Source organism: Lytechinus pictus, chromosome 2, assembly GCF_037042905.1.
Source record: "Lytechinus pictus isolate F3 Inbred chromosome 2, Lp3.0, whole genome shotgun sequence".
Lineage (NCBI taxonomy): Eukaryota > Metazoa > Echinodermata > Echinoidea > Temnopleuroida > Toxopneustidae > Lytechinus > Lytechinus pictus.
Genome location: NC_087246.1, coordinates 29,098,437 through 29,170,525, shown reverse-complemented (window position 1 = coordinate 29,170,525; position 72,089 = coordinate 29,098,437). Strand labels below are relative to the sequence as shown.

At 35.5% G+C, this 72,089-nt stretch overlaps 2 protein-coding genes across 2 annotated transcripts; one reads left to right on the top strand and one right to left on the bottom strand.

The window, feature by feature from the left end:
- Positions 1–21,590: 21,590 nt before the first annotated feature.
- On the top strand, positions 21,591–30,326 carry LOC129273105 (72 kDa type IV collagenase-like). Its single transcript, XM_064115068.1, has 7 exons — positions 21,591–21,856; positions 22,358–22,635; positions 23,031–23,195; positions 23,942–24,081; positions 24,639–24,780; positions 25,307–25,564; positions 26,367–30,326. The coding sequence occupies exons 1-7, from the start codon at positions 21,714–21,716 to the stop codon at positions 26,645–26,647; spliced, it is 1,407 nt and encodes a 468-aa protein (XP_063971138.1). The 5' UTR covers positions 21,591–21,713; the 3' UTR covers positions 26,648–30,326.
- On the bottom strand, positions 29,006–64,822 carry LOC129254440 (xanthine dehydrogenase/oxidase-like). The gene is made up of 33 exons (XM_064115060.1): positions 64,641–64,822; positions 61,534–61,628; positions 61,271–61,328; positions 58,472–58,568; positions 57,836–57,944; positions 56,969–57,157; positions 55,889–55,952; positions 55,083–55,159; positions 53,966–54,107; positions 53,003–53,170; positions 52,330–52,406; positions 51,270–51,366; positions 50,558–50,661; positions 48,797–48,966; positions 48,191–48,365; positions 47,349–47,447; positions 46,653–46,770; positions 46,145–46,196; positions 43,806–43,929; positions 43,257–43,379; positions 42,600–42,821; positions 42,053–42,183; positions 41,500–41,674; positions 40,576–40,767; positions 39,586–39,734; positions 39,343–39,427; positions 38,402–38,497; positions 37,795–37,923; positions 35,665–35,739; positions 35,290–35,342; positions 34,180–34,360; positions 32,887–33,078; positions 29,006–32,200 (listed from the first exon to the last, which is right to left on the bottom strand). The coding sequence occupies exons 2-33, from the start codon at positions 61,576–61,578 to the stop codon at positions 32,003–32,005; spliced, it is 3,966 nt and encodes a 1,321-aa protein (XP_063971130.1). The 5' UTR covers positions 61,579–61,628; positions 64,641–64,822; the 3' UTR covers positions 29,006–32,002.
- Between the last annotated feature and the right edge of the window lie 7,267 nt (positions 64,823–72,089).

The following is a 72,089-nucleotide window of genomic DNA, read 5'->3' as shown; positions in this document are numbered from 1 at the left end:
TCTATACATGATAATATTTACAGAGGATCCTTTGATATATAGATGTCTAAAAACGATTGGAAAAAATATGGGCTGGCGAATAATCTGTGTTGAATTGTGTCCGAATAAAACAAATATCGAATTCGAAATCAACCAAATTTCGGTTGACTTTTGAGCATTCATTTGGGATAATGAACACCACATTTTATCAAAAAGTGTTTGCACACAGTCACATTCATCAAAACATTGGTCATCCTTGAAAGGTAAATGAACGATGCAGCTTTTGAATACTGTATTATATTGTCGTGAAATTTAGACGCATGATCCTGGGGACCATATATATTATATAAACACAACCACAGTACATGTTTTTAATCTTGACCTTTTTTTCTTTCAAAAAAGAGAACTTCCAAATGTTTGGACATCGAATTCTATCGGCCTGTCTTTCTGAAGTGAAGCAAGAAACTTAAAAATCACACTACTTCGTTGAAAGTTTGAGATAACTACAAGTAGGTCATTCGTTAAATGATTTCGTCTCAATCAGACTTCAAAACGACACTTGTCAGAATACATAATTTATAAGTGCTTTGACCACCAACGCGGGATAGTTTAACCCTGAACTTTTTATTTTGACCTTTCTCGATTGTACATCCAAGATATAGCAACTTAAAGTCAGTCATGATGTAACAAGAAATAATTTGATAAAATAATGACATGTATACTTAATACTAAACCATTGTAAACAGAAGTAGATTATTTTCAATCCTCCTATTTTATGCCTTCCAAAAGAAATTAAGGGTTGTCAACCAAAGCCAATGAATGGTGGTCGTGATTGCCCCCGTCTCTGCCAAGGTCCTCGGTTCCTCGTCTCCACTTTAATCTTGGGGTTGACTATTGATGAGTCACAAGTTTATTTATCCTGGCATACTCCGATAAACTCTGGACCCACAAATAGATATTAGTCTCCCGATGACTGATGCGTAGGTGCACGGGGAAATTGTGAGGGCCGGCAAATAATACTTCTACAAGAAGTAAACCTGGAATATGATTTAAACAATAAATGAAAAACAGAGTATGAGGCAGTTTTATAACGAGATGGAGATACGCGCAGTTGGCTCTTGTTTCATGAAGCTCGTTTTTATCATTGAAAATCTTAGCATTCGTTCTCAACAAATGCTGTGTGAATTTCCCCTGAGCTTAAACCAGTAATTTGTTATCGAAATTTTATGAAACGGAGCTCTATAAGTTATGTTTCATGAACTTAAAGTTCATGAAATTTGGGCTTGACATTTCGAGCGACACGAATATTGCAAGCAATCTGTGCAATGCATATTATTGTCTAAATTTGATTAATAAAAGTTGAATAATGGTGTTAAATATTCACAGCTAACGTTCAGTAAATATTTAAGCTTCGCACTCGCATCATTGGATTAGGAAGATACACATCCAAACATTTCAGATCGGGCTTCGCGCGCGAGACATTTTGATTAAATTGACCTACGCATCTTTCATGATAAAAAGATGCTTAGAATATTCAGTTCTTAGGTCTAAACATATGAAAAATTCAGCATGCGCTTCGCGCTCGAATTATTCATTTAGGCCTCATGAGATGCCTTGTTTGTAAAACTAAAGATAAAATTGTCTTGAACCCCAGTCTGCCCCACCTCTTTTCAAAATGTGAATATATATCGTGTCTATTTATTTTTATTCTTTCAAATTATGACCCTCAGTACTGTTATATTCGAGCATTAAGATGAAAAGGATGGCCAGGGGTTTTCGGGTGCGATATCAACTTATTAGGAGGTGTGGGTGTGGCTCTGGAGTATACCGTACATACGAGCTGTGTTTATCATTTTCCATTTCTCCTCACTTCTTGGCATCCATGTGCAAGCAAAGATAAACAAAATTGATTCCATCCGACTGGTCTGCATTTCGTTGATGTGAACATGATTTGTATGAGAAACATCCGCCGATCCCTGACATGTACGTGAACCCAAGTCATGCGAGTGATGAAGAAACATGGCCGGGGTGGATACCATCACTTTTAAGGCAACGAAACATCTTGCAAAAATTGTTCTTGAAAAAAGAAACTCCACCGTTCCCCAAAATAAGGAGGAAAGATCAGTATCATTGATGGTAAAATCGTTTACGTATTCATTGAAATAACCAGATCTGGTTTATTCAATGAGGACCCCACTGGAAATAAGCTTTCGAGCTTTCGTGGGTCATCCTGTGCAAGCCTGTTGTTTTAATGCTACTGTATATATGTTATGGTGACTTGCCAAATAAAATCAATCAATCAATCAATCTTTTCCAAACACGTCGGGTGGTATTATCGTAATCAAAGCTATAGGTTAGTCAATATTATCAACGGAGTTATGAATTTAAGAATTCACTGAAATTCATTTTACGATCGGATTATCCTTTCTTTTAATTTCTATACAAAATTACCATCATTATTGTAAGATTGTTATTTGTGATTTATTTTTATTTACTTATTGAACTATTGAACTATTAAACTACTATTTTTTGTTTGACTTTTATTTTGTTTGACTTCAAATATTTATTTATTTATTTAGTATTTGAACGATGCTATGAGCATACCAACCGTTAAATCAGGGGTTAATTTGATTTTGAGATCTAGTAGTTTTGCACACATTGAGATCATCTTGTTATAGGGTTTCTGATATCATCTTCCTTATATCAAAGAGAGTAAGACCAATAAATTTCCTTGCAAAACCAAACAAAGATGAAGCTTCCTATACAAATCGTAATTTTGCTGCATCACGTACCCCCGCATCTTTTTTCGGCTCTATTGGGGCAGTTGGGCTTGGGGGCAGACATTGAATATGCAATACACACCTTCTGAAAAGTTTGATAATATTCAGTTTGATCAGCTTGATACTCTTTTGAAGAAATTTCGACGACTTGAACCGTGGCCAAACTTGACCTTTTGAGGTTTTGATATACTTCCTCATTTGTTATTATTTGGAATATTCATATCCTGTATTAGTATTACAATAAGGTGATGTTTTATATGGTATTAAGAAAAAGATAACCACCTGCCGTCTAGACAACATTATATACGACATTCTAAATCAATGACGAAGTTACTCAATTCACAGGGGTAGGCCGGTACTGGGGAATATTGGGAGAAAGGAGCGGCCTCGTGGTATTTGATTTTTTTATTGGGCGGGGGGGGGGGGGCAAGACGATAGTAAATGTGATTTTTTTTTTCAATTGAATTGAGTTAGATAATCGAGAATTCTCTTCTTGAAGTTCTCTTCTGAAGTTCTGTCTCATTTCCCCCTTTTCTTCATCGTTTTTTTATATCATACATAGGCTTTTCGTTGTCCTTATAATATACAGAAATTAATAAAAATCTAAAAAACATTAATAAAAAACATAGGAGTAATGCCGAAAATTTGTTCACAAATTATTACTACCTCCTATTAAAGCCTCTTTATTTACTATCTATTGTCCATGGCGGACGGAATTTGCATATTAATGAGTCAGAAAAAAGAGGATAGAGGGTATTTGTATTCCAGTTCATCGTGACTTTAATAGCCGTGAACCAGAATAGCCTGGTGGTTGAGTCGCTGCCCGGCAAGCAGTAGATGACAGGTTCGAATCCCACTGGTTCCAATTTTTTCTAACTTATGATTTTCGTTAAAGATCGAGCATGCGATCTTAAACACATATGAGTAATGCCGAAAATTTGTTCACAAATTATTTCTACCTCCTATTAAAGCCTCTTTATTTACTAATAAAAATCTACTTGCATAAAAAACAACGTATCTAATGCCGAAAAGATTGACAAATTTCTATATCATTTATGAAATTTGTCCTGTATGGCCTGGGATATTATTACTCATCGTTCGCTTATTGACACTTTTTATGATCTTTGATTGGGTATTACCGTAACACCTCGGAAAGTTGTCGGTAATAAACTCGTAGCCGCAATATCATCAACCACAGAATTGGTGCAAAGTCGAGGTCATGAATTGACGTGTTTGGGATGAAACGGGGAAATATGTACCTGATGCATAGTTAAATGGCTCATGAGATGCCTTGACCAACAACAATGGCCCTGCCGAATGTAGGCCCTGCGGCCAAGAAAAAGGTGATTTGCCGCCCCCCCCCTTCCATCCCCTAAAGCACGATCTAGTGAGGGGGGGGGGGGGTTATCTCGTGTAAGTGTGTCTCGAAATCAGGGGTTAACCAAAAGTTATCTCCATCAAGTCAATACTTGGATCCGAGCCACGGCAGACCTCTTGTGCTGTGAAGGAAACTAAAATTTCGTCGTGACCTTACGTGAACCCTGCGCGGTCGAGATGCATATGTGGTCCGCTCTCTTCGGGCCCAGGGTCCGTTCTCATTATTGAAGTTGTGACCTGCACATCCATACTATTCCACAGTCCTGCAACAGTAATGATCATCAAGCTTGCAATTTCCCAGATAAAGCATGAATGCACCCTGACATTATTATTTAAGACGTATATCTAATCAACTAACTTCAAGAAAACATTTTCCTTTATCAGATTCCATATTTTCCTCCACTCTACAGTTCATATAGGCCTATGCGGAACTGTTTATGTCACCTTACTTTCGTGTACCTTATACTGGTAAGAAATGAATTATAGAAATGCGATTTCAAAGTAATTTCTTCGTCAAGAACTTTTTATGACCGGATTGGTCGAGGGGGATAATTCTTTCCTTCTACCTCCAAAAGATTTCATGAGAAAATAATATGAGAGTCCCCTTTCACCTGTTTCGAGTTGCGATATGAGTAATTGAATGTAATTACTCCATCAACATTAATAAGAATGATCTAGTATGATTGGTTTTGAAACAGAATTAATTTTGATTTATTTTCTCATTAAACTACCCTTCTTTATTTATTCATTTTGTATTTTGGAAATATAACGAAGATACATAGATAGTGTATATGTATAACCTTTTGATACATCCTGATCAAAAGGTTGGGCTTTTGATAACTTTAATCATGTCCATTGACGCGAACTGGAATCGATAATTCTAGATATTTATTCATTATTTGACTGTGACTTGCTGCATATAATAGGGAAACTGTATATTTTTATGTCATGTGGATTGAAGCCAGGCACTGGGATAATAAATTGGAAAACTGTATTTACTTCATGAATGATCACAAAAATCCATATATGGATTCTCCTAATAGACGTTAAGTACAAGGATCATGTTCAATTAGCAAAAATTTGAGAAATACTTTATTATTTAGCCGCGCGAGAGGTAATTTTAACCACCAACGTGACCAATGTTATATGGTTGAATGCCACCATCTTTTAAAGAGTTCTTTAAAGGATATATATATATAACCTGAATATAGGGCTCGAGATAGAACACAAGTGCACTGTATTTCATACCTCACCCGTAATACAATTCGACCTTTGTCTGCTGTTTTCTCTCCTGAATCGCCAACTTGACATTTAAAGCTTGAGGGAATGGTAGTTTCGCATCTCTGTTCCTTATTACCACTGCCTGCTTCTTGGGGGTATTGGTCCCTATAGGAGCATGACCTGTCGAAAGGAAGTTCTCTGGGTTTGATCAAGAGTGTAATCCCTGTTATTGGGATGAGGGAAAGAGATGGAAGGGGTAACTTTTTTTTTGCCGCCCCTCTCGTGATTTGAAGCACACGAAATCTGTCTTGCACACGAAGTTTGTATCGATCACTATCACCACAACCTGCTCGTCATTAATTATTTGATTATGGTATACCCTGACTCCAAATCCCATGTTCACGCAGTTTAGTGCTGTGCACCTGACCCAAGTCAATATTTATCTTATTCTTATTCCCAAATAATTTAGGAATGTTTGATTGGTTGATTGATTGATTTCAAGAGAGGGGAGGGTGGAGAGGGGGATGTTAAGTAAAAATATGGGCGTGGAAAGATGAAGGACATAAGAATAGGTCGAGTGTTCCTCCCTCCCCAGCTCAAAGCTTTTGCCTTCCATTAAATTTGTATTTTAGCAACTTGTGTTTTGATTTACTTCATCGATCTTTTTACTATTAAAATCTGTATGATGAAGGGATTTGATCGGATGAATGAAGAATGATTTATTTCGCAGTCACACTAAATAAAACCGACACTAAATCGACCGATGGCGTGTCACTGGAAATAACGTAGTAATTTTGATCGGTCTGGAGCCGGTTTCGTCGGTGTGACGGACCCTGATTCGCTCAGCGACGCACAACGGACTCAAGAATACAGTAAATGTATTGAAAATGTCAGTCAAATGACAAAGAACAGCTGGGAGAACTTTGTCGAAATTGGAACAGAAGTCTTGTCCTAAGTTTCGGAGCTGACGAAAAATTGCAAATATGTCGTTTGCACATGCAGAATCAAGAACGAAACTGCTGTTTTGATACACTATCTGTCGATAAAGACTTCTTGGTTGTTCTTTGTCATGTAGGGCATTTGACAATACATTTTCTCTGTTCTTGAACATGTCGTGCGTCGCGGAGGGATAACGCCGTATTAGCCACAAACACGGCCCGATGAAGAGGGTTGCTATTATTTTATACGACGATGAAAAGGTCGCTGTTCATAATTGACGAAGAGGGTCGCCATTCTCACATAGCGATATCTTCTCTGCTTATGACTAGCGAACCTCTTATTCGGTTACAAGCAGAGACTCTCTTCTACCATTATGAATAACGGCCTTCTTCTATTATGATCAACGACCTTCATCCAATATCATGAATAGTGCTTCTTATGATTAGAGACACCCAATAATGTACATGGTGATCAGCGATTGATAAAGACCCCTATTTCCGATTATGAATAGTGGTCCTTATGATCAAAGGCCCTTATGTTGAATAATGAATAGTGACCCTCACCTCACGTTACGACTCGCGTTTATGTTAAGCGCGGTATAAAAATACAACGTGATTATGTTAAGTACAATTTTAACCAGCCTGAAGTGCTTTTTCATAAAACATTAATCCACCTGCCCGAAACCTTGGCCCGAAATCAGACTCGACACCAAGAGCCGAGCCCAATTTCTCATAAGAGAGATTTCGCAATTGCATATAGGAATGGATTTTAGAACATAGTGCATTGAAAAATGCCTGTCAAATCACAATGAACAGCTAACAGGTCTTTGTCGAAAATTGGTGAACCGACCAGGACAGCAGATCGTCTTACTAGCTAGAGCTGATGAAACATTGCAAATACCTGACTGTCGTTTGTCCAGAGTCACGGACGACACTGCTGTTTTGATCTACCGATTTTCGACGAAGACTGCTTTGCCATGAAGGGCTTTCGACAATAGATTCTCTACGTTCCAGAAAGCGTCTGGATAGTGGTTGCGAAAACTCCCTAATATCGAAACTGGATAGAGAAAATTGATAATTAAAGATTAAAGCATTGAACGGTTAGTGCGCCTTGACTCTTTGATTACGTGCCTCGTAAACTTGATCATAAATTTATACTGCTGCTTATTGAACTGCGTGTCCTTTCGAATATTTTGGCGCATTATACGTCCCTGACCGTAATGGCTACTCACTCAGTACAAACCATGGAGAGGTCCATGTACAAACATACTATTTTGATTGATGATATGTCGAATATTAACATGATGGCGATGGGGAAGAACATATGTTTCTCTATATCATAGCATCATTCTTCAAGATACATGTATTTTATGTTTTGATTGGAGTCTTTCGTTTCCTTTCAGGCATTCGCGACATCTACCACAACCGTCATCATAGACATCTGACCTATCTCATTTGTAATCAGGTTCTTACCTATCCTACCCTAAGGAGGATCGCATCCCATTGGAACGTCTTCTAGGTTGTGTTCATATTATCTTATTAGTTGTGTTCATGTTCTATGGATTCAACCAATCATCTTATATGCAAGCTAGATTACACTCCACATAGAATCAGTGGACTTAGAGTTGATCAAAAAGACTGCGGCCAGAGACGAATTAGAAATTTCAGGCCTATAGCCTATATAGGTTTATATTTATTTAAAAACTGAAGTCGCCCCTTGAACACGATTCGTTTGTGTTAATTTGAGATTTTCATTTTTCGTGAACAAGAGGCCGTTGTAACTATATACACAATAATGCGAGCGCGAAGCGCAAACTCATACATCTTGGTTATACTCAACTGAAAAACAGACATTTTAAGGACTGTTTGTAATGAAAAGATATTATGTTCTTGGCATGTTAGTTACAAAACGGACAGCCTATATAAGACCACCACCCCCTCATAATGACAAAGAGTGTAGGCCTATATTTTCAGAATAGATATAACTCATTTTGTTTTGTATTTTTACGACACCAAACAATTTGTTCATTAACAGCTGGTTGTTGTGACCTCTTTACATAATTCATAAGTAATCTATGACGTTAATTTAATTAAGTTAAGCACTTCCCTTTTCACTCTCTCACTATTTTGAGAAATAGCGTATAAAAATCCACGCATGTCCCTTTAATTTGTTGCTTCTTGGATCATTGTGACTTTCTCTTTTTGACAAACCTCGCTCTCAAGCCAACTGTGTAGTCTACATGCATTGGAAAAAGTCCGGGAAAATGTAGATTACATGTCCGGATTATTAACATTGACAAGTAACCTTCAGCAGTCAATGAATTAAATAAGTGCGTTCCATTTTTAGCCTATGTCCCCTGCCCATTTTGGAGCCGAATTTAAAGTTGAAATAACATTGGGAATGATTTCAATCACGATGAATATAATTCTCGAGCTTCACTAACGTTATTTCATTTATAAGTCTCGCACATTTCGAAGGACTTGATTTATCAGGACTTGCATATGGCAGTCAGCAGTCAAGTCTGAGGGGGGGGGGGGGGGCTTGTAGTCTATGAAAAGCTGTCAGGGAAACGGAAAGTCTATGTAAAGCTATGGAAAAGATGCTATATTGAACAAAAATACAGAGTTTGATAGAATCACTCAACACTTATTGTGCAGCAGTTTTCGTACACATTATACACAACTTGAAGAACTGCGACATCATCTCTCAAGGTGAAATTCACTCCAAATTGCAAGATGATTTGAATCGATGTATTTATAGAAGAGAATTGGAAAAAAAGACAATGACACTGAAAATCTGATATTTACACTTGTCCACTTGTATATTCAGTTATAAGCAAAATCTCGCAAAATGTTTTGGGAAAGGATGACATTACATAATGCTACTCATTTCGATAGTTCTACATGTTGCATTTGTTCTGATTTCAAATATTGTGTTATTGCCCGTGATCATCCCCATTATAATGACAAAACGCGCAGAACTGCGATATATAATTTTGTATTACATGCATTGTGAAGTTTAATTATTGTAATATTGTATATATAATTATTTTAATCATGTTAATGTTTATTTTGTTTTTATTTATGTATTTTTAAATCGTGAATAAAACCAAACCAACCAAACCAAAAGTGCGTTCCCTCAGTGCGACCATGACCAAATTCGCACCACGGTTAAATTCTAAAGTGAAATTAAAATTTGATGAGGGGAAGCTAGGTTCATCATTCGCAACAAAACTATGGAATGGTTACAGCATGTTGAACGTGTGTTTCTGGAATCTGAATGTAAATCATATTCAAGAAATTCTCGAGAACATTTCATGAATTAATCAGTAAAAATTGTACACGATTGTACAGAAATCTTTGCATCTAACTTTTTGAGAGCAATTTTGCCAATTCTGAAGCACCAAAAAAAATAACGAGACGCTCGCTTGAAACGCTTCCAGATCTATCGAAATTGCTCATTTTCGGCAATCGAATTTGTCTCAACTTTTTCCTGAAATGCATTCAGAACATCAATGCGAATAATGATAAGGGGTAAGACGGATGATGCCCTAAAAACGTGTTATACATGAGATATTAATCAAAAACACCCTATATATTCACCAATCTGGTCAGGAAATTGGCCGTGCCCTTGCGATTGCAAGACAAAATGCTAGTTATAAAGCACTGCCATATAAATTATTTGAGGAGTAAATTATTATTAGTTATAAGAGGAAGCAGTGTTAATCGTATCTAAATGTTAACTTAGAAATTTCTTGCTGCGTCATAGCGGTCAGATGGATAAATGCAATAATTGGTTCTGAGTGGAGTTTTATTAATAAGTTCACGTCCTCAGCCCATTTAGGTTTCAGAGTTCATCTCAGGTTCTCCGCCCACGTTGTTATAAGTCATCAATAGAGGCTATAACGGTATACTGCGGAGAGTATAGGGAAGGGGCATACAAATATAGGCCGACTGACTTCAGTTCATGAAAAAAAGTCACAAATACCACCACACCCCTCAACCCCCACCCCCGAAAGTCGAATTGTATTAATAGAGATTATTTTATCAAAGGAAAATAAAAACTGACATACTTTGCGCAAGTTATGCATTTCTGAGAATATAGAAGGTAATAAAATCCCAAACATGATAACGATTAACCAATAATCATCCCTTCCGACATTGTAGTCGAAGTCGTCCTATAAACTATACAATAACTATACAAAATTATAGGCCCTCTTATGTGTGATAATCATAATTTATCTTGTGCCATCTTTCTTAAAATGCACTTCTACTAGTATTTCGAGGCGGGAAAGGGGGGGGGGGGGTAGAAAGAATAGGAGAGTTGGGATTATGTTGCCAAGAAGTGATGATATTGAAAGTCTCCAATGATGAGATATTTCTTAAATTTAATGGCAAAATATGGCATATTGTTCCAAAGAGGTGCTGCGGCAGAAAAATAGCTCATTTACCGTAGGCTGGTCCTTTTTTTTATTTTATTTTTTTCGAGGGGGATCTTCAAATAAGCTGGTGTGAATGATCTCAGTTTACTGCTACAGAAGACTCTTATAGTTGATAGCAGTTACGTTAGTTGTGCGAGTTGTGATTGAGTAGTTCCTTGATTGTACCTCATGGCAATGAACGGCATGACGGCCTCACTCTCCGGTCAAGACGACCAGGTGAGTGATAAAATCTGAAAGATCTTGGAAGGCTAATTAGCTAGCAAAATTTAATTTGTTAGTGCTTTATAAATTGGTGATATGGATCCTAATCGAATGACTGGCTCAAATCTAACATGTACCGGTCATTAATTTTTTCACCTATATAGTAGGAACATTCGCTGATAACTGCACTTCAAAAACTGCGGTGTTAAGTTAACACCAGTCCGGAATCTATGTATGACCATAACAGAGAAGTGTTGAAAACATCACCGGTTTGAAATTAAATCGATGCTGTTTAACACTTACTGGTGTTGTATATAAACGCCTGTCTGGAATTAGTCCTAAACCAAACCGGTGTTGTTTTAACACTTCTCTGGTGTGGTCATATACTGTATCATGTATATAGATTCCGGACTGGTGTTAAATTAACACCGCAGTTTTTGCAGTGTGGTATGACCAGTCTTATTCACCGGTCATGGTTTTCAGATGACGATTCACATCACCATATTATAACATTGCACATAATTTTGATCGGGAATAGGAATAAATTAGTGTCTATCTTTGAAATCAATGAAACAGACGTATTAGAACTGTTCCAAAGTAACCCCGTGCGTGTAATACTTACTAAATACCCTCGAAGATGAGTACATGTATCATTATTCAATGCACCGATATCGATAGAACACGGGGGTAGATCCTCCCCCCTTAGATGTTAAAAGATGGAGAGAGGGAAGCGGGGATCGCCCCCAATGTGCTATATTATTCTGTACATGATGAATCATGACCTGCACTTCTCGCTCTCAGCAAAACTCATATAGATTTGAATTGAACCATATAGATTTGAATTGAACCATCAGAGTTTTACAAAATTTTGATTGTTTTGTGATAGTTTAATCCTTTATCAATTTTCTATCTTTCTTTTAGCTAAACTGATTTACTTTAGAACATTTGGTTTTTGTGAAGTCATGGAGTTGATAGATTCGTAGAGGTTCTTTGACTATTAACGTTTCGACGGCTCTCTCAAACGTTTCTAAGACCTCGGATATCATGGGTATGTTCCCTTAATTCCGTTGACAGAAGAAGATACGTTCCATGATAGTTTGTCACACAAACCCATTTCTAGCACTTTATTGTTCGAGGCCATTTCTGGTGAGCAGCAGGCTGTCATACTCTGGAACCCAGGCTTGCTGAGCATCGATGTGGGCGAGCTATTCTTATCAATGCCCCAAGTTCTTTTCGCTTTGTTTCATGGTTTCTCCGAGGTCCTTTGCTTCTCTTCCAGCTTGAAATAGAGGAGTTTCCTGGAGGCTATATCGAGGAAGCTTTGAACTTGACCTCCGGTGTGTTTCGAGAGGAAATGTCAACTTGGTAAGCGAAGGAGGGCGACGAGTGATGCGACCGCGCGTCCGGGGGAAATTCAGAAAATTGAAAATCATTCGCTTCCTTCCCGCCATAAATGTGAACGTCGAGAATCTACCTGTATATCAGACAGCAAGAAAAATAAGATTTGAATGTCTTACTTCGACTGACATCCAACTGGTGATAAGAGTCCTTTAAAGCTATTCCGATATGATATCATCATATTTCCGACCACCCTAATGTGAAATAGACCTGTTGACTCAACAAAAATTATTTTGTTACCTTTGAAAATCAATGAGAAGTATCTCTTTGGAATTTGATGATAATAATTTATTTTATACATAGTCAATGATAAATGTTGGTTCTTGATAGCGCTTATTTCTGTCAGATTATTATGTACACTTGGCGCTCTATACCTGGGCTTCTTCAGTATAGCTGTCGGTAAGGTGCTTTAGCATGGAAATGCATAAATTCCGCCCAGTGCCGATTTACCTCACCTGGATCGAGTGTGGCAAATTAAGAGCAACGTCTTGTCAAGGGACATTAGTGCCGCGATGAGATTCATAACCCTAACCTTGTGATCGATGAATGACCTTTCCCATTCACTTCGTGTTGACAAGGACTGTTCTGACTCTTCTGACATATAATTCAATATTAAAATCCCACCCGATTCTCAATAAGTAACAATCATAATAGGAAAATTATGTCTATAATACAACTATCTGACCTTCGTAGTAGGAAGCTTGTAAATAATTTCTCCAAGCTGAAAATATTTTATCTTGATAATAAGAGTAGAGTATCAAAATCTTTTCTTAATGAAGTTATGAATTTTAAAGTTCGGCAATGTTTTTGTGAGAATAATTATATGAATAGCAATAGGTGGGCCTATGTCATACACCACTTCCTTTGTCTTCTTTCAATAAACAGTTAAATGAAAGTTATTTCAAATTTCCAAACATGTGTGTAAATGCATGTCTTCCTTGTAATAAAACAAGTTTTGGCACCAAAATAAGCAATGATTATCTTACCCCGTAATAGTATACAGTTTTATCAGTCGTCAATCAAAATTTCACATTCTTGGAGGACGAAATTTGAATAAACACAGTTTCATAATATGATAAAAATAAAATAATAAATGGGCATGATGGGGGGGGGGCGACATAATCAATTTGTTCGTTGTATATTCTTGAGGACACGCATAAAACTGCGTCACTGAAATAATGGAAAACTCTAAATTGTCATAAACTTTTCGTTCTTTGTCTAACTTTGATGATTTTTTAGTGCTTTGTTTGTCCAATTATATTCTATATTTTCATATCACGAAGTTTTCAGCCTTGAGTACTGATGATAAACATGGTATTGTGGATGACAGTGAAGGATTACGTAATATTATGATTTCAAAATAGTACACTTTGGTTTGAGTGTGGGTGGATAAGACATGGCGGTGGTTAATTATTGCGTGTAATTGTTTCCGTCTGTATAATATGCACATGTTCGGCGTCGCTGACCGATACTCATTTATATATATCTATGTATATTTTATCATACTCACCTATTTTAAGGGGATGAGGGCTAGAAGGATTGACTTCAATATTACACAAAGATATAAATATACAAATATATTTGCTCTTAGTAGACTGGAAAGTTGAAATAAACTTCAGTTACAACAAAGTTCTGTCTTCTCTATGTTCAAAATTATAAAATTTAATGTTTTGAATCTTCTCTCGCAAAAACATATTTACTTTTTTTTCTTCCTTTTCCATTAGGTTTTAGTGTTTTACTGTTGATTAAACTCGATGAGACAGGATATCTTTTTTTTAATCCTACACGACACCATTCTACCCCCCCCCCTCCGATGCTCTTTTTCTCGACCCCTTAATTCTTCTCAAATCTTCTGTTTCTCCATCTTCCATCTTTTAATTAACTTCCTTTTTATTCCACAGCATGAACCGCTTTACATGTGTAACTTGTCTGTCGTCATTTCTTGATTATATCTCTTCTGGAAATAAATTAGATTGGGTGAAATGTGATCACGGCTCTATTTCCAGTCCATAAGATTAGTCGTATATATGAACCCCTGAAACCTCAGTCAAAGGTTTTAAATTCAGATTTAGATTTTTCTTGTATTCATGTCATTCAGCTATATGTCATTCAACCGGATAACTTTTCTAATTAACGACCCGTGAAAGATGAGAGAATTCTGCCCATAATGTTAAAATGCGACGATTTGCAATTAAAATGCTTGTAATGATTGGTATATTACATACTGTGCATGATGGGCATTAATCTGTTGACACATAGGGGGTTTGGTTCATTCTATCCTGATTTAAGGTTGATTGAAATCGTACTTATTCTTGCTTTTACTAAAGTTTGCTTTGAGAAAAAAAACCGGCATTCTTACACTCTAAAAACAGAGAGTAAAATTTACCCAATATTGGGTAGAAAGGGAACATGCATGTTTGCTGGGTAATTTCCCCTCAATATTGGGCAAAATGCATGTTTGAAGAATAAATTTCAACGTAACATTGCGTAAAATTTACAAAATATTTGGTATCTTTTTACCCAACAAACATGCATGTTCCCATTTTACACTGTAAAAACTGAAATGCTAATTTAGCACTTACAGTGCTTGTATAGTGACTGCACTACGAGTGCTGATTTTCTAGTTTGAACTAGAAAATCAGCACTCGTAGTGCAGTCACTATACAAGCACTGTAAGTGCTAAATTAGCACTTCATTTTTTTACAGTGTACCCAATATTAGGTAAACCTGTTTTTTTAAAGAGTGTTTAGATGTAGTAGTGATAGCTTGGGGTTTATGTTTAAAGCCGTAAACCTTATTCTTATTGCCTTAGTTGAAATAGAAATTTTGATAAGGTTGGTTTTACACGTAATGTTTATTGGTTTATTTGAAGTAGTTATTATGATTTTTCATCGTAAACCTTGTTGTTATGGTTGAAGTCGCTGTGGTTACTTATACTATGAAATTATAACCTAAGGTATACAAGTGACATAAGAGTTACTTGTAATTTCTAGTTGAAGTAGTACTATAGACCTACTTATATTGATTATAATTTATGAGGCAAATTTATGATCTGTTTCCACTTCGTCTACTGATTAATTGTTTACTTTGTTCAATGAAAATTTGGTACATAAAATTCAATATTTCATCTTACCATGTAGACTTAGTGGTACACAAGAGGATAATCAACCAAAAAAGCGTACATTCGTAATTCCGAAGCTTCGTTTTTCCGAAGGTTCAGATATTCTGAAGGTTCGTTATTCCGAAGGTTCGTATTTCCGAAGGTTCGTTAGTCCGAAAACGAATGGAGGTTCGTAATTCCGAAGGTTCGTTAATCCGAAAACGAAATGAGGTTCGTATTTCCGAAGGTTTGTTAGTCCGAAAACGAAATGATTAACGAACCTGATTTCGTTTTCGGACTAACGAACCTTCGGAACAACGAACCTTATTTCGTTTTCGGATTAACGAACCTTCGGAACAACAAACCTTATTTCGTTTTCGGATTAACGAACCTTCGGAACATCGAATCTTATTTCGTTTTCGGATTATCGAACCTTCGGAATAACGCCACAAATGTTCGGATTAACGAACCCTTTTACGTTTTCGGATTAACGAACATCGAGGTATAGGCAATTTACGTGTTTCGGAATTACGAACCTTCGGAATAATAATAATAAACAGTTCTTGTATAGCGCATATCACAATTATGAATAATGTCTCTATGCGCTTCCAAAGGACTTGGATATTATTACCCCAGCTGTAGCTTGGCGGCCGTAATTACTAAGATTACAGCGCACACGCATTTCAAGGAATAAATTCCTGCCAGGTACCCATTCACCTCACCTGGGTTGAGTGCAGCACAATGTGGATAAATTTCTTGCTGAAGGAAATTACGCCATGGCTGGGATTCGAACCCACAACCCCCTGTTTCAAAGTCCGGAGACTAATCCACTGGGCCACAACGCTCCACTGGGCCACAACGCTCCACCAGGAATAAAGAACCTTCGGAATTACGAACCTTCGGAATTACGAAGTGTAACCGAAAAAAAGATACCGACAACGGTAGACAAAGCGGGTGAACCAATGGACCAATCGACGATTTATATATTAGAATTCGGTTACGATGCATGGCCCAGCTCAAAAGCGCCGTCTCCAACCAACGCACCAATCATGCCAATACGATATCTACCTTAGATAACACGTATAGATGTCTGGTCAAAAATTAGTCATTGTGTCCGTACAACAGAAATAGGGCGTTTTCGCTTCGACACACGACGGATTCAAAATGTAACGTCACTTGCCCTTTATGACAATGAACAACCAAGAAGTCTTTGTCGTAAATTGGTGAATCACAAAACTCTGCATGGACAAATGAAGTATTAAGCAATTTTTCGTCAGCTTTGAAACTGATGAGACGAAACTGCTACTAGTAATTCCGGTTCATCAAATTTTGACAAAGGCCTTCCAGCTGTTTATTGTCATTATTTTTGACGGGCATTTTCAATACATTTACTGTGTTCTTGAATTGGTCGTGCGTCTTGCAAAGCAAAAATGCCCTAATGGTATTCGGTTGTGCTACCTGGATTTCCACATGACCGCCATTATGATATTATAGGCGATGGAAATAGTAGCGAGGCCATCTGAGCCATCAATCCGATTCTCATTAACGAATCGAATGTGTCTCTGATCACGTGACGTGAGCTATCTGATTGTCATTAGGGTAACGAATGTCTGTGAAATATAACTCCTGTGTTCTGATCGCTCGACATAGATGATAAAGAGTACTTTAATCTGGGCCGAGGGGGGGGGGGGGGGTAGGGATCAAAGAACTTTGGTAGGGATGCTATTAAAGCGTGTTCACAAAGTGGACGCGTAGAAAAGGGCAATATCACGAAAAGTTTGCACTCCCGAATTGCACTCCTGGGCCTCGTCTTACAATGAGTTATGATTGATCCGATCAATCGCAACTATGGCAAGCCAGCAAAGTCAACATATGAAATGCATGTTTGTTCAAAAAAAATTCTAGTTATGAATGTATATCCATAAATTCATTGATTTCTTGATAATTTGGTGTGTTTTCCTTTGTTTACAAAGGACATTTTGCAAATTTCCTGTAGAAAAAAATTATGACACTGATGGATTTCCATATAGAGTTACGATTGATTGGATCAATCGCAACTCTTTGTAAGACGGGGCCCTGATTTGGCCTGCTGTTACGATGTATTTTTCGAAGGTGGGGGGGGGGGGGGTCAAGTATGGTAGGCCTATTATAGCAACCGTCCTATTGTGTAACCCATGAACCGATTATCTATTTCTTCTTAATAATTTAAGAGCCCCCCCCCATTACAAGTCCGATATGAGATAGCTAGCTGCTTTTAATCTGAATTGTGTTGTTACTTGCCAAATTACGTGAAACAGTGCCCAGGTAACCAAATGCACTGCACTATAATATAGAACACATCCCTCATCAATAAGATGACTCAGTCAGTCACGGGAATCATATACAGGAATCCATTGTAATATACTTGACACAGTCGATCTAATTATATCTTGTCATCGTGTCCTCCTCCCGTTCACGGTCTGCATAACTTCACAGTGCATCCCACGATACCCCCCCCCCTCCCCGCCAGTTTGCGTATAAACATCGACCTATACTTAACACTTAATTATCGAAGTGTCCGATTGCTATTAATAAATTAGAAAGTATTCAATTATTGAATTGAATTCTAAATTGTGCCTTTATAGTGACAATGCCCGTTTCATATTATATTAACATATATTTTCAACATTTTTTGTTTTAACTGTCGGAAAATTTACTTCGATATGATTAGTTTCTACCCCCGGGCTTAAGACATGGAACCGATTATCGGTCATACACAGATCATATTCTTCAATTGCTAGTTTGAATGCAGACGGATCTTGGACAACTAATGAGTCCCATGAATTTCAGAGGATTAACTACTTCTTCTAATTTATGTTCATAGGAACACCAATTTTCTGAAAATGTCGTCGTTTTTTTTTCAACGTTCGAACTCGGGGGGAGCCCGGGATATGACCTAACCTAATTAGGGGCGTTCGTCCAGAAGGTGTCCGAATGGAAATGTGGAGAAAATTTGCAGACTATATTAAATCGTTAAAAAAATAATCAAACAGTCCCAGTCATTTATTTCATCAGTCAAATCGGAAAGTTGGTTTGATGAGACCTTTGTCCTGATAAATAAGTATTTGCAAGAAGTGATATGGTTATATTAATGAAACACTTGAAACGTGACGGAACAGACTAATTCGTAACACTTTCATCACGGAATCCTGACGTCTTGAACTTCCGCCATTTTGCAGTCCCAGGCATTCGTGGCGCAGAACGGAGGAAATGTTCGCCACGCGCTGCTGCATGCAGGGAGTGAAACCAGGCATACTTTCTTAAAATGAGATCCAGACTTGATCTGAAAATTTGCAGGAACAGACAACTTCATCACTTTCGATCTCAAAGATAAGATGTTTATCATGAATATGAAGCGTTTCATGTCTGGTCCCGTGAGAAAAATCGTCACAATATGACCATGATGGATGGTGTCTTTTTAAAGGAGAATTTTAAAGGAGAATGAAATCTTTGGAATAAGATAGCTTGTATGAAAACAGAAAAATCAAAGAGACAGATCAACGAAAGTTTGAGAAAAATCGGATAAATAATGAGAAAGTTATAAGCATTTGAATATTGCGATCACTAATGCTATGGAGATCCTCATATTGGCAATGCGACAAAAATGTGTGATGTCACTTGTGAACAACTCTCCCCATTCTTTTAATAGTATATATTTCACTTTAACTGCCTATTTTATCACATTTATCAGTAGATCATGTATTCTTTTTATAGGAGGGCATGTACTACATATTTTTAAAGAATACATCATGGATAAAGAGTTTGTATCACCATAAGAAAAAGCAAAAAGAGACGTTTTGGGGCTATTTTATAGTCCTTCAAAGGGAAAGTTGTTCACATGTGACATCACACATCCTTGTCGCATTGCCAATAGGAGGATCTCCAAAGATTAGTGATTGCAATATTCAAATGCTCATAACTTTCTCATTATTTGCCGATTTTTCTCAAACTTTATTTTTTTCTCATTCTTTGATTTTTCTGTTTCGACAGAAGCCTACTTGTTCCAAGGTTTCATTCCCCTTTAAAAACTGAAACGCTTTAAATATATATCCAATTTATATTTATGAAGTGCAAACATACACAGAATGAAAGTCAGACACATTGATTGAGAAAAAATAATCAATTCTTGACAGTGGATGAATTAAAAATCGTAATTAAGGTTTAAAGTATAATTATGACTTCCTACAATAATGTTCGATCACAAGAAAAATGGAGAAAGAGAATGAGCACGAGAACAAGACGCGCAGTCAGACTGGGGGGCGTTTCATGAAAGGACTTGTCAGACGTTTTATCCGACAAGTCCCATTTTATCCGACAGTTACCATAGGAACAGTGCCTCTCAGCCAATCAAAATCATGGAAAGATGTAAGATCTGACAACTTGTCGGATGAAAATATTGATGAAACGCTCCCCAGATATAGCGATGTGCATGATAATTATATAAAGTATGGTTTTCCCTGCCGATTAGAGATGGGGTGTGTGTGTGGGGGGGGGGGGGGGCTTGGGTAGCTGCCACACCCTCGAGTCCAACCGAGGAAGAAGAAGATATCAAGAGAGGAACTGATTTGGTAAAGGATAAAATATGATTTTTTTTGTGTGGATAGTATGTTAAAATCTATCACAATATTATATTTTATTCACCCTAATGGTTTGTGATCACATTTTTTTTAAATTTAGCAATGTTATATCTTTATAGGTAGCAGTATTGATATATCAAATGATTCACAAGCGTTTCGTATAGGCTTATGCGATTTATAGAAACCAATTTATTAATTCATCAATATGTCTTCTCTTCTCCTTTAAGACTTCGTATACGAAACTGCAAAAGTTTTGTCATTTTACAACGATCCACTAAGCTAAACTAAGCTTTGCAAATTAACGCAAACAACGTGATTTTCTTTTACATAAAATATCTTTGGTGATTAGAATTATAATTTGTTGATCTGAATGACCGAACTTTGGTGTCACAAACTGACCTAATTGATTCCGGACTTTTGCTAGTGAGGGGTTGATTTCCTTTATATAGGACGACTTAATATCCCTCTCATTGAAACTTATTCTACTTAAGTGACACTGTCCACATAACTTGTTTGATTCTGAGTGTTGGGCGAGCGAGAGATGTTCCGTATTAGCCAATGGGACACTTCTAATTTCCCTTGGCAATTAAGTATTTGCTCATTCCAAGCTATTAATAAGCATCAGTCACTTCGGTCAATTAAAATGTGGTTAAGTCCCTAAAGTCATTTAGCCTACGTTTCATCTAATTTTGTGACAGGCCATGAGGGTGATTCCTTTGCTTGATTAAGCCAAAATCTGAGCAGGGGTATTGTGATAATTATTACACCTTATAAGGCGGAGATAATAATATACATGCTGGTCATTATATTCGATTCCACTCAAATTGATGGAGACTTGTCGATGGACTAAGTCCGACTAACACCCTATAAGCCTACATTGCTCTTGTTCTAAAATTATCCATTAAATCCAATGCTAAACATTTTATAATTGAGAAATATGTAGGAATTTCTATATGAAGAATTCATTTTGTTTGTATAAATTCATTGTGATCGAGCGCAGCAAGAAAGGGAAAACCCTCTTAAGTTATTGGAATAGCTCATCAAAATACATTTACATCATTACGGTTCTGCAAAATTGTTACACTTTATTTTGATTTCTTTCCTGCTGACTTTATTTTGCTTATAAAAATATACTGTAATCATGACGAGCGAACGTTATAAGTATAGAAAATATTGCCGTGCAGTTTCGTGCAAAATAAAAATGTTGTGACACTTTTTTTCTGAAAAATAATATACCTTATACAATCTGAGTTAAGTTTAGTGATAGATTATGATATGTATTAGCGATGTACAATTATTTTATTGGCATATCGAATTTCCTGTTTTTTTTTATTATTATATTTCTTCATTTTCTCAAAATATTTATTTTTTCCTTCGCTTTGATCGGGGATGTCTATTTATTGAGTTATAAAGGATCTTCAATAATTTGACAAGATGCTTCTCGAAATGACACCGTTCATTTTCGCTCTTTGAGTATGATCCTAAGTTGATGTCTACTTTTCTCATCTTTTATTTTTTTCGTTTCCTGACAGGCATATCTACGTAAATATGGTTATATAAGAAATGATAACCCTCAAGCCAGTACTATACGACGATTAGAAGATTACCATGCAGCCATTCGAAACTTTCAACAATTTTACCGCTTGCCAGAAACCGGTCAAATGGATGAGGAGACCAGTCGGTTAATGTCCTATCCGCGATGCGGTATGCCGGATGTTATCCAGCGAGGTGATGAGGATCAAACCCGGTTCAAGAGATACTCCGATTCTGGGGATAAGTGGGATCATCAAGACGTCACATATAGGTAAAGATATTGCAGAGTTGGGATGATTGAAATTATTTTTATTACAAAAAAATGTTTCTATGATTCTCCTCATATATTCCTCTCTTAATCTTTTTCGTTTTAGTCTAATAAAAATATGACTCTAATAAAAAGTTTATTTCCTGAGATGAAGACAAATGTAATGTATAAAAAAATATATACTGGAAAGAGGCCTAATGAATGATATTGGTTTTGTAGATTTGTTTGGGCGCCAAATCCTGTCTCAATATCTTTGAAGTGTTAATGTTGTTATATGGTTTTTGTTCAGAATGCGAGGATTAGGATTTAGGTTAGGGTATCTGGCTTTTTAAAAGGTGCAGATTTTCCTTAAGAGTAATATTGTTTTCAAGTAACTGCTGATTCAAAATTAATACTTTCTCTTTAAAAAAAAGATCATTTTCTGAATGTAGACTACCAATGCAGACCATGGTATATTTTTAGTAATTCAACTTTAAAACAAACTATAATGAATTTCCATTCCAGAATATTGAACTTCACCCCCGACCTCACGGAAGAGGAAATCGTCGATGCCATCGAGCGCGCTTTTAAAGTCTGGAGTGACGTCACACCACTGACCTTTCGTCGCGTATACAACGTGCCCGGCGACATCCATATACAGTTCTCTGAATACGACCATGGTGACGGTGTCGCCTTTGATGGCAATGGCGGTACGCTAGCACACGCCTACTTCCCGGGTAATGGTATCGGCGGCGATGCCCACTTCGACGACAGTGAAATATTCAGCGTTTTCTTGTCTGACGGTAATCACAGGTTCACATTTTAAAGAAAATTTATTAGTGGTTCTATTTGAAGGATGGTGTTTCTGTGACATTAAAGATCTAGTATAGGCCTAGTCATGAAGGATCAAGGGCGGCACCAGAGTTTATTAGTAATAAAAAGCAAGATGACCAAAAATTTAAGGTTCTTGATGAAAATATGATTGGTTCTTTATGAGTTTAAAAAACTAATCACTTATGTTCAACTTTAAAGCAGTGAAGATCATAAATTAAGAACAATCCAGTTTAAATCTCAGAACTTTCGTTTGAATTCTAAACAATGTTGGTTCATTTAGTAAGCTATGTATTATTTTCTTATTTTTCATCACTTGAAAGTCGCTCTTTAATTTCAACATTGGAGTTTCGTTTTGCTCATCTAGATGATAAAGTCGATCTGTTCATGGTGGCAGCTCACGAATTTGGCCATAGCCTGGGCTTGGGACACTCCTCCGAAATTCAGGCGTTGATGGCGCCCTTCTATATAGCCTACGATCCAGAGTTCAGTCTTGGATATGATGACCTCCATGGGATACAGTCAATTTATGGTGAGTGGAGACGTTGCTAATCAACAGAAGAAATTTGAATAAAACAAAGTACAAAGTTTCCTTTTGATGGGGAAGGCAAAACAAATTAGGGTTTCAGGATTCAAAAGAGGTTTGTGTCTTTTAAAAAAATTCTACTTAATAGCCTACCACCCCCAATGAAAAACTACAAGTTTGTTGGGAGGGGTCTCTGATCCACTATCACACAGAATATAATTAAACACAATCTCGAACTGTTGGAAAAAGAGAGGGAGATTATCATGATTATAATTTTATATTCATTCCCATTGGCTTGGTGGCAGCAGTGGGATCAGTCTATTGCAATCTGTGTTCACATTCTCTACCCCTTTGGGATATTTCATTCCTTCATTTGTATTTCATTCATAATAATTGGAGTTCACATGTGAAGTTTTTCCATGCTTAAGAAGAGGACTATTTCATCCTTCAGAATATGTCTATTGGTTTATAAAGGGAATTTATTTAGTATATTTAAGAGGTATTTGGTGGTGGTGGCATGATGATGATGATGATATTAATAGTAATAATAATGATAATTATAGTAATAATAATGATAATAATTAATAATATTAACAATAATAATAGTAATAATAATAATAGTAATAACAGTAATAATAATAATAATAATGAATAAACGATTTGTAAGTCAAAAGGTAATTGAATAAAACGCAAGTAAATTTTTGATTAAATGAATAATACAAACAACTAATTTGAACTTCCAAATTCTACAGGTATAAACTCTGAGCCTCGACCAGGTGATCGGTATATACCCCAACGTCCCCAACCCAGTCCACCGGATCCAGAGGTTGAAAGATGTAGCAAAAGCTTCAATGCTGTAGCATTCATTAGAAATGAATTGTTTCTCTTCAAGGTAAATGGATTTCATAGTATAGTATTTCAATTGTTTCTTCAGGTTTGAAATGTGGTATTGTTATTGTTACTATTATTAATATTATCATTGCCATTGTTATTGATAATATCATTCATTATCATTAATACTTGTTTTATTCATTCATCTTGATAGTATTATCATGATCATGATAAACATCGTCATCACTATCGTTATTCTTATCATTATGATTTGTATCATTACCATTGTTATAGCATAACTAATATTACTGCTACTACTTGTAGTAGTAGTGCTAGTACTGGTAGTAGAAGTAGCAGCAGTAGTTGTAGTAGAAATACAGTATAAATTGAATACAATGAAAATGTGAATAAATGAATACATGATCATAATTAAATAAGCAGGTGAAATGATAGTGTTAATGCATGAATGAGTGAATGAACGAACGAATGAACTAATGAAATGAATGAATAGAAATATGAAATAAAGTTAATAAAATACAAAAGTGAATGAATGAATAAATAAATGAATTAACAGTGAACAAATGAATGATATACTAATTACCCTTTTTCTCTCCCTAGGGTAAGAATTTTTGGAGGATGCGAGAACAAGGCAAGCCTCTAGAAGGGTACCCTGTAGAGATGGGTCAGTTTTGGCACGGTCTTCCACCCAAGATAGATGCAGCATATGAGAGACATGATGGAAAAATAGTCTTTCTAAAAGGTACATACATGGATATATTTTAAGGCCCATATTCTGAAGTCTGGTTTAATTTAAACTCTGGTTTAAAGTTGTAGTTTAACCATGGTCAGCCAATAGTTGCATAAATCTCCAGCAATATGATATAAATGTATCAGCTAATTTTTCGCTAAAATCATTCTTAACTGTTTCGGGAAGATAAATAAGATAACTTTCTTCACCATTCACGAGTTAGGAAAGAGCACGCTAAGCAAAAGAATTTTAGCACAGAGTTAGACCATGGTCTAAGTTAAACCTGACTTCAGAATATCAGCATAAAAATCTGAATCTATTACTCTAAAAGGCATTTAATAAAAAAAAAAGAAATTCAGATGATATCACTCTTTCATTTCAGTAAGTCTCCAAAACCATTATACAGGCATTATGATAAATGAATAGATGTCTTCTCACAAAAATAAATCTAAATCTTTTTACAATGCAAAAATTTAATTGCTTGAATCGTCACTTTGAAATTGATGTAATTATTTCTATATTTCCCAAATTACATTAGGTTCTCATTATTGGATATATGAAGGAGTCGATATGGAACCGAATTACCCACGTCCGCTCCATGAACTCGGATTACCCGCCGATGTGGATGGGGCTTTACCTTGGGGTCGGACCGGAAAGACTTATTTCTTCAAAGGGGAAATCTACTGGCGATATGATGAGTACGATAACCGAATGGATAAAGGTTATCCAAAACCGATCAAGGAAAACTGGTTTGGAGTGCCAAACAATATTGATGCAGTATTCAGGCACTATGACGGTAAGATAAAGGATTATGGTAGGGGTTGTTACTTTTTTAAAAACCTGATTCAGATTGGCTGTGAAAAGTTACCAGGATTTAGATTTAAACCTTGTGGATTTGAATTTAAAGGTTAATGATTCAAATTTTAATCTAATGAGATTCAAATAGTTCAGCTTCCAGATTCAAAATAAATTCAATTTCTCTGAATGACTGCCTGCCTTTGTAAATTAAGCAAAATTTTAAAATGTCTAATTGCTTTTTTCACTTCCGAATCGACAAAATTTCAGTGTTCTGCTTGTTAATAAGATGTATTCATTTTTTTGTGTGTTGTACTTAACCTTTACTTTGTATACTATGGCAAAGAAGTTATAATTCTCAACTTTGAGAAGGAAGCTTTTTAAAAAGCCTACAAAGAGGCCTTTTATTTTGGCATGCTATTTTGTCATCAGTCAGCAAACAGGCTTCTCTTTTTAAAGTTCTTTATTATTATTATTATTATTTATTTGACCAATATAAAAAGTACATACACATTACATTAGAATAAAAAAATTACAGTACATGAACATGCAAAGAAATGCGGGAACGGCATGTGGGTCAGGGGGCACAGAAGCGACAAATTCTATGTTCCCATTAAAAAAGTATAAGTTAAAATCCTCCCAAATCAATACTCATGTGCTATTTTGAAACTGATATGAGATTTATACTCATAATGATTATAAATAAAATTCAAATTCATATGTAGTGTGCAATAGATTGTCTTTAAACAAAACTATTGTGATACATGTACTAATTTCTCTTGTTTTCCTACCACCTCGACTAGGTTATTCATGGAATACATACTTTATACGTCATCGCCGATATTGGCAATTCGACGAATCTCTAGGGCAAGTCGATCTCGGTTTCCCGCGAAACTTTGGAGTCGACTGGATGGGCTGCACAGAAAAGAACGAGGAGCTGGATCCTCAGCCTGGTAAACTACGAGCTGAAGTAACCATGATCTCCACAACGACATCAGAAAGCAGTGGTCCACTTACTTCTTCACTATCATATCTATGTTTATGTATATCTTTATTGTGTGCATTAGTATCAATGAGATCATAGCATCATAGTCATTCTAGAAAACTGGTTCGCTATAAATTAAAAACCAATCCTATATAGGGTTACTGTTATGACAGTATATGGGGACTCGTCTAGATTTTGATTCAAATCTATACATTTTAGAATTTAATATCTAATATTCCTTCAACAGATAAGTGTTTTGATTGATTTTAATTCTGTAATTTGGAGTGTAATTATGTAGCTGCAGGCATTGATGTATTATTGCTAGGCTTGTAATTTTGGGACAAATGACATTGTTTGTTTCTAAATGTATTTGACAATCGTTTTGTGCATAAATTTTTATTTTCTCACATAAATAAACTATTTGTGTGCACTTTGAATTGCCATTTGAGAAGGGTAGTCCAGTCTGCATACACTCTTATTTCTGCGGAGTCAAATTTGACTCAGAATGGCGTCAGCTGGGAGTCAACTCCGACTTATATGAAGTGACTCGGATTGTGAAATTATTAGACTCAGAATGGTGTGCATCAGCTGAAGATCACTCAAATGCGAGTCAAAGTAACACAGAAATTAGTCACTTTGACTAAAAACAGAGTCAAATCGTAGCTGCGTGGTGTCATGCAAAGTAAATTTTTTTTTCTCACCTTGAAGCACTATTTTAAGTAATATTTCAGGGCAGGTGAATTTGACTGTCTTCTTTATCACGATATGGTCCTTGTCTGCTTTGGGACGATTGTGTTTTCATATCACTTTATAATGTCAAAGTTTTCGATTTGTTGCTATGCTGTTTATTGATCTAAAATCATAATTTTTTGTATATATGTTTATTATTACTATATGATTTTAGGATAAAGAACATGGATGCTGTATTTAAAATATCAGTACTTTATAATCTTCACTGTAAAAAATGCTCATATTTTTAAGGGGAAACTTTCATTCTTCCAGCCCAGTTTTTTGGTGAAAATAGCATAAAACTTACAAAAGACTACATTTCATAGTGAAAATACCTCAAAATTGGGCTGGTAAAATTCAGACTTCTCCAGAGAATGATATGGTCATTTTGTTGTAGTGTTTATGTAAATGTTTAATTGCTGCAAAAGAGGCGACACTTTTCTATGAAAGTAAGCATGGAGGGGATCGGATAAGGAGAAAATGAGGATAAGAGAAATTGGATATGATCAAAATCAGAAGGGAAGAAAATCGGTTTAACAAAGAAAAAGAGCAATGAGATGTTCAAGATGTACGAAAACACACACCCAAAAGAATTAAAATACCGAGCCATATTATGGAAGGTCATATTTATATTGAGAAAGGATCATAAACGTTCAAGCAATTTGTTCCTTGCTGATAATAAACTATTTTGTAATAGACCTATGAGCTTTCAACATCAAAGTGAATGATTTTATAGACGTGATACAATCTAATATTTTGTTCACTTAGTAATTTACAGTTCTTAGTCTAGCTATTTTAATTATATAGCTCAAAAGGACCTTTGTCTTTTTTTTATGAAATAACTATTGATATATAACCGCAAAGAAACAATTAATGCTGAAATAGGGTTCCATGTTCCAAATTTAAAACTCTTAAGATGTGTAAATGTTAATTTTTGTACCTTGTAAATAGTTTTTAAGTTTATGTCAAAAGTTTACAGATTGTACATTTTTTTGTTCAGCTTTTCATAAACCTCTTATTTATACTTGTTCATTATTTTACTGAATGTATATAATGTATTTCGGACAATTATATGTTGCCTTATGAAATGTGACGAATTTTTTCAGCAGAATGGTTGGTTTTTTTCTACTGTCATGATACAAAACAGGAGCATGCCGTAATCTGCCTCATTGGAATTTCACAATTAAAAGGATAGATAAAGAAGCTTGTTTCTATTGTATCTAAGAAGCACTGTCTCGAACTAAAAATATATCAATATGGCACAGGATATAAAGACATGCTCAAAATATATATATATATTTTTTTGTCTTATACTTAAGAACAAATGCAAGAATCACAGAGGTCAAAATCAAACAAAGCAAAACAGAAGCTGAAATGAATTGATGATTTACAGGTTCTGAGCTCCGAATGGTTGTATTAAAGACGGTAAAGTCAATCTGCACATATTGCTCTCAACGATCAACATACAGTTGTTGAATGTACATCACAGCAGTATTATAATATTATACATTGATTTAGTATATTCTATCTACGAATATACGCGTGAAATGGGACGATAATGTATAATCAATAAAAAATTTGATCAGTATTCGCAATAAGTATTTCCTTCACTATGGCATTGACATACTGAACAAAATGTCTTATATTTTTTTCTGGAATTAGATTCATTTTTTGTCCATTAATTCAGTTGGTTTTGTTTCAAATACATGTACTATAGGGAACAAGAGCTGAAGTATTTGTTTGTTTTTTAATTCTTAATGATTACAAAACAAACCAGTTGCAAATTACAATTTTGACCCCCATGAATAATATCCACCAATCTGATCAATGTTTTTTTTTTATAAAGCCCCATTCCAATATCTTCAAATTGTTCTATCCTCTATAAAATGTAGTATATGACTTGATGTATTACAACAAACATATTGAAAGGAGTGATAATACATTTTTCCTTGACTTGAACAAAATATGTTTATACCAGTGCAATGTTTAAGCAAATTGCAAATGGTGGATTAAAATAAATCAAACTTGGTTCTATTAGATTGTCATGTATGTGTCTTCATAGTGACGATCATGATCTTTCTTGAAAGCCTTTTCTCTTCAACTTCAATTTACTCTTCATTCAATACAAAAATATGTAATCAAACTAAGAAAAAAATACATAATGAACATGAAATGAAGCAAAATTGAAGCAAATTTAATTAATGATATGGGAACTAAACTAATGTAAAAAAAATTATGTTTCTATACATTACATATAATATAAATGCAGAAAAAGACAAAAATATAATTGTCATCTTTGAAATTTGTTCATTTCATTCTGTGCAAAAGAGAGAGAAAGAAAGAGAGAAATGCAGAGACAGAAGAAGCAGGAGGAGAAAAGAAAGAGGAGGAGGAGCAGGAGGGGGAAAAATAAATAGGAAAAAGAAAGTTGAGAAATCGAAGTAATAGTTTGGGAGGGGAGATAAAGGGAATGAGAAAGGCGGTATAATTAGGGGGACAGAGAAAGAGAGGGAGGGGCAATTTAGTAGTAACTATAAATTTATTTGTTAATGGCAAAGGGAAATTCCTTTGGATGGTACGCTTTGTGAGAGTTTGTCTAAGAAAACAAACTGAGTCGGAAAAGCGGCGCCTATCGTCTCTCTGCTATGCAGGCAAGACAAAAACCAAGGGGCACCCCCAAGAGCAAGTGAGCAGGCAGGCAGATGGAGATAGATCTAAATAAATAGAAACCCAACCCAAAAATCAAACATTAATAGCAATATTACAATTTTTGGCAGGCATTATATTTTACAAAAAAATAACATTCTACAAAAAGAGGTAAAACTACCTCTCAGACACATCATTTTATTTTCAGATATATCTGATATATTTGTTAAACTCCAAATTATCATGATATCTTTAAAAGAAAATAACCAAAAAGTTTTTTCAGACCTTGCTGTGATCAATGAAGTGTAATTCACAATACTTCAATGGTCAAAATTTATACTTCTTCTTTTCAGAAAGATTAGATGATATCCTTTTGTTATACATTTATTTGTATCTAAATTGTTTTGACTCATTTTACTAACTAATTTTGGATGAATGTTGCCTGATAGACATTTGTAGAAAGTTGCCATGAGATTCATATTTCATACTTCACTTCCTGTAAAAATGGATAATAGTAAATACCAACAAACATTTTAAATCATGATAATTGAAGCATGGCAAGCTATGCCCCAACAATCACAGAAATGTCTCGAAACATGAATTATCATATGTCATGATTCATCATAATTCCATCATGACTGATCACAAATTCCAAAATTTTCTCTGTCTTATGATATGCGATTCATCATCTTTCACAAAAGCCAGATTAGGATTCATATTTTATTTCTAGCATAGTTCATCTCCTCATTTTAAAAAATGTATAGTGTAAAAATAATTCCCATAGACATTGTACATTATCTAACAGTAAAATATGATCCATATCATGATTTCTTGAAGCTATCCATTTACAAGTCTATGCAAACCACAAGGACTAGACATGTTATAAACATCCAATTAGAAAACCCATTATAGTTCTATCAGCACACATATTACAAGGTAAGGCTTCCTTTCACACACAGTTTTTTAAATGCATTATTATCAAATTTGAGTACCAAACACATTCATCAATATCAAAAATTAATACTAAATATGAGAATCTACAGAAATATAAATCTGTGTTGATTGCTATAAATGTATTGAATAACAGTAATAAGATTAACATCATAATTTGAAATTCGGAAAGTAATAAGAAAGAATACCACTTTCATAAATTTCATGGAAAAGCATTCACCATACCATGTGAGTTCAAAAAAAGTTTGGACATAAAAAGAAAAATTACACATGATTGCTAATAATCTTGCATGATCATTTAGGATGATTATCCATCCAAAATGACATATGGCATATCTTCCCACGGGGAGAACAGGGGCATTTCTAACAGAAAAACTGCATTTAAAAAGGAAAGAATGTGTATTTCTCAATTTAATCTCAGTATTCCATTTTTTTTTTTGGGGGGGGTAATATCCAACAGGAAATTGCAAAAGAAATATCAGTTATATGATGTCTTTTCTGACTTCAATACTGTGAAAGAATTCAAAAGCCTTTGAAACAAAGTCATTTACAATACTTTAGAAAACAAAACATTCCCACAAATATTAGACTCTCAGTATATGAATAAATATATAAATATGATATAAAAGGAGTATGATATGAAGTAAAGATTCCATTCAACCCTTATGTTCCAAGTATAAATTCACACACTACAGATATTGTTGTATATTTGGTCAAAAGTACATCATGTAGTAAAGCATTATATTCCCACCGATTACCGAACAAGAAAAGTTTGAAGCCATTTTTTTTTACCTTGACTGCTAAGAAAGCATGAATGCATGTAAGCAAGCAACCAGGTCCTCTCCGAGGGACCTAGTAGTAGTAATGTGGATAGATGCCATACCAAAAGGCACTAGTCCACCAAGTGGGAATTGAACCCGGGTCACCGGAATCAGAAACCCCGGCTCGACGGACTGAGCTATCGTTCCTCCTCTCCTGTCCACTTCTGTCCATAGAATCTATGAAACCACATACCTGTACATCTTTATTCTTCACATTTGATTAATGTGCTGCCTCCACAGGCCATTCTAATTTCTTCTACTGTAGCAGGAGAGTTGAGTGTGAATGGACCCACATACCTGTACACCTTCATTCTTCATCATTTGAGCTCCTTTCACATTTGATCAATTTGTTGCCTCCGCAGGCCATTCCAATTTCTTCTAGTGTAGCTGGAGAGTTGAGTGTGAATGGACCCACCATCCCGAGATCCTGTCGTACTGATGTGATGGCATGCTTGATGGCAAAAGGCACAGAGATGGCCAATACCATAGAACATTCTCCTACGGCCTAGACAAGAAAATAAAAAATAGTAGTAATGAATCAAGAGAATTCGAGGAGTTACAAGTGTATGTGCTTCAAAGTATATGGGATTAATTTGTCAAAACAATTTATTTCTAGTGGGAGTTACTGTTGGATGATTTTCTGAGGGAAGTTGCCAAAAGTCCAGACAGCAACAGAAACCTAGGTGTCTTGTATGATACTGAAAGATTATTGAAGTGATAATTCATTCCATTTTTTCTTCAAAGTAATTGTACACTATGGCACACAGAAGCAGGTATATCAATGGGACCACAAAAAATCTGGGGCTCGTTTCATAAAGGACTTGCAACTTGTAACTTTGCCATAATGGCAACTACCATGGTAACAGGGCTCAGCAGCCAATCATAATCAAGGTTTCCATGGTAGTTGCCATAATGGCAAAGTTACAACAGTTGCAAGTCCTTTATGAAACGGGCCCCTGGTGTAAAAATTTGGCTTAAACTTTGAAAACATTTCTGATCCTCATTCTCCAAACATGATGCCAGTTGCCAGAAGTGATCTTTCAAAGACTTGGATGTAGATCTTCAGTACCATAAATGTCTTTTTAATTACAATTAAAAGCGAAATGTTTCATCAATTCCCCTTTCTCTTAACTACAGTTCACCTTCAGATTCCCTCACAAATATAAATGAAAGATCTTTGATGATACTGACCTTCGATGAGTACACAGTGTTGATATTATCCAAGCCTTCCCTCAGCAACGTCACGTTGAATTCAGCCGGTATGTCCGATGCTAAGGGGATCTTATAGGTCTGCGGGACTTGGGTGAGTAGGGCGCCCTCTCGAGACATCTTAACCTGTTCCATGGTGAAGTATCCATATGCCTGGATGAAGCCTCCTTCGATCTGTGATCAAATAATTTATATACCGGTATGATGCTATTCTTATCAATATTTGTATTGATATCATAACAATGTGGTCATGGTGATGATGAAGATGATGATAATGATGATGATTATGATGATGATGACAATGATGATGTAATGATGATGATGATATTGATGATGATGATGATATTGATGATGACTGAGGATGATGATGATGAAGATGATAATGAAAATAATGATGAAAACAAGAATAAGATGATGACCCTGGACAGAACAGGCATAGTTTCCTATATTACAGTGTAAAATCTGATTAGCAGTTTGGTGTGAGGGTAGGGAGTTTAGCAATATACAGTAGACTCTGCATATAAAGTCGACCTTTCATAAGTCAAATCATCGCCTAACTCAAATGCATATTTCAGACCAGAATATGCATAACATCTTTTAAGTCGAGCAGACTTTTGTAGTCCCAAGAGATTCAAATTAGGCAGAATGGTTTATTTCCAATTCGTCTAATGCCAATTCGTCCAATTGCCGACTCGTCTACTACCATTTGGTCTACCATCAGTTCGTTCACTATCCACATGGTCTAATTGCCAATTCGTCCATTCACCATTTCGTCTAATAACCAGTTGGTCCAATAGCCATTTAGTCCATATACCATTTGGTCTAATTGGACTAGGTGTTAATTGTGCAAAATGAAAATGAAATGGATACTACACCGACTGGTTATGAGATGAAATGGTCATAGACGAATTAGTGATTAGACAAAGTGATGATTGGACCAAATGGTTGTTAGACAAAATGTAGATGGACGGAATGGCATTATACTAAATGAAAGTAGACCATGTGGTGAGTGTACAAGTTGGCAGTAGATGAATTGGCAATTTACTGGCAAAATTACCTGTAGGTCTCCTTTTTTTATTATTATTATTTGTCATATACAACAGTTAATGAATGTTAATGCATCATTGTAGAATTAAATCAGCCCCACAAATGATCAATCAATCAAGCTTTGTGTTACGAGACAAGTCCATAAAGACCATCTTCCTAAAAAACACCACTTCCCTTTTCTATTTGCTTAATTTTTATAAACAGGCTTTTTATTTCAGCAATATTTACCTGTCCGATATCGAGAGCGGGATTGATACTCTTTCCAATCTCCAGCACGAGGTCTGTACGAAGAAGACTATGCTCACCGGTAAGGCAATCTATCTCAACCTGTGACACGCCCACCCCGTATGTGTCGTAAGCATACGGATTCCCCTTCTTGGTTTGCCAGTCCCAGTCCATACCTTCCAGTCTAGAATAGGGCAGGTAAAAATTTAAAACACAAAACTGAAATTTGAACAGAAATAAGCAATAAATGCATAATGGTAATATAATCTAGCATTTTATGGTCACTCTCAATCACTCATTGTAAATTCTTTCTTCACCCCAAAAAATGTATATGATAAAAATGAATAATAAAAAAAGAAATCTGTGGTAACAATGGAGCATACATAGCAATTGACAATAAACATAGATATTACTCATCAGAATATGTAAGTACAATATATATACAAATAGCAAATAGGTATGAGTGCCATAGTGCAAGATTTCGCATGAGGTGAAAGAAAGATGCTCTATTCAAGGAGGCATTAGCCGAGTTGAATAGAGCGTCTCTTTCTTTCACCGAATGTGGAATCTTGCACCATTGCACGAATAATAATATTCGCTATTTGTGTACAACGCCTCAGAGTTTAGCGAAAATATGAAAAAAAACCTAGAGTTTTTCCCTGCAGTAATCTATGAAAAGGGAGCAATTTTGAAAGCGAAATGCACCTCGGGCAGCATTGCGCATTTAGCCAGCAGGCTATACGCATATTTCACCTTCACTATTTACTGAGCGCAATGAATTGGTGACGTCAACTCCTAAAGCCGGGACGGTACATTTTGGATGGTACGTCGTGTGTGCAACGGTACGAATGTTTGACATTCAGTCTCCCATTTGCTCGCGTAAAACAAGCTAAGTAGGCGTTGTTCAATATAAATAAAGTTAACAATAAACTACCATTAATACATACAAACCAAGTATAAGGCCTAGGGAAAGATTAGGTGAACAAACAGCAGAGTGATATGTTAAAACAGAATGATATTCTTATTTTTTAACTGCATGGTCAGATTTCAGTTATCTCATATGATTTGCAATTTATGCATATGATCAATTTGTCAGTACACAATAGTCCTCACCTATGGAATCCAGTAGCAGATAAACTGACTTTGGCACAATATGCAGCAAATACCTGAATAAAAAATAAAGTATGTTTGATTACTGAAGTACTGTCTCCAAAAGCATACAAGACTGTACATTTCATTACATTGTAGGTTTCTAAAATTTTCCGTTTTCATTCTCCATGCTTTAATGGTAAAGAAAACTTGGACACATATTATTTCTAGACATGAAGGAATTGAACTCCGCATATGCTGGTTAATTGAACCTCTGCAGTTAGATATTCAAAGTCACAAATGGCTACCCATTCTTTAACAACAAATTAAATTAACCTGAATTTAAGAATAAATTCCATTAGCTTTTTAAAAGTACTTGTCTGAAAGATATTAGCTTACCCATTGCTCCCAGGCTCCTGATGGGTTGGCATCCTTGAATGGTTTCAATCGTTCATTAAGGATTTCACAAGCATTCTGTTGAATATGAAGATTCAATGAAAGTTCAATCAGAAAATAATCAGGATTCTGTATAGCCTTAATACTAAATGTGTGAAAACTGAGATAAGTAGATATATTTGATGCATTCTGAAAAGCATGATTGAAGGTAAGTATTTATAGAAAATAAACATAAATCTGTAAAGAAAAATCTTACAATTTCAAAGTATATTCATTTTCAAATTCATCCATTAACGATTCATCTAAATAAATGTTTTTCAGTCAGACGGCAGGTCCCAAGAAAGTGGCTTCTTTCATCCAAGTGATATTCATGACTTGAGATGTTTTGCATATTTAATGAGCTTGATGCGGACCAAAACACCTCTTTTCATTCGGTCATTGCTGCTCTAATTGTGCATCAAATTTCATGAATTTGGTATCATTGTAAAGAAGAAGAATCATTCTTTCAGGTCATGTGTTTGAATTTATTCAAAGATTTTGTAATATAGGTTAAAATTTTGATCTAAAATATGCTACAAAATAATTATTTTCACCTGACAAAAGCTGCTATTTTCACACTTTATTTTTGTTTGAGCCCAAATGATTTTTAGATCATGATAAAGCTGAATATGTATGCTTTAAAATTATATAGGTTTCAAAATAAGAATTGGTTTAATCGGGTCAAGATCACACTTTTCATTTGCCAAGTACATAAAGCAGCTTGAAAACAAGAATGCTGCACTCTGATTGGTCAAAGAGACCTCACACTGCAAATTCCGACGGTTCCAGTGCCTGGGTTCATGGGAAGGTCACACATCCCATGTAGTAATCTCCTCAAATACACCGCGCCTGTTGTTCTGTGAACCTTATCAAGCCAATCAGAACTCTGGATTTCATGCAAGTACAAAATTTCAGAAATCTCGTCTTGTACCTTGGTGGGAAAAGTGTGATCTTGACCCGATTAAAAGGTGCCGCATATCAAGAGTGGCATTGTGAGAAAGTACAGAAGTTCAGCTTTATGGTGATATAGATATCATTGAGGCTCAAAATAAAAAGTTTTGCTCAATTTGCAAAAGAAAACAGAGGAAGAAAATTCAGTTTTGAGGCACATTTTCAGGCCAGAAATTTACTTATTTAACAAAATATTGTATACAAAATAAATGACCAATATGAAAGAGTAACATTTACTCTATCTGATGGTGCAATAATATTTCATTTGACTTGAGGTTAAAACAGGTAAATTCTTAGAGAAAGAAAATCTCACGAATCAGGAGATTTTGCAAGGAGGAGGATTCAGCCATGAGATGATTTGGATGAATCTGGCCTTTTTGCTCATTAGCATAGGGACCTGCGGTCTGACTGTTTTAGAATGTACAAGTCTCTGTTCTAATTAAGTATGATAAATGAAAGTAAATATTATTTTGAATTATTAATGCTACCATTATGATGATTTGTATAACTATAATTATTACCATGATTAGTACAAAAAATATGGTCATTATGTTTAATATTATTTTTATTAATCATCTTTACTATCACAAATTACTATCCTATTCATCATCATCAAAGTTCAAACTACCTAAGTTGCAGGCTTATTAATGGGACTGCAGCAGCACTGACAAGAGAGTTTGTTCTGGAAAGTTTGTAAACAGAGGAATGCATCCTCTAAATTCCAAATAAATTATGAAATCTTATCCTAACTCTGTAAATTTCGATGAGAATGAAACATGCAGTCTGAAGCTTGGGACTCATTTCAGCACACATTACACATGCTCCAAGTGATGTATGATTTCTGCGCGAGGTAGCCGACCCTACGCCCATCTGAGGTAGACAAACGTGGATACAGCAAAATACTAATGGGGGAGTTGCAAGAAACTTGCGATCCATTGCAAGTCTATTTTTGGTCCCTGAATCATTCATGCGTCTTGTAATTAATTGTAAATTTGTGATTGATTGAGGATCTACTTTTTGCAAGGAGTGTCATCTGAATTGCTACAGCTAAAATGGATCTATTAATTGTAAAGTTGCAACAGAATATTAGCAATTGATTGCAAATATTTTCTTGCAACACCCCCCTGGGACCATGAAATTTACCTTAACAGCCCCTCCGAAGAGCTCCGTCCCAAGGCTACCTGAAGTTACGGTCGCATTCGGGATACGATCTGTTGAGGTGTCAGAGGTGTGTATCTTCTCCACCGGTCGACCGAGAACTCTACTAGCAATCTTTTAAAAAATTACAGATAATTGGTTAATCACATCAATATTGCTCAACAACTGAATTCCAATGATAACCAGTACAAGTTTTTGTAGCAGCAGTACTTTCAGAAACTGTTCAATGTTATTGTTTTCATGATTTGGAATAGAAGTAGAACTGGAGCCTTTGTTTCATAGAGACTTGTTATTATAACAAATGCACAATTTTCATAACAAGTTAGCTGTCAGCCAATCAAATCAAATGATTTCAGTAGCTTTAAACTGATATTGCAATTTTTTCATTATCATAACAAGCCCCAGATATGAAAGCAGCAACACCATAAAAAATGGCTCTAAGTATTATAGTAAAAATAGAAAATCATTTTTTTTAAAGGTCCATCCGACACAAAATCAACCATATAATCATATACTCGTTTCCAATTCAACCGATCACTAATCCCAACATTAAACCTAATGGTGTGTACATGACTCAACTTTGCATCTTTACCTGAATGATCTTGGTGTGTAGACCCTGGCCCATTTCAACCCCACCATGATGAACAAGAACAGAGCCATCGGTATAGATGTGTACCAGAGCTGCTCCCTGGAGTAGAAAGAAATAAAGATCATTCACTAGAGATAATTCAGAGCTAACTTATTATTATTTTTTTTTTGCATCTATGTTCTGTCACTTGGTTGTGACATGGGCAATATCCCTCTCAACAGTGCTGTATGCTGTATAAATGAAGGTGAAGATGATACAGATGATGATTTTGATGGTGATGATGATAGTGATGATGATGGTGTTATAAAGAAGATAATGACGATGGTGGTGATGATGATCAGTTTAAAGATGATGATGTTGATGATGTGGATGATAATGGTGATAACGATGATGATGCTGGTGATAAAGATGATTATAAAGATGGTAATAATGATGATGGTAATAATGATGAACAATAATAGTGATAATGGTGATGGTTTGATTTTATATTTTCATATATATACATGTATGTCATTGTCAACATTACATAACATTTGTCATTCGTATAATCATTAAGATAATATATCTACAGGATCATCATAAGCTGTACCTGATGATGCTGCTATTAATGATGACGGTGATAATGATAACAGTGATAATGATGATAATGATGACATTAATGGTGATAGTAATCATATGGTGGTGGTGATGACGATGATGGTTATGATTGTGTAACTATGTGATATAATTGTATTAGTATTGAATGATCAATGGTACCTACTCTTTTTTGGTCTACCATCAGTTTGTAATCTGATGTGGGCAAATGATAATAAGACCAAAGGGCATTTTATTGAGTCTGTGTACATCCTTATAATCAGAATTAAATTGTTTGAATTTAATCAAATCTTTCTGAAATTTATGTGAAATAGATTAACTTAAACCATTTAAATTGTAATCCCCCATACCTGGTTCATAGGCGTCCAATCAGAGAAGCCAGTTCCGTATATCATGGGGGTGATCGCTATACCTTGCTTCTTCCATCGATTGCTCCTGCATTACAAAATAAGAACAGACAAAATATTGCTCTCAAGTAATAGGAGTTTCACAAAAAGGGCATAAATTTATTTCATATCAACCGAATAGGAGATCAAAATGTATTTGACATTCATTGAATTTAATTTGACATCTGACAAAGCAGGCAAACTCACTTATTAAACCTCTCAATCTCCTGCAGTCTCTCTTCATATTTACTCTGCTCGAGGCATTTCGTCCAACACATCTTAATGATTGCCATGTTTAGTGGAGCCTGGCCCTCGTACATTGCTTCCCCATCACTCTTTAAGTTGATCTCACGAACCTGAACAAAAATAGGTCATAAGGATTAATGACAAAAAGTGAGAATGCTGGTTTAATAAATTAAATAAATAAATAAATGATATGTTCATAGAGCTAAAAAACACTAAAAATAACCTCTACATATTAAATTGAGCTACTCCAGAGTTCCTAATATGCTTGTTATTCATTAAATGGATGTGTTTTAATTTTTAATTTTAAACTGTTAACCGATGGTGCTTTCCCCGACTTCAGAGTTTTGGGTCACAATCAAAATAATGCTCAATCACCTAATGAAACTTTGGTTTAGAAATACAGGATATGTGAAAGCAAAGAATTTCTTGATATCTCTTACATGTACAAACACCAATATTTGGCAAACAGACACCTTTCATGTTTTCCTTAACAGATTTATATTAAGTTGCTAGATCCACAGCTTTGGTTATGTTTTCAAGCATCAATGGTCAAGCTCAGAACTGACAACATTAGCCATGTTGGATTAGCCATATTATATAAAACAACCCAATCATTGTCAGGAAAGAAATTCATTTTATTGAAGTTTTAAAGTGATATAAAATAAACCCAGAAAATTATATATTTTTATATAAAATAAACAAGACGCCCTGAAGGATTAAATATATTATTAATTGTTAGATAAATATTTATTTATATTTATTCATATATTCATATTTTTCAATTTTAATTTAAGTTTTTAGTAGTGGATTTACACAAAAAGACTCACTCACATGGCAATTACAACATTTCATTTATACAGCAATTAATGACAAAAATATTGCAGAAAAGACAATTCTGAAAAAAAAAGCATAAAGAAAAAAGATTGATTTTCATGAGAACGGAGTAGATACCTGTAGCTGGGGAATGTTACGCGCTAGTCCCACTTCTGATAAAACATGTTCCATGGTCATTGTTGCCTGTGGTAAACCAAAGCCTCTCATTGAGGTGTAGGAAGGATTATTTGTCTTGCATAGATAACCGCTGATTCGGCAATGCTTCGGGGAATATGCACTGTCCAAATGAAGCATTGCTCGGGTAAGAATCTAAAGAGGATAGAAAGAGTGAGAAATAATAAAAATAACAGCCCAGGGAGGGGGGAAGGAAGGGGATTCTTTGTCTTCGGATACTATTTTCCTTGCAATGGTCGATAGGTCAGGTGATTTTCTAGACACGTACACTCATTCAAGAAATCATGTACAAGGTCTAACCAGGTTAGAGTCACTATCATGAAAACCAGATTAAAATCACAGCAATTATGTGTATAATTGAAGGGTTAGAGATAAAAACATCTAATCAAAATAGATTTTCATATAAAATATTTTTAAAAGCCCCACTAAAACATGTCTTTATTTCATATCATCCACATCACGCTGGTTTTTAGGACACACATTCATATCATATAGTAATGATCTGGAAAAAATGGGAGACACTTTTTGGGAGACACTCTTTGGGGATACCAACACTTGAAAGAGGCCTTAACACTAACTTGTTTTACAGTAATTTTACAATTTTCTTCCCTGAAAACAGCTTTGGGCCTTGTGTTTCAGTAATCGTTCATAAGAAAGCGAGCAAGGACATGCCTTTTTTTAAAATTATGTTTTAGTATAATGAATTAAAGTCGTTTTGCTCCTCTATTTCATAGGCTGCTTTATTCTCTGTATTAGTTATAGTCATCTGGATAGGTACATTTTAAGGCTAGCTATTCATAACAAACAGTCAATGAGATACAATACGCAGTGTTGGTCTGTTCGCTCCCCCTTGTAGAACGTACTTACAAAGGGTGAAAGGTCTTGGCTCCATCCACTATCACAATAAAGCGTAACATCCAGAGCCAGGATTCTTCCTTCATCATCAAAGCCGACCTTGTACTTGGCAAGAAATGGGCTCCTAAACCCCCTCATGATGGTGTCATCCAATCTTGATAAGCACAACCTGACAGGTTTACGGACCCTGGAAACGTTCCGTGGATTAGATCAAATGGAAAGTATGGATGGTATCAAGAAAATTGTAATATATTTTCTTTTATCTCTTATATCATCACAAAGAGCTAATTTCCAATCATTTTGGACATTTCCATATCTTAATTTGTATGTGCATTATAATCCTATTTTTAATTTTCACCAATCATTTTGAGAGAATTTCTTCTCCAATTTGATATCATTGCCAGCAATTAGTTGCAATATCACTTGCAACTTGATTTTCAACAAATCAAAAGCCTGAGCTTGGAAAATGCATATAACTTTGAGATTTGATTTAACATAATTTATATATCAAATGAAGCTCCAGCACTAATCTTCTATTTTGACATTATCCTACACATTATCTTACTTGCTAGCTGAAACAGCTGTAATCATAGCAAACTGATGCCTGCCATCCTTTCCACCAAATGCTCCTCCTAGACGCTTCAATTTACACACTACTTTGTTTGCATCTATACCAAGACAGTGGGCAACATTCATCTGAAAAGGAAAAGTAGGAAAGAAAATTATTTTCATACACTGTACATTTTCACATGGGTGCATAGGTTTCTCAACACACCTTCCTAGATCATGGGTTTCTCATCACACAAAATATAAATTTAAATACAGTCTTTATACCCGTACATTATTAGGTGGAATCGTCTACTACCAAAATATATTCTAGAGCTTTTAACCAGTACATTAATAGGTAAAATCACCTACTATCAAAATATATATTTTTAGAGCTTTTAATATGTACATTATATGGTGTAATCACGCGCTCTCAACATATATTCTAGAGCTTTGCACCTGTATATTAGGTGGAATCACCCACTATCAATATCATTAGACCTTTGCTACTTGAACATTATTTGGTGGAACCACCTACCACCAACAAGTATTCCAGAGCTTTGTACCTGTATGTTGTTAGGTGACTGGGTGGTCACTGTCAGTTCCATGCCATTTCCTTCCAGGGGCTTGGCAATGCAGGCTCTTGGTTCCATGTAACAATGATCCTGGCTACCTATGCCGAAATCTCCATCTAAGATGTGAGACGCTTCCTCGAGGGCGCTGTCCACATCACCCCTTGTCAAGACCTTTGGCTCGGGACTGAAGTAGGAGTTATGAGCAATGGCATCCTAAAGAGAAAATCATGGTATTGGTGGTGGTGATTTTTTTTACCCGATTGCAAAGAAAGCATGACTGTTTCTAAGCAAGCAACCAGAGGACCGAAGGTTTAAGGTCCTCTCTGACGGACCTGGTATAATGTGGATAAATGCCTTACCAAAGGGCACTAGTGCACCAAGTGGGAATCAAATCCAGGTCAAGGGAATCCAAAATCCCCGCTCTACAGACTGAGCTGTCACGCCTCATATTCAATGGGTGACTTGTTGGTAAAGAAAAGTTGTAGGAAATATGGAATTAATAACTGTGAGCTATCATATGACTTTATCACATATCACATGTTTGAATGACTATAAGACCAAACTTTGACAGGCATTTGGTGTTATCTATTTTGAACATTCCTGTAGCATTACGTTAGTAACCAAATTGGCTTGAAAAATTAAATTTACCTCGATGTTCATAATAGCAGGCTGAATATCCTCATAGTGAACGTTGACTAGCTTTGCTGCCCTCGTTGCAGTTTGCCTGTCTTTGGCAACAATACCGCCAATGGGTTGGCCAACAGCATGGACCTAAAGGAATAAAGAATATACATAATTATGATCTGGCCTACAACCTGGACTAAAATCAACATAAATGCAGACATAACACGAATCTCATGTATATTTATATCAAGTGTCTGGGCCCCGTTGCATAAAGTTACTATTATGGTAACTTTACGTACCATCCAATGGTAACTACCATGGTAAGGCTGATCAACAGCCAATCAAAATGAAGGATTTCATGCAAATTACCATTGGATGGCAAAGTTTATGCAACAGGGCCCATTAACATGAAAGTTACAACAATCAATCTTACAATCAGCATTGTCACTACACTATGGCGTTTAACACTTGTACATCCAGTGGGGAAACTCTAGGCTACACTTTATATCGAGAGTACCATGATAAACAAAGTACAAATATATTAAACCTCTAACAATGAGTGGAAAACCTTACTATTTTAGAGACAAATGCTTCTTCGGTAGGATCTAGTATTTGACCATTGACTCCAGGGACATCAGTGTGTGATACAAACTGGACAACCCCTTCCACAGCTAAGGCTTCTGATGGATCAATAGATCTGAATGAAGAGCATAAAAATTGTAATAGTCAAATTCACTTCAACACAAAATTGATTTACAGCATGTCCCACAAAAAATGCTAATGGCGCTCTAAATGAGTATAAATTGTATAACATCAAAATTAAACTATAATTTTCTACAACTGAATAAAATTTTATGTGATATGGTCCAATAATCACAAAGATATGAGCATTTTTCATTACACATCAAAGTTTTGTATTTAGTAGTATATGTAGTCAGGTTCATTTAACAAGATTTGTTTCATCTCTTCAAGTGGTGCAAACTATATCTATTCACATTCAGCCATGGGGCAATCTGCTAAGATTTTCTTTAGGACTTGGGTGTGACCTATTCATTTCATCTCCCTGTGATGAATATAAATTCTTGCATATATACGGCAGTGCGTTCAGCGAAACATGACAATTTCTTGAAACATGGGTCTCAAATTCTGACCAGTGTAGGTCATCATCTTGACCAGGACACATCTCATAACATACCAACATTTTCCTTGCATCTTGTTAAGAAGAAAAACTGCAATTCGAAATCATTCATAATATCATAATTCATTATGGTAGGGCAGCAGCTTGTTCACTCCTATGCAGAGGGCTTTCATGGTTCTAATATATGCTTAAACAAATAGAAATCTGAACAGGGTACAAGATGGTTTTCATGCAGAATTCACTCAACGAGCACCATAATAAGGTGCCAACACTTGGAAATGTGCTCAAATACTGGGAAACTGGTACAAGCTAAACCTTAACACGAGCAGATCATGGAGAAGAGTAACAGTTTAAAAACAAGAAAAAATGTCACGGTGAGGCGAAGCCTCATTCAAGAATACAGACAAAGTTGCAGGAGAAATAATATTCCACAAACATCTAAATCAACATTCCACCATTACACATAAAGACCTGAAATTTCATCCCTACAAACTACAGATTATAAGCATGAACTTCTCCCTGCTAATTTCCAACGCAAATTTAATTTTTGCAGGTGGTTACTTTGCCAGACCTCAACACTTCCTTGCAGAGCTAGTTATCAGGGAACAAGCTACAGTACCTTCAAAATGGATGGAAAGTTCAATACCACTAGACATTACACACATCCCACTGGCCTATATAGAAACTACACATACAGTATGGTGTCCCACATGACCAGAGTAAGGTTACTGTCTGTTTGGGGATGATTGGCAATAATACCACAATAGGCCCTCACTTCTTCCAGGGAAATGTAACATCACAAGCCTATTTGGACATGATAAACACAGTCTGTGGTTAATCCGAAATCCATTGTTTGTATTGACGAGGCAGACAAGGCAGTGTCTCCCGAGCGTGATGGTGCCCCTGCCTATCAGTGTTGGAGACAAGTTACAGGAAGTCGCAATAATAAACATTGAAAATTTGTATAATATACAAATTTGGTGATTTTCACATTATACTCATTTAGAGTGCCATTAGCATTATTTTCGGACACGCTGTAAAAAAAAGAGAAATCTTAAAACAAATGTAATATTAAAAGTTTCATCAAAATCGGATATAAAGTAAGAAAGATGTGATATTTTTGTCTTTTAATAAATGATAGATACAAATCAACATGGCTTTGAAACAAGGCTTTGATAAAATTTATGACATTCATGAGAAACAATGTTTTTTAACTTTCATTTCTAATGATCTGAAAAACAATTTATCTTTCAATAAATTACAACTGAAATCCTTGAAACACTGAAAAAAGTTGCTCTGATAGAGCTAGAGTAATGATGCTGCACCATTGTGGAGCACTAAGGCCCGAGATAGACATGCCTCGGGTTTGAAGCCGCATCCAACTCCTGCTTTCGAGCCAGCCTCAAGCCTGCAAATTGGGTGGTGTTACACATACGCCAGAAGTAGACTGATACCGCATTGAGATTCTTTATCCATGTCACCTATTCAAGTGACACGTGTGCCTGTCTTCCCACGTCAACATTTTCTATTGTTTATTAGCAATAATATTGCTAGTTTAGTAGTTAAGCTGCCTTGGGGGTAATTGCAGGGCTCACATCGCCTTTTAGATGGACTCAGTCCAGTCCGGCAGGCAAAAATAGTGAGCTGATACACATATGTCGAGGTGCCTCTGGGGCTGGCCTCAGCCCACTCACTTTCGACCTATGTGTATCTTGGGCCATAGAGATTTCTGGTAAAGTATCATTATGAGATTAATGCTAACTTGCTGACTTACATGATCTTAGCATGTGGTCGATTACTCAATACAGGAACAAGACACAGTTCACCTGCACAAGAAGAATATTTCAAAGACTTTAATCAAATATGGCTAGAGACTTTATCAAAACAAAAAAACATTTACTCATTATTCATTCAAAAAATGTTCATTTATAGCTTGTAAAGAAATTCCTCCTTAATGAAAATTTCACTTTGCTTTAAAATCATATATTGGGTGATAAACATTATTTTGTGCTTCACCAATAGCAGCATGTAAAATAGTATGCATGTATTACTGGAGATCTGCAGTGTTTTCTTTACAAAAAATTTCTCACATCAGGGTCCTGTTTCATAAAGACTTGTTATTATAACAAATACTCAATTTCACAAACAAATCTACTAACAGCAAATTACATAGCTTTAAACTGTTATTACAAATTTGTTATTATAACAAGATTTATGAAATGGGCCCCTGTAGTAGAGTGCTATTCCCCTGGGACTTTCATAGACAACTGATAACATTTTACCTTCTATTGGTGGGATATCATCTGTGTAAACAGCCTCTCCAGAGCATTGTTCAAACGCCGACAGGTTGACTAGAGGGCGCCCTACAGGATCAATATCTGGCTGACTCTCGGGTGGGGGCTGAAATATAATTTGTCATATTCCAATGTAAGCAAGAATTTGTTATCCAATCGACACATAAATAATGACATAAAGAATCAAGAGTTCATACACATATACATATATTTTGGCATTTCTATGGCATCTTTCCATGATGAAAGCTGCCAGTACTTGAATTGCCTCATAAATATGCATAGATGAAATGTAATGTACATCTTTTTAGCATCAAAGTGAGGGAACACAGTCACATTACCATTGCACAAAGGAAAATTGAGTGTCAGGTTGACTAGAGGGCGCCCTACAGGATCAATATCTGGCTGACTCTCGGGTGGGGGCTGAAATATAATTTGTCATATTCCAATGTAAGCAAGAATTTGTTATCCAATCGACACATAAATAATGACATAAAGAATCAAGAGTTCATACACATATACATATATTTTGGCATTTCTATGGCATCTTTCCATGATGAAAGCTGCCAGTACTTGAATTGCCTCATAAATATGCATAGATGAAATGTAATGTACATCTTTTTAGCATCAAAGTGAGGGAACACAGTCACATTACCATTGCACAAAGGAAAATTGAGTGTCATTTACCTGAAATACTTGAGCACTAGAGAATGATCCCTCAGAGAGGCTGGAGAGAAGACTAGCATCATTAAGAGGAACACCAAGAGCAGTCGTCTGCTCTAAAATCTAGACAGAGAAATGTAAATTATCGAGAATTATACTCGTCAAACTTTCATAAATTACTGTTGATCGAGAAATGTGATAGTTATTCTTATAACTTTATTATAAAAAATCATGAAGAAATTCTTTCATTCTTTTTTATCACACTTTCAAGCCTAAAATTTTTACTTTCCTTAAAAAAATTTGAAAAACATACCAAAAAAAAAAATCATCATTCTTTAGCACAAGTTTCAATAATCCTATTTCTAGGGGAAAAAATTATATCTAGTGTCACTTTTCCCTTAAATTCCTACAAACTAGGATAAAATCCTACTTTATATAATTGGCAGCTCTGAAACTTGTATCTTCTTTTAAACTGATAATTTCAAACAAAGAACAAAGGTATACGAAGGTGGGTCAATGACTGCCAGAGAATGAATACAACATGGTGTTAATACATTGCAATTCAGTAGAAACTATAGTCAGATAGGGGAGTTCATGGAAATATTTACATGAATTTTTGGCAATACCATATAAAACATAATAACGTAGGATTCTTTATATAATGATTGCCACAAATTGTTTCTGCTTTTGATGATATTAAGTAAATAAGTGGTATAAATCGGAGGGCAGATGAACAAAAAGGTTTGATTCTCTTATTGAATTTTACTTTTGTGCTTAATGGTTGTTGAAATCTCATGTTTGAACTATCATAAAAGATACATATCACAAGAAAGTCCAAAAGCAAAGAAAAGTTTATGATGACTTACCTCGGAGTGACCTGTTTCCTGACATAGACTGACAAAGCTTCGGATGAAACATGTGGCCATCAGACAACCTTTGAACTCTGCACTGTTCAGGTCAGATTCCTTATCATTTACTTCCTGGGTCACTTTGGTAGGTATTGTATTGATGACATCTTGGAGTAGACCTTGATCAAGTGTCCTAAGAGGATCAAATGTGTAAATGGCACTGGCAAATAAAAATCTCTGGTATACAGCGTTAAAATATGCAAGTTCCAGTCCATCAATGAATCATACCTATGCTGGTACAGATGCTTTACTTGTTTATTCACCAAGTTTTCCTTATCAACAAAGGCAACAAAAATAATAATAATACTACATTAACTATAGGCCTTGACAGCAAAGATGCCAACATTCATAACAAAACATTACTCCAGCCAAGGAAGTATATGTATTTTATCATGCAAAAGAAAACTGCTTACAGATAATTTAAGAAGCGTTCTTTTGGTGTTTATTGTAAAATAGTAAGAGATGATTTCTTGACTTCATAAGCTTTATAGAGGTGTGAAGCTGCAGAAGCAAATGTTCTATCACCTAACATGATTTTCATTTCACAAAAGCAATATAATATACCTATTCTTGAATTGTAAAGGTCCTAGAAGACTCTCTCCTCCAAACATCATGGTAAGAGTGGAAACATGGCTAGCCTTTCCACCATCCATCACAAAGAAGATACAAGCATTGACAGTGGCAAGAGAGTTTCTTCTTCTTTGATTGATCTTGAATGCATAACAGTATTCATTCTAGACAGGTTGATAAAAAGAGAGATGTGCATCCGACATGTCATTAGACCATCGAATTATCTTTTGTAATGTTATGACAGATATTTTAACCCAAAGTAGGTGTAAATTAATTCTCATAATGACAATGTTTTGCAGTATTTGTTGGTATTGAACACTCAGAAAAAAGGAAGAAAACCTATTGGATCACCTCTGGCAGCCACGCACGCTTTCCATGATTTAATATAGCAGCAGTGCTGACTATGAAAATAACCAAGATGAATAGGTTTACACAAAAAATACCATTCATTTGATAATAAATACTAAGTTTGGTGACCTCAAATGACATTTTATGTTGGTCATGTGACCTGAAACTCATGCAAGATGATCAGTCATTACCCTGGGGCGGTATTCTGAACATTGTCTTTTCTCCATATTTTATCTTTTCTCAGAGATATGACAAATTCGGTATTCTGGTGGATGTCATAACTTTTGTCACAAAAATTGCCATAAATTTTGTCTCTTCTCTTTAGCGCGCACCAAAAATACGCGGCTTTAAATGCGCTTAATCCTTTTATACAATCAAAAGATATGACAAAAGTTATGACAGGGGGGTAGCAGTCATAAATTCTGTCATATCTTTTAGTACCAAATATCCCGATACCCTGCCGACTGAATGTCAAGCATATAATGATATTGTTTAGATTAGATTGTGGTATTAGTTTCACTCATCATCCATGACAATTTTTGAAATTACTTTTCATGCTACAATTAGTTAGGCCCTACATATTAATTTCTTTCTTTTCTCTGTTTTCCTTATTTTTCTACTTCTCCTCTAAAATCCTTCACAGCTCCCTGTATCTCTTTGTAATTTAGCACATCAATATTCGCGTAGTTGCGCGATGCCAGCAACTGTATTGGGGATACGCCCTACCTGTCACGGGGCCTTCCTATTGGCTAGAAGGGCTCCCACTGTGAACTAACAATGATTTTGATTGGTTTGCTTCCAAAAAGATGGGTGGGAACTTTGACAGATATGACAGGGAAAAGACAATGTTTAGAATACCGATTTGTGACAATCATAGCGGTGTCACATCTCGGAGAGAAATGACAAAATTTATGACAAAAGTTATGACAGTGTTCCAGAATACCACCCCTGATGTCCAAGTTTCATGAAAAAAATTCATAAACTTTTTAAGTTATGATGACATTTCAAAAACTGATTTTAATTTGAAACCGCAGCAGAAAAAGGAAGACGAGTGAAACAAAAAGATCAAGAAGAAAAAAGATGAGAAGCCATCGATGAATGCCTAATATCGGCCTAGTAATCATTTTGTTGGACAATCAAATCACAATACATCAACAGCTTGCAACTTGCTACTGACAAAAGCATATAGGGCCTACAGGCCTGGGGAGCGTTTCATGAAAGAACTTGTTGGACGTTTTATCCGACAAGTCCTGTTTTATCCGACAGATACCATAGTAACAATGCCTCTCAGCCAATCAAAATCAAGGAAAGTTGTCAGATCTGACAACTTGTTGGACAAAAATGTTGATGAAACACTCCCCAGATTACCATACATAAAAAAGAAAAATTATGTAAAAATAAACTTACCTTTGATGTGTATGGTATGAAGACATGCTTAGCTATCTCTGTAGCTTTCAGAGAGTTTTCACTGCACTTCTTATAATTCTCATCAAGGACCACCTCTCTTTCACCTGAAAAACAAAAGGTTTGAAAGCTGAAATACGTCCAAATTACTTTGTAATAATCAAATGGACAAGTTTAAACACCATTCTCAAGTGCATGTATTCCAATTATATTTCTCCACCCTTGCCAGGCCTAAAATTGCACATTAATTTTCAAGAATATTATGTAATTGTCATAACCTCAAAAGCTTTATTATGCCTTCATGAACTACGTTTTCATTTTGTATTGGATCCTCATGTTGATATAACAATGAGCGATGACCTCTTTGACCTTGAGCTCATGACCCCCTCCCCCCCCCCAAAAAAAAAAAACATCACTGTTATCTAAAAATGCATACCAAGTTACATGATGTAATTTTCTAGCATGTAAGGTCTGTGACCATGTTTAAAGTTATACTATTCACATTCATAATAAAGGTACCCAGCTAAAGTGGAATTTTAAAACATCTTATTTCGCTACCAAAATAGTATGGACAATACAAAGCACTAGAGCTCTTTATCAAACATAACAAGTTTTCTCTTCAGAAGTTGATAGAATTTTTTAATTGCATCTTAGTTTGCCATCACAATAATATGAACTTTTTACAAATTTTCTCTTTAGAAGTTGATAGACATACCTCCTTCTTGTACCAATGTTGCAGTTGCACCACAGATCATCAAAAGGGGTACTATATCGCCTCTTCTGGAAAAACTTGAAATAGTGCCACCCAGACTCTGAATAAAACAAATAATTAACAAAGAAGTTTAAGGCCTATCCAACTATCACAAAGACATGAAATAGTCTGCTGTGCAAACCCTTCTATCGAATTAATGGGTCTGGATGCGCAGCCTACAAAGGCTTGTGTATTGAAGGCCCTCTCGCAAGTTATATGTGTGCTAGTCTTGTGTGAAGACCCACTTGTTGATCAAAGTTTCAATCAGGGTCTGTGCCTGCAGACTAGGCATCAACTTTATCATCAGTATATGCAAGTACTGTATATTTAACACATAACTTTACATCTGGCAATTATGCATGAAGGCATAAATCATTAAAGGACAAGTCCACCCCAACAAAAAATTTATTCGAATAAAAAGAGAAAAATCCAACAAACATAACACTGAAAATTTCATCAAAATCGGATGTGAAATAAGAAAGTTATGACATTTTAAAGTTTCGCTTGATTTCACAAAAAGTTATATGCACATCCTGGTCAGTATGCAAATGAGGAAACTGATGACATCATCCACTCACTATTTCTTTTGTATTTTATTATATGAAATATGAAATGTTCTAATTTTCTCCACATTGTCAAGTGAAACAACTATAATTCCTCCCTGAACATATGGAATTAGCATTTATTAATACTATATGGTTCAGTCAAGTTGGTCCATATTGTCAAATTTGTAAAATATGAAATATTGTATAATTCAAACAATAAAAAACAAAAGAAATAGTGAGTGAGGTACATCATTGACTGTCTCATTTGCATGTCACTGAGTCGTGCATATCACTATTTTTTTTTAATAAGCGAAACTTTGAAATGCCATAACTTTCTTATTTTGCATCCGATTTTGATGAAACTTTCAGCGTTATGCTAGTTTGATTTTTCTCTATTTAATCAAATCAACATTTTCCTGTGGTGGACTTGATCTTTAACATAATTTTCTAAACTTTGGAAATAGGATGGAGAGACTTACAGCCATGTTTCTTATCTGTGGGCTGGCGTACTGTCTCAGCAAGTCAATGATCGCTGCAAATGTTCTTGTCTGATATTCTGTGAAAAGTTTGGGAATGCAATATTTACATAAGTAAATTTACATACATCGAAAACATTGGTCATGTGAAATGTGAAAAATCAATGGACTCCTCAAAGTATTGATATCTCGAAGCATTCTTGCAAATACATTTAGAATATTTGTTAATACCAACAACTTTTGCAGATAGAATGCCAGGGTTATTATGCAGCATTACTAAATAGAGCATTTAGACTTCTGATAAAGTATTGTTGAGTGCTATATAAGCAAGAATAATTATCATCATCATTTATCAAGGAGAAATTAAACTTTCCTTTCCATCATTTTTAATCGTATTTCTTGTTTTTACTTTTGTTTCACAAACAAATACAACAATAACTCATAATGTAACATTACAGACAAATGAAGAGTATACAAGTAACATAATTATACCATCAGTCTAGTAATAAAGAAAATGTAAGTCAAAGAAATATGATGGGACCAACAAAAAAGCAAGCATGTAGCAGCATGGACCCCAAGTAAATTCTACATAAGAAATTGAAAAAAACGGATTTCATTTTTTAATGACCTTGAATATCCAAGTTTATTTGGACTTATAAAAAAAAAAGAGGATTACCTGGTAAGCTTCCTATCAAGGCACTTAGTTCTTCACTTAGCTGTGTCATAGTCACTCCACAACCAATTGTAACACCAAGGTCAGACGCCTTGATCTGCGTCAACTCTTGAATCCTTGGACTAGGGGAAATAACCATCGGGAAGGTAGCACCCCCTCTCCTGACGTTACCTGTTCCATGAAACAATCGTGAATATCTATTAAGTGTGACAAAAAAATTGCACTTAGATTCTGTAAATTTATTGGCCCATTTAACAAGACTTGAGACTATGGGCCATTACGTCTAAATTTTGATGTCATCTTTAGTGTATTTGACTGTAGTGGTTACAGTCTTGTATTAGGGCATCATTCCATACGTGCCTCAGAGGGGTGTATGTCTCTTCTGGATTCAGGAGAACTAAATAGACCTACTGTATATATTTGCTTCTCTGGGGTGGGTGGCTCAATTTGTACTAGTTATTACTATTTTTATTATTGCTCTTATATTGCACATATGTTTATTGGTATGATATATGTTCTCCCTCTGTTTGTGTCTTTCATACGCCATCTTTTATTGTTTTAGTTCTTGTTATATTTCTTCTATGCCCCCAGGAGGGGCCATCTAAGACATTGGTATGGGCTCTCCTACCTATTAATCACTGTCATGATGGCATCCAGCAGGGCCCTGGGAACAATTTTTTGACTGGGGGTGCTGATGTAAATTTGAAGAGCAAAAAAAAAAGTTTCCATTTCAAAATGGAGATCAAATTGGTCCCCGAGATATTTTACAAGCAAAAAAAAAAAAAAAAAAAAAGAAGGATTTTACTAAATAAATGGAGATCAAATTGGTTCAGAGAAATTTGAAAAAAAAAAGGGTTTTACTACAAAAGGAAGGTAATTTTGGTTAAATTTTCCCATTTTTAGACATCTTCCAGAATACCTGGGGCTGCTTCCCAGGGCCATGGCATCCAGACTTCATCTACTTACCTATGATGGTGTTGCCTACTATAAAGGGAGCTGCTGGGTACTTGTTCTTCAACCGAGTAACCTCCTCAAGGGACGAGGCTAGGATCCACTGAGATTGACCATTCCTAAAGCTCAATGACCTTTTAAAACTGTCCTTGTCAAGCTGGTTGAAAATGAATATTGGCACATGAAGGACAAAAGTGTAGAGAAATTGTGAATAACACACATGACAGTATTTATTAAGTGCATCAAAACTTTAACATCATAATTGTATTTTTAAAGTTTTTGTTTATATTTCAGTAAATTGCCACTTGGTCTACACCCTCTTTGTCTACTTTCCATTTGGTCTCATCCCATATGGTCTAATACTCTAATCCTATTTCTTCTACAATCAGTTCTACAACTAACCACTTGGTCTAATTGACACTTTTATTTTTTCAACCAATTCTCATTTAGGCTATACCCATTTTGACAATAACCCACTTGGTCTAACAAAAAATAGTCCATACAATTTGATGAACTGTTTACAAACCAATTTTTCATTTAACAAAGTGTGAAAAAGCAAGTGGAAAGAGTGGAATTGCGACCATCTTAATATTGCACTATAAAATGACAGTATAGCCCGAGTAAATATTAGGCCAAGTGGCAACTAGACCAAATACATAGTAGATCAAATGGGTTTATCAATATGATATTAGACAATCTGTGAAACAGACCAACTACTTGTAGACCAAGAGAATATACCATTATTTCAGTTTGATAAGGTTTTAAATGAATTATAAAATATATTATGATAAATTATCATAAAGAAGTACAGTACTAATCCTTTTGAAATCAGACACTTTTGCAACTCCTATTTTCACTTGCTAGATTTTATTCGATCAAAATTAAAATGATGCAAGGGTGGATTTCTCTTCAATCCAATTTATTCATTGACCTAGAGTTATTCATATAGCCCCACCCATCCCCACCCCCCAAAAAAATTGTTATACTAAATACATAATAAAAAATAACATTAATACTAAAATAATAATAATACAAAAAAAAAAATATTTTAATGATAATCACAATTGTGAAAAAGCCTTAGTAAATTCAACCAAAGAGAAAATAGTAGAATATGGATTTTGTTGTAACGTACCAGTAAGTCCGGTGGAAATATTGGTTCTTGGGTGGGGTCATATCCTTTGTGATCCTTGGTGGTTAGTGAAGGGACCTGTTAATGCCAATCATAAAACAAAATAAGAGTAAATAGAGATAAATATCTACAAGGTTTGAAGATGTTGGACACAGAAGGAATTTCTAACAGCTTGAGATTTTTGTTTCAACACAGGAAGTTGTATTACCTGACTCTCAAACAAAATTCATTTACCTCCTAAAACAAAATATGCTTCAATTTTCTGACCATCTATTCTTGGAACCCCCCCCCCCAAAAAAAAACCCACCAAGTTTAACTAAATGATATAAGGCTCTCACCAGAATACTTATCATTCTGAAATTGGTCATCTAACTACCATCTAACTTTTGACCCCATGATCGAATATATAACCTGATAATCCTGTATAAAAAAGTATGGACATCAAGTTTAAAAAGGATCAGTCTATGGTTCTTTTGTTACCTTAAGAAGAAACAATTTTTTGGTTTTTAATCATAGCTCTGATCATTTATCATGTATCCCATTATGCATTATGCATGCTTGAGCCAGTTGATTGTCAAATGATTTTCAATTATCATGACATCAAGCCATTTTCAAGCATATGATGATATCTACGAGATATTTCACAGTGACCCCCCCCCCCCCACTAAATAACACAGTCATCTTTCCTCCCATATGCCTATTTGAGACAAGTATAAATGTCAATTGATTATTTCATTGATACAGTTGACTTGATTAACCCACTACAACACTTAATCACTATTCTTATACTGATCTACATGAACTCAACTTCACATCTTGGGTCCCTTCTTTTCCCCTTGTCTCTTCTTCCTTTCTAGCACAGTAGCAATTATCCTAGAAGATAAAATAATAACACATCAAATGAGAAATAGAACTTTTCCAATAGTTGGGAAAGGTTTAAAAGAATAATTAAAGTTTGAAGGTTTAGAAATATTGAACAATTTGCAAATGTAAGATTTGAACTGATGGTATACCACCTATAAACATATCTCATAGTGGTCTGCCTGGTCAAAACAAAAATCAACTTATTTTATTTCAATTCTTTTACAAGTTTTCATATTAATGAAATTATTTCACAAGTTTGACCATTAAAATGATTAATGTGTTGTAGTACTTAGCAGTATTGGATCTCTACCAATTTAAAAAATATGGACAAAGGTTAAACAGAATTTGAATTCAATTTTCATTTGTCTACAATACATCTACATTATATCACTATATTACATTTCATTGATAAGGGCGAGTCATGTCTGTCAGTCAGTCTACTGATAGGATACACTTCCTAGGGCCTATCACAGAAAGATGTGCTGTTGAACATAACTCAAGAAGTCAACAAAAATCCCTAATGCAAGTGTTTCATTGGTTGAAATTCAAGTTGCGCTTGATTTTTTGAGTTGCAAGTCTGTTTGCAACAGTAAATTGCCAATTCATCCATTGCCAACTCGTCCACTAATCTCATGGTCTACCTTCATTTAGTCAGATGCCATTCCGTCCATCAACATCTCGTCTAACAACCACTTGGTCCAATAACTATTTGGGCTAATCATCAGTTCGTCTATGACTATTTAGTCTCATAACCAGTTGGTCTAATACCCATTTTCTTTTCATTTATTTTGCCTTATCAAGACTTAGTACAATTAAACCAAATGGTAGATGGACTGAATTGCTATTGAACCTCCTGGTTATTAGACGAAATGGAGAGTGGATGAAATGGCAACAAGACCCTGTGAATAGTCGACAAACTGATGGTAGACCAAATGATAGTAGACGAGTTGGTAATTTGATGAATTGGCATTAGACCGACTGAAAATGAACCTCTGCAACAGGCCCCTGATAGAAAAGTCTCCTACCCCACAGAAAGTAGAGAATCCATCTAAGATCTGTCTGTAGCCTGTACATCGACAAAGGTTGCCTTCTATGGCCGTCAGGATGTCATCCATGTTGGGTTTAGGGTTGTTGCGTAGCAAGGTGTACACCGACATCACCATACCTGGTGTACAGAACCCACACTGAGTCCCATGACTCTTGGCAAGACGCTCCTGAAAACAAATAGATAGGCGTAAGTTATGAATAAATGTTTCCTTTAAAAACCTCTAGCATTATCTCAATGCTTTATTAAACCATTATGCAACTTTTTAAAGGTTTGAATTGATATGCATTCACACCAAAATTGGCAATAATTATAAACTTAACTTGGTATAAATAGACTTCGTTATCAGATAATTTTCGTCACTTGATAAAGAGTTGCAGCGGCACTTGAAAGCTCGTGAACTTGTAAGCGAGTGAACACTTTTTGCGAGAGTGATCACAAATTTCCTAGAAAGCTAGTGAACACTTTTTGCGAGAGTGATCACGAATTTCCTTGTTGACCATAGTAGATTGCGAGACAAATGAATACCCTCTAGCGATTATTTCAGTCTGCAATAATGAACCTATTTAGAAATATAAACTTCGTAGCCAGTTTATACATGACTTGGAAAAAATAATATGTACATGAGTCAAATTTGAAAAAAATTGCAAGGAAATTCATTAAATACACATGTCTTCAAATATCTTTGTTATTAAACAGTTTATGTAGTTAAGTAACAGCTTTCCTATGAACCAAACAAACACCCTCTGGTCTTACCTGTACTGCATGTAACCCATTCCTTATATCCCGAGCCCTTCCACAGTAAAACAGCTTTCCCATGAATCACACAAACACCCTCCGGTCTAACCTGTACTGCATGTAATCCATTCCTTACATCCCCTAGTCCTTCCACAGTAGTTACAGCTTTCCCATGAACCAAACACAGAGGCATCAAACATGCAGTAACTGCAACATGGCTGAAAGTAAAGTAACCAACAAAATAGTTTTAAGTTGAACTCTCAAACTGTCATTTACTTAAATACCTATTCAGATTGTCACTTCCAAATCCACACATGGCTATTATTATAGTATTAGCTTAAAGTTAAACTCTCACAAACAGTTCTTCACTTAATATCATGAGAACAAACTTTTTTTTTTCAGGTACATAATGATCTCCGTGACCTCCTTGACTATTTAATCTTGTGACCCCAGATTGGTAGTTGGTAGGCAGATGAAGGCATAAAACATATCAATATTCAGCTCAATGTCAAATACTTATTTAAATCCTGGATGTTCATGTAGTAAGAAATCCCTAAAATCTTAACATTTCTTCTCTAAAAAAATGAAATACATTCTTAATCTCAACAAAATTCATGGCACCGGCATTCAGCCATTCAGGCAACGAACATATGAGAATGATATAAAAGTACCTTTAAATTTCTCCTTCAGTTTTAAACAAACATTCATGTTTAGAATCATTTTAACTGAATCTGAATTTGTTTACCTGATTTTCTTAGTGAAAGGGTCAGCACATGATATCATTACAGTACAGGCTCCGCATCCTCCTTGACCACAAGCTGCCTTTGTACCAGTCAAGCGTACTGACAGTATCAGTTAAAGGTAATTGACACACTAATCTTCCCAGCCATAAATTACTCATCTGGGCAATGATTCCTTTACCATACATAAAAGAGAAAACACCTAAAATAAAATATTCATTAAATAAAGTTTTTCTTTTATGAATTTCACAAATCATACACAGCCAGGGTTGGCACGTTTTAAACGGTGTGTTTTAAAACATGTTTTAAAATGCGTTTTAAAACACCCGTTTTTTTTACCAAAAAAACGTGTTTTAAAACACCTCATAGACTTGTGTGTTATGAATATGCATGGATGTGATTTTACATGAATATATTTTTTTAACTTTTTTTCTTAAGTGGTATATTATTTTCTTCTAACTAAATCTCTTTCTCACCACCACTCTTTTTCTCCTCTCTCTTTCCCCCCTTATTCTCCCCTTTTCCATTGCTTTGTCATGTTCCTTTCCTCCTGTTCAATTATGTAGATCAATCTATATATTCTCATTTTAACAAGCATTTGAGTGTTGTGCTCACTTTTAGACATGGAAAGAAACACTATTTAAAATAAGCTCAAATATGTAATAGTAGTACTTGAATGAAATGGAAGTGTTGCACAAGCACAATAATATTTTGCAAATAGACAGTATAACTGACATTGTAACCTTGAGGTACACACGAAAGTAGGTGAAACTTTGCGCTTTGTAAAGATGAAGAAAAGTAGTTTAATTCAGAATAAGATAATCAGCTAGCAAACCTTAAAGGACAAGTCCACCCCAAGAAAAAGGTATTATGCTGAAAATTTCATCAAAATCAGATGTAAAATAATAAAGTGATGACATTTTAAAGTTTCGCTTAATTTCACAAAACAGTTATATGCGCATCCTGGTTGGTATGCAAATGAGGGGACTGATGACATCACTCACTATTTATTTTGTATGTCGTTATTTTCTCATTGTCATGTGAAATATATTTTTTTTCCTCCCTGAACATGAGTGGAACTACCATTGTTTTAACATTTTTTGGTTCAGTTAAGTTGGTCATTATTATCAAATCTGTATAAATTGAAATATTTTATTGTTCAAACAATTAAAAAAACAAAAGAAATAGTGAGTGAGGGACATCATCAACTCCCTCATTTGCACATCACTGAGTTGTTATAAATGTTTTGTGAAAAATAAGCGAAACTTTAAAATGTCATAACTTTCTTATTTTACATCCGATTTCGATGACATTTTCAGCATTATGCTTGTTTGAATTTCCTCTACTGATTCAAATCAGCATTTTTCTGGGGTGGATTTGACCTTTAAGAACAGCAGGGCCACGCCATATTGTTCAAGACTATTTTTGGGATACATGCATGGATATGCGGTTATGATATTACCATGGAGCTATCAACACATTGATAGCTCCATGATATTACACAAGTAAAGCCAATGCAAATTTTTTGCCAACATTTTATCTGTATCAATATTTGTACTTTTTGTTAATGATTGAAAAATTATTGCCAATAATTTCCATTAAAAAACGATAAAAAAACCCAAAAGTAACCACAAAACTGTACATAAGAAAAAAAAAAAAAACAGTTAAAACAAACATTGAAAAAAACAATTTGATTAAAATTCCTCAATTAAAGAAATAAGCAATTCAAGGGCCTAATATTTATAGATTTAAACCCAAACTTATATTTCATGCACTTGTGGGTACCCGGTAGGATGTGAAAGTCATTGTAGCTTGTCCAGTACTGTGTGCGCCTCACTAGCGACTGACTGGAATACTACCCAGGGAGTGGAGGATGTGCATACATTGTGTGCGGGAATGACTGATTGAATCCGATGACTGGGTTAATACTATATCTGTAAAGCGCTTAGACACGTCGTTCCAATGTATTAAGCGCTATATAAAAGCGGACTATTATTATTATTACCGGTACTTAAAATTTGTATAATTGATACAAATGAAATAAAGCATATTGAGTAAATGAAATTAAGCTTTGAAAGCCTATAGTCTATAGATTATGTTGTTTTCTTACATAGTGCAACTTTTTCTCACCCCTATAGATTGATAAGACTAAAAAAAACCTGAGACTACATGTATGAGGAATAAATTTATAAAATGTCAACTTAATTTTTTGGCATTCAATTTCCTTGATTTAGTGATTTTGGGAAAAATATGAACTTTTCTGTTGAAAATTCAGTAACAAAAATTGTAGTCATCTCTTAATACTCCAAAAATGTAATTAAAACATCAAGAGCTTAAATCATATTGTATTAAGTGTATAATTTAATTGATTTACAGGAAAATTACATCGTTCGTTGGAAAAAAAACGTTTTAAAACGATTTAAAACGTTTTAAAACAATAAAAAACGTTTTATTTATTTTTTTTTTTTTAAACGTTTTTTATTACAACCCTGTACACAGCAGAAATATCATGAAGGGACAGCTTCATGAAACAGCAAGTGCAGATATGCTAGAAGAATATGACAATTTTCATTCTCAAGTAACATATGTCTGTAATTTCAATGACAATAAAAGTAGTGTTTTTCTTGCAAACAATGCATTTCCATGTGTCAGATCAAAATGTTAACATCACCCCCAAACAATTAAGAAAATTAGTTTTTTTTTTTACTTGCAACAGAAAGCTGAAAATTAAAAGATAAAAGGACTTTTATAAGTATTTTTTTAATGTGATTTTTATTGCTTCTTCAATCTTTGGAAAAGGATACATTTGGTCCTGAGGTAAGTCAAGAGAGTCATCTCAGGGTCCACATCATTCTCCTTGATCTGTTATGAGAGATACATATAGAGAGTGAGAGAGAGAGAGAAAGAGAGAGGAGTTACATTTTCCTCCTTTTACATTGGTTATGCATTAAAAGAACAACGTAAGCACTTCTTTTGTCAAATGAAATAAACTACGTCCAATAAAAGCATGAAATTCATTACAATAAAAATTATATTATCAACATTATTTGAAGTGAAGTACACCTACCTTGACTCCATTACAAAAGAAAAGCAATGTGTCTGTCCTATCCATTTGTGTTCTGTCACTGTACTGTGTCTGTAGTTCAATCCAGGTATAATGAACTATATAGTAAAGGAGAAAGGAGTGACTTTGAGTAGATTCCAATCAAATTAGGTGTAAATTAAGTTGTTATTTATGGGGATGTGCCATAGCTTCAAAGAGGTGCCAGGCATCTAGGAGAGTAACATTGTGAACGATTTTACTCTTCAAGTTAACACCTCCTGGCTATGCTGCTTATGCAGTAATCCTGGGTTATCTGCACAAAAGTGGTCGCCTAACATCAGCTAACTCATGCATCCCAGCAGCTTTAACATCCCCCCCCCCACCTTCAGCAGCGCTATCCAGGTATTTGATGAGGGGGTGGTAGTTTCGACATAAACTTCTAAAAGTAGTTTAAAATAAAAAAGAGGAAGAAAATATCACAAAAGGAAAAGAGGTCTTAAATCTCTGCAAATGAAGTTGATATTCCACTGAGGGAAAAAATTACTTTTGTTTTGCAAATTTGCACCCCCACTTAAACAATACCTTCACTGGCACTACCCCTTGGGAAGGGAGGGGGCTCTACCATAATATCATTGATGACAAAGTGATAGATATTGGGGATGAGTTAGATGAAGTTAGCGACCACTTTGCCTGTGGATAATTTTTGCCCCTAAAATAAAAGTTTACCACCTGTCTCATGCTAGCCTCCAAGGTTTAACTTTTAATTAGGCTAGATCTCCATTCTAAGCCCAGGTTTAATTAAAAGTCAGGTCTAGACTTAAGTCGTGGTTTAACTATGGCTAGCCAACTGTGGCATAAATTTGTGTCAGTAAATATTTATCAACGCAGGCAAGGGGAAATAAAATAGAACACATAGAAATATATTTTATAGGGACTTTTATGTCGAGGCTTCCCATAATTTTAGCGCAAAGTTAGACCATGGTCTAAGTTAAACCAGACTTCAAGTACAGAATACGGGCCAATAGATCTTATGTTAACTGTAGTAACTGGGATTTGGACTGGCCGGGAGAAAAAAATTACTTCAACTTGACTTAGATTTCTAATTACCTTGGTAATATAAATTTACTTTATTACAGTAAGTAAGCGTGTTGGATGGTCAATGAGTGCACGTTTAGTTTTAGACCATATCATGGAATTTATTACCATGGCAATGGCATGATGACATATAAAGATTTAATACTGATCGTTAGTCATTACTGGTAAAGTTTTCCACTCCAAGGCATAGAGGAGTTTTTAGACATTTTTTTTTTCCTTGTGGCGAGTAGAGCCAACAAAGTTCAGCGGAACAACCAATATCAGAATCATTAAAGGTCAAGTCCAGCTCAGAAAATTTTTGATTTGAATCAATAGAGAAAAATCAGACAAGCATAATGCCGTAAATTTCATCAAAATCGGATGTAAAATAAGAAAGTTATGACGTTTGAAAGTTTCGCTTATTTTTCACAAAATAGTTTATATGCACAATTTAGTCACATGCAAATGACTGAGAAAATCTATGATGTCCCTCACTCACTATTTATTTTGTTTTTAATTGTTTGAATCATACAATATTTCAATTTTACAGATTTGACAATAAGGTCCAACTTGACTGAACCATAAAATGTTAAACAATGGTTATTCCACATGTTCAGGGAGAAATAAAACTTTTTTTCATGGGACAATGAGGAGAAAATTATAATATTTCATATTTCATATACTAAAATACAAAATAGTGAGTGAGTGATGTAATCAGTTCCCTCTTCATTTGCAAATCGACCTGGATGTGCATGTAAAGTTAAAAATGTCATAACTTTCTTATTTCACATCCGATTTTGATGAAATTTACAGTGTTATGTTTGTTGGATTTTTTTCTCTTTTTATTCAAATCAACTTTTTGTTGGGATGGACTTTATAGCTTAGCAAGCATAAGCCATATAAGGTAAAATTTTGATAAATATCTGTGGATTTTGTACAATGGTGCTTGAAATTCAGACTACTCTGGCAGTTTTTTTCAACCTTTTGAGGTTCCAGCTCCAGTACCCCCTAGAGTTTATTGTATAGCAGTGAGTCCAAACTTCGCGTGTGTCCATACTTCGCGGACAGTCATTTAATATCTAACAAACTAGCCAATATCCTTAAAATCTGACATCATCAATGTGAAAAGCGACCTAAAAATTACTCTGGTGTAAGTTTCTTCAGGATGAGTTCAGTATTCATGAAAATATTGACAAAAGATCAGCAACTTTGTCACTGTTAGCGCCCATTCCGAAGAAATCTGATATTCTCAACAAGCATCATATCATCATTTTACAAGCAGATATAAAAAATGTGAGTTCAATGTGCCTACTGACTGATTCTACATCATTTTGTCATCAATCTGATATAAATATCTCACCTTTCGAGCTTGAGTTTTTGTTTAAATCTCTCCAAAATATTTGGTCCGCGAAGTTAGGTCACACTTTTTCAGCGCCATGGGTTAATAAGGGCCAACTTATTGTAAAGTAAATAAACTAAGCAACTTTGAGGTTACGTGTAACTGTCTTTAATAACCATGGCCAAGAGACCAACACGCTTACACTTTGCGCTTGCAACATCGAATCATCATAATAATACTAAATCAACACACTGGCACAGAACGGTTTTCCAGCACAGTGCACATTCGTCAATCGGAATAGAATTTTGAGATCGCAATACCACTTACCAGCAAAACCCCTGCCCTTGATCTACTTCACATTTTTGTCAATGACAATGATTTTAAAGTTTACGAGCGATCTTGCCGTCAATGTGATAACTATTTCTTGAACTGGTTTTGCATAAATTGTGAATATTTTGTGAACAAATTTAAGCCTGAAGAATATTTTTGAAAAGTCCGCGAAGTTTGGACACCCCATCATACACGTCACGATCACGCATAGTCAAGCGAATGCATGGATCAAGAAAGAGCGGAGAGGGGGCTAACTCCGCCGCCCAAGCTTCGGCGCGGCGAGGAGCCCCCAGAGTTAATGTTCAATGATAGCGAGCCACGCTGTGAGTGTGAGGTGACAAATTTAACATGGCCAAATAAATAGGTTTCTACGTTAGTTAATAGTTACCGAATGATTCTCATTTCTTGTTTACAGGCTTTTATACTGTGCGATTCATCTGTAGATAGATAGATAGACATCAAAGTACAAAGACAAAACTTAAAATGTTCTGGAGAGATCGCTACTAGTTGATGCTGATTTGATGGGCGTGATCGATGAGATACCAGGCGCCGCATACGGTATATGGGCGTGGCCCCGGGGGGGGGGGGCACTCAGTATATAATGCATAGTGGGTATGTGCCGCGGAGGGGACCCCCATTTTTACACTCAAATTTCCGTTCCAAGGCATAGCATTTTTGTCTTTTTGAGAAAAAGAACAAAGAAAGCCGCTCCAAGGCATAGCATTTCCTTCTTATCGAGAAAAAAGAAGAAAGAAATCCGTTCCAAAGCTTCGCCATGACGAAACCCTCTCGTTTAAACTTTGAGTCATTGCCTTTGGATGAGGGGAGAGTTCCAACTGGAAGAAGCTTATCAAAGAAAGTAAACACAAGTAGTCCCTTGTGGGCAACAGTTAACCGCATCAACGAAACACATTTAATAGGTTGGATAGTCTTGTACTCAGACATTTTGTAGGCACGATTTATAGTTCTTCATCTAGCTCTCTCTCTCCTACCTGTCCATCTCTCCCCCGGGCTCTCCCCAACCCATCTACATACTCTCTCTCTCTTCCTCTTTCCCCCTTTCTTCCATACTCTTAAAGGGATGGTCCAGGTGAAAGTATTTATAACTTAATAAATTGAGTAGAATTCACTGAGCAAAATGCCGAAAATTTCATCAAAATTGGACAACTAATAATAAAGTTGTTGAATTTTAAAGTTTATTAGCAATATTTTGTGAAAACAGCAGGGGCCGCAGAACCGGGGGGCTGGGGGGGGGGGGGGGCTCCAGCCCCCCCCCCACTTTTTTCCAAAACTGTGTACAAAAATGTAAAAATTACCATATGATTGTGATTTTTAGCATGGTCAGCCCCCCCCCCCCCACTTTGAAAACCGTTCCGCGGCCCCTGAACAGTCATCATGAATATTCATTAGGTAGGGTGATGATGTCACATCCCCACTTGTTCTTTTGTATTCTATTATATGAAATTAGATTTATTCAACTTTTTTCCTTCAAGAACTAGAAAAATTAGATTGACAACTGATTTAGTGCATTATATATTCATTGATGCAACTTATTTTATTACAAGGGAGATAATATTATTCACACAAGTATGAAATAATGAAAAAATTGTTTTTTTATGTCATAACATAAGAAAACGGAAAGTGGGGATGTGATATCATCAGCCCATGAAATGAAAATTCATGGCGACTGTTTTCACAAAATATTGCTAAACTTTAAACTTAATAACTTTATTATTTGTCATCCGATTATTGATGAAATTTTCGGCATTTTCTTCAATGAATTCAACTCTATGTATTAAAATATCAATATTTTCAGCCCGAACCATCCCTTTAAGCTTGATATCATCATCCGTGATCCTTTTTTCTTCTTTATCTACTTCTCTCTCTGCTTCCTCTTCTGCTTCTTCTTCCCTTCTGCCTCAGATCCTTCTTCCTCATTCTCCTAGCTGTTTCACTATCGACTCCACTTTCCATCTGTGCAATTAATGAGTGCATACTCACTCATTAATATCTATTGCGATCTCATTTTCATACTTTAAGAAATATTTTTTTAGGAGTATTATCATTGCCACGCTAAACCTCATAATTCCATCATTTAATTAAAAGTTGTGAAGTGATTTACACCCCTCTCATTTACATAAGAAACCAAAAATACATTTATAGAGCAGTAGTCTGGTCTTTGAATTAGACTAGTAAATGATAACGAGTTTGCTGTCTTTCAGATTGAAACACTGACTTCCGAGTTCCCGAAGATTTTCTACATGGGAAACTCGGAAGTCAATGTTTCAATTTAAACGAGGCCAAATGCGTCCGTTCGATACGGACACATGAAGAGCAGAGAGACATATACACTGAATATAACATATCTTGGCTTATACTCGTAGACTAGACCCATTCTGGAAAAAGAGGCCTGTATAAACTTTAAGAAGCATTTTGGGGTAAAAGTTGGGAACCGGTTTATTTCACACAATTCAAATATGCTGAATCTGATAAGATCGGTTCCCAAGCTAATTTCTCATGTTTTGACCACCTAATTTGCATAAACAAAATGGCTGCCAAATTGACAATTCAGAATATTATTTCGACAATGTTCTTTAATTATATTCGCTTTCACAGACATGAATACTGCAAAATCCTGCATACATACGTGTACCTTTCGGGAAAACTTGTTATTTTTGTTTGCGGCTAATTGATTATGCAAATTTATGCATATTTTGGATCATTATGCTATAATTTGATAATTTCAGCTCAAATGTTTATATTTCTGGTACAAATTGCATTTACATCATTATAAATAATTGTAAGGCCCTTATAATATAATATCACAGTGAATAATAATGTATTTTATTGTTTTTGAATTTTTTTATGTATTTCTTTGTATTTTGTACCTTTTGTTTTGTACATGTTTTGTTATGGGATCTGTCAAATTATTGATTATCAGTGGAAGAAAATAACTAACTTAGCTTTAATGATTTAATTGTGTAATCACATTTTTATTCGCATATATCTATGGGCATAAACAGATGCACCCACTCCCACACCCACATCTGCATACAAAGGTAAACTCCTGCACGGAGGGCCTTCCCATTTAAAAGCACACTGGTGAAGATTCAATGAATTTCACGAACCTATCTGTATTTAAGCGAATGTCACTATTAATTGCTTATATTTTTATTATAAAATGGTATCTTGAGTTATGATATCAATCAATTCATTTATATTTACAATTACGGATGATAAATTGTCAAAACAGTACTGTAATTCTCACGTCCTAATAGTCAATCAGTTGCATTTAATATCCTTTGGAGTAGTTATGTTCCCGACCAACAGAATCTGATCACACATAAATGTATTTATATTTAGTGCATTTTCTTCAGCAAAATAAAGTGAAAACTGTCTGCTGAAAATGAGAGATGTCCTGTGTTTTTATCCATTACGCTCGTCAAATTGTCCCAATATTGAAAAAAAATTCTCAGAACTGAATCCACATATAATCCATTTAATTTCTAATTTTGGCTATCAATTAGACCGTTTTCCGTGTTTTAAAAGCCAGACTGTGATGTTCTAAAGTTTCACAACGAATAAGTCACTGCATATCCCTTTAGTAACAATATTTTTTAATTGGACTTCATTAACGGATTACATGTGCATCTCCATAATATATATTTTCCAATGCAGTACTGCACCTGTCCTATCAAGGATTGCCACTTCATCCAACTTAGAGGCATCCAGCCTCCCCCAGCTTGATATACACCTTTATTTTCGGGGTGTTGAATGATCAATGTCAGTCATCATCGATTTGGTGTTCCATTGGATAGCTTGATTGATAGGGCAGCCTCATATTATAAAAGTCATCTCTAATTGTTGAAATCAAACCAGTTTAGTACAAGTATTCTGCGGAGGCAGTTCGTATCGAAGTAATCGTGTTTGTGTTCTTGAGATATGTCCGATTCTCATGTCACAGATCCTGGAGAAACCTTAACTTTTGTCTTGAGAGAGAATCTGCTGTCTAACCAGATCTTGTTTCAGGTGTTAAAATGCTCGGAGTGCACATTCTCAATACCGCAGTGAATTGTGTAATGTCTTCTAGGCCATTTATCGAACTACTAATATTCACACATCTTCATATCTTCATAAGATAGACTATTTCAAATTGATAACGAAGATATCTTTCTGAGGATGGTCGGTTCCTGGCATGTTTGGCGCTCCTGTAGGTGATTATTAATCCACTTATTTTGATCGGTTTTAAACCCAACAGCATCCAATAGCTCACCCAGCTCTGATAGGCTACATGCGAGTCTGAGATAACACCATCAAAGTCTAGGTCGAGAATTTCTTCGATTTTAGAGCCAGGATTTCTCTTTCTATGAGAAAAGCAGTTGCCTCAGTTATGTTTGACTTGTCAACCGGTTTTGATACCAGTGGACATGTCATTCTCTTGGGAGACTGACAGTCTGTTTTGGAATTGATGATTCTGCACTCCAATGGCAGGTTTCCTCTTACCTTGCCAACATAGCTGTATGAAGATGTATTCATCACTTGCATGCAGTCTCCTGTGACTACCCTTTAATACAGAGTTCCTTGGGAGTCTTTCCTTGTCCCTTGTTCTTCAAACTATACATCACTCCTCTTGGCTCTGTAATGTGGCGACATGGTCTTGGTATACACTTCTATGCTGACGACATCCAGCTGTATACCTCACTTTTGATCCAAAAGGTAAATATACAGAGGTTTGTGCAGCTGCTATTGTTGGTGCTGCAATTGAGGATTCGATGTTGGATGAAGGTCAACTTCCTGGAGCTTAACAATAAAAAGCGAAGTATCTTGTTCTGTCATCTCCATATATGCGTAATTATGACTACAACTCCAGTCTTAATAGGCAAGGAAACTATATATCTCCAGTGTGCAAGGCTAGATCTCTTGGCGTAGTCTTTGATAAAACAATGAGCATGAAGAAACACACATCACATGTCTACCAATCTGCATATTACCTGCTCCACAGAATTGCTGAGATCAGACATTGTTGAGGTGGTGCAGAAAATATCATCCTTGACCGGATAACCTCTAGACTGGACTTCTGCAACTGTTTCCATGCTGATTTATCTTCAACAGGCATCTCTAGCACTTTTGAACCATAGAACACACTGAAAATTTGTTCTGCATTGGGTAGTGACTGGGCTGGAAACCCTGTTCTGCCCATGTTTTAACCATGGAGCTAATTTGTGTTTAGCCCCATGTTTTTATAATTTCCTCTTCTGTATTCAGTATCGTTCGTCAAAGAATCTTCCAAGGCAAGGACTAGATAAAAGCTGTGGTTTTCAGTTATCACTTTGATGGTTGACTTGGGGAAATGTATCGTTGCCAAATAAATAAATAAATTGGTAATGACCAAAAAAAACTAGTAAGTGATCCAGTAATACAGACCCTTTGCATTTATTACAAATTGTTCTTTGGTTAACTGCCGTGATTGCAGTTCTGATGGAGCTGAATCAAAGACATAATTTTGCTACAAGGATAATAACAATGTACTGATACTTATATCCGATTGATAAACTACACTGCGTAAATTATACGTTTAATTGATTATTTGATCTGTTATAAAACATTTTAATATATCTATTTCAAGAAATTTAAGTTCAGCATGATTACAGGTTTTCCAACTTCTAAACTCTTCTTTTCTTACGGGTTCATTGAATTTGGTAATTGTCTTGATTATAGGATCAGCATCAATGTTTTCATATTGGGCATGTCTACTATACCTTGCAAGTATATTACTTTCTATGTACAGGTGTGGGTGTGGGAGCATGTGTGTGTATTTGTTGCTGAGTACAATTAACAGTTATGGCAAAAGAAGTTTATCAAATGATTCAATCATTGAAGCTTGATATTTGTCTGTCATTGATATTAGTTTTTTTAAAGATTTCATATCAAACATATACAAAGCAAATGGCAGAAAATACAAGAACACAAAAGAAATATCAAAGAACAATAAAATACATACAAAAATTGACTTGAGTATTATATTTAAGGGCCAAACAATTATCATAATGATACAAATGCTATTTGTACCCAAAATAATAAACATTTTAGGTGTAATTATCAAATTATAGCATAATATTGCAAAATATGCATAAATTTGCATAATTAATTAGCCGCAAACAGAAATAACAAGTTTTCCCAAATGGTTCATGTTAAGTATGCAGGATTTTGGAGTATCCATATCAGTGAAAGCGAATATTATAAAAGAATATTGTAAAAATAAGATTAGAAATTGTCATTTGGCAGCCATTTTGTTTATGCAAATTAGGTTGTCAAAACATGAAAAATTGGTTTGGGAACCGGTCTTATCAGATTCAGCCTATTCAAATTAGGTGAAATAGACCGGTTCCCAACTTTTACCCCAAAATGCTCCTTGAACTCAAGTTCTCCACATATTGGTCTTGTCTATCGGTCCTTTTCAGCCATTCAAAGTTATATCTGGGGTAGCTATCAATTTAAGAAGTCTTGTTTATAAAATGAAGATGAAATAACTAACAAGAAAACGAATCATAATGTCCAGAAATTCGAGCCAGTCAGATTAATCTGCACTTGCGGTAAAACTAAAAACCACAGCCAAGAACCAGTGATGGGCGATGACTATTGTGTAAACAACATATTTTGGCTACTCCCTTCGAAATGCAAGTTGATCATGTCTGTGTTTAGAGGATTCTTGAGTATATTTCATCTATTACCAGTCACATTTTCATGCTTTAAAGCTTATTCTGGGATACAAATTCTTGTTAACAACTTTTCCATTATAAGAGACAACTTTTGTTACAGGAGAGTTTCATGATGCAGCTCAGTCGGAATTCAGCTAGTAGTTGTATATTCTGTGGTTATCAAGCCCTTATCGCACCCGAGGGCATTCTGCGGTCTGGGGGACAGATAAGGTTTATTGGGGGTGCTGCAGAGAAGTCAATGTTTCAATTCCGAGTTTGCCAGGGCTAACTCGGAGAGCTTTTAACGGGAGATTTTCGTAATGGCATATTTTTCGTTACGCCGTTCCGGTCGCATTGATTTGCTACAAGGAGCTGCAATTTGGTGAAAAGCGGCCGTAGAGCGCTTTTCGACCATCGCCTAAGCTAGAGCGCACCCGGCCAAGGCCGCGCTAGCTGCGTCATGCACGATTGCCCGTTCCATAGGGATGCATACGCACTCACAGAGATACGGAGATCCGTTCCGAGGACCCCCATTTTCACAAACATTTGTAGTTCCGAAGCCCGTTCCGAGGACCCTCCTTTTTACAATAAGCCCGCTCCAAGGCCCCCGTTTTTCGCCTCGCCCGCGGCACACCCCTACCACTTTTTTGGTCGAGTGCCCCCCCCCCGGGGGCGTGGCCAGCGCGCGCGACTTCCCCAGATATATTTGTGTGGAAGCAAGCATTCTTGATCAGAAATTAGATCTAAAACAAGAACTTGTATTTGTGCTAGACTTTTGTATCAGCCAGGATCACTTCTTGATGAAAGTTCGACCAGGGTCTGTGTTTGTAGACTATGAATTTCCCCAGGGCAGGGCAACTGATGGGCAGGGCTTGCCCAAAAACGTTATATACACAACAAAAAAGTATAAACCCCCATCGAAATGCTGTAACTTTTGAATTGAATAATTTTTTAGATAATTTCAGAGGGTTTTTTAGGCTATGCTAATTGAGCAGCTCTAGCTGTGACAAAATGATTAAGATTGATCACGGTCGAGGCATGTTTGAGTAATCAAAATCATCATGGAATGAGCACTCGTACCTCTGCCCCTCCCCCCCAAAAAACGCTAATTATTATTATATTATAATTTTTGGGGGTAT

What these genes read in the sequence shown, in the direction of transcription:
- LOC129273105 (XM_064115068.1), top strand. Translation starts at nt 21,714, where the DNA reads ATGGATGAGGAGACCAGTCGGTTAATGTCCTATCCGCGATGCGGTATG. An exon ending in CAGCGTTTTCTTGTCTGACG is followed by an intron (nt 22,636 to 23,030) that starts GTAATCACAGGT and finishes TTGCTCATCTAG; the next exon opens with ATGATAAAGTCGATCTGTTC. An exon ending in AAAAATAGTCTTTCTAAAAG is followed by an intron (nt 24,781 to 25,306) that starts GTACATACATGG and finishes AAATTACATTAG; the next exon opens with GTTCTCATTATTGGATATAT.
- LOC129254440 (XM_064115060.1), bottom strand. Translation starts at nt 61,578, where the DNA reads ATGGATAGGACAGACACATTGCTTTTCTTTTGTAATGGAGTCAAG. An exon ending in CTAGTGCTCAAGTATTTCAG is followed by an intron (nt 46,771 to 47,348) that starts GTAAATGACACT and finishes ATTATATTTCAG; the next exon opens with CCCCCACCCGAGAGTCAGCC. An exon ending in ATTGGACGCCTATGAACCAG is followed by an intron (nt 38,498 to 39,342) that starts GTATGGGGGATT and finishes TTTCTACTCCAG; the next exon opens with GGAGCAGCTCTGGTACACAT.